The following is a 72,089-nucleotide window of genomic DNA, read 5'->3' as shown; positions in this document are numbered from 1 at the left end:
GCTACTACAAGAGTTCGACGTGGAGATAAAGGACAAAGCTGGAGCACAGAACCAAGTGGCTGATCACCTCAGTAGGATCGTGAGGAAGGAAGAAGGGGAACCAATCAAGGAGACGTTCCCGGATGAACAATTGTTCTATGCCCAGGGAAGAAGAGAAGATCCGTGGTACGCTGATTTGAGCAATTATCTCTGCTCTGGGTATGTACCCCCTGGGTATACTTATGCCCAGAGGAAGAAATTGGCCAAAGATAGCAGAGAATACATATGGGACGAACCATACATGTGGAAGCAATGCGGAGATCAAATGCTTCGGAGATGTATTCCACAAGAGGAGCAAGGAAGCATCCTAGAATTCTGCCATTCGAAGGAGTGTGGGGGACACTTTGGGCATAAGAGGACTGCAGCTAAGGTTCTGGAGTGTGGTTTTTATTGGCCAACAATCTTTAAAGACAGCTACACCATCTGCAAGAATTGCCCACAATACCAGCGAGAAGGGAACATAACCAGGAGGAATGAAATGCCCATGATGCCCATTATGCCCGTAGAGATCTTTGACATTTGGGGAATGGATTTCATGGGACCTCTTCCCAGCTCGAGAGGAAATTTGTACATCCTACTTTTGGTGGATTATGTCTCCAAATGGGTGGAGGCAAAAGCATCACCGACGAATGATTCAAAGGTAGTGGTGAAATTCTTGAAGACTAACATTTTTTGCAGGTTTGGTGTACCCAGAGCAATCATCAGCGACCAAGGATCTCATTTTTGCAATTTCTCGGTCGAAAACTTGTGCAAAAAGTATGGAGTCCAACATCGAGTTTCGACAGCCTATCACCCACAAGCCAATGGACAGGCCGAGCTGTCAAATCGCATAATCAAAACGATTTTGCGAAAGACCGTTGGCCCAACAGGGAAGGACTGGAGTCTCAAGTTGGAAGATGCCTTATGGGCATACCGGACTGCATATAAAACTCCATTCGGGATGTCGCCATATCGAATGGTGTATGGCAAGATGTGTCATTTACCGGTGGAATTGGAGCACAAGGCGTTCTGGACAGTGAACAAAGTAAACTATGACTGGGACAACGCAGGGCAGGCAAGGAAGTTAGAGATCCAAGAGCTCGAAGAAATCAGGAGGGAGGCATACGACAATGTTGTTCTCTACAAGGAAAGAATGAAAAAGAGCCATGATGCCATGATCACAAGCAAGCAATTCAGCTATGGGCAAGAGGTCCTCCTGTACCAGACACGGTTCAAATTCACAAAAGGCAAGCTGAGTACAAAGTGGACCGGCCCATTCATGGTGAAAACCCAATTCCCAAATGGAGCCGTTGAGATCGAAAATCCAAAATCAGGGAAAGTGTTCAAGGTGAATGGACAAAGATTGAAGGCCTATTATGGGCATAAGCCCGACGCTGGGGAAGAAGTGGATCTCAACCCAGCCACAAGCACCTCGGATTAATTGGAAGGTACCATGTCATGCCCAGGACGATAAATAGGGCACTGGCCAGGAGGTAACCTGGTATTTCCGTTTAGTTTTATTCTTTACTTTTAGTTTGTTTCATTTTTCGTTTTTTGTTTGCCTAGAAACCCGGTTATGCCCACAGCTGTGGGCAAGTTTTAGTTTCCCGCCTCCGCGGAAGTATGAAGTTGTCTTGCAGAAACAAGGAAGGAGTTATGGGCAAAAGGACAGTCGATGGGAGAAGCAATGATTCCAGGGCAAAAGGGGGCTCTCGGGCAGAACGCGGCTGAAACCACCTGACGCGCGTCACATCAAGTGACAGTTGTCAGCCCTTTATATCCCCCAAAAACCCTAAAAACCCCTACCATGACGTCATTCCCCTAACTAGCCAACTTCCCATAATCATCGCCATCTTCCCGACCTTTCGAATACCAAAACCACCATCAGCCACCATGGTATCCACCAGACCCAAAAACAAACTGAGAAGAATACCCGACGGAACAGAAATTGATCTTACCGGAGAAAACCCCTCACCGTCAAAACCAAAAGTACCGAAGAAAGCCCCACACAAAAGACCACTTCCGATGGAAACCACACCTACTCCCTCATCCAAAACCCTAGCGCTAACCGAGAGCCCCTCGCCGGTAGACGAACATGCAATCGAGCAACTCACGGCGGAAATCGACGTCCCTACTCTCGGCGACGGAGACCAGCATGTAGTTGAAAGAGAAAGCAAAGCGACGCCGGACAAGGCGAAGGAAAGCAAGGGAGAGCCGTCTAAGAAAAGGCGCACCACAACTGTCCAGAAGAGGAAGAAGCCGGCAGCCTAGAAATCGGCCACGCCAGCCGAAGAATCATCCACTGAAGGAAACGAACCATCTGGTTCGGTGGCAGGAGAGCGAAGAACAGGGAGATTCCGGCGAGGAACAAGAAGAAACTCCGGCAAAAAGGAGGAAGAAGGTGTTAGACCCAAACCCAATCCGAATGATAAAGGGAGAACCGACATCTACACCAAGGAGCAAGAAGATGGCGGAGAGAGGAATTGCTGTGCCCAAGATTTCGAATATGGACGCACTAAAGCCCCTGGGCATAGTGGACGAGGTGAAGGAGTATTTCAACAACATCGGATGGAAGACATTCTTGGATTGGCCAGGGCACGCTTACAAGGAAGTGGTGAGAGAAGTATTTGAATCAGTACAGGTGGACATCAATCAAACTTGCGGTCCCTTGGGCATGAGTTTCTCCATGAATGGGGAGATCAGAGACATGTCCATGAATGAGCTCAACCAAAATCTTGGGATGATTAGGCTTAAGGATCTGCAGAAGAAGGACTACAAAGAGGCGAAGAGAGGAATCCCCACATTCACTGCACAGGAATGGGATGAAATGTGGGCAGAAATAGGAGATGGAGGCCAGTTCAGAACTCAGAAGGTTAAGGGGCACTGGATTCGCGATTCAACCCTAAGAGTTTGTCATCGCATTCTCTCGTACTCCCTTTTCGGCAAGCTCGACAGCGGAAATGCTATGTCCAAGAAGGATCTCTACATCCTGTGGGCTATGCACAGCGGGGTGAGGCTCAACTTTGGGGCCTTTCTGATTGAGCACATCGATTCCATAATCAGCAAGCCAAATCAGAGGCTTTCCTGCATTCAATTCACCACCGCTTTCGCCGAGATGAATGAGATTGAGATTGAGGAGGGGAACACCAGAATTGAGCCTGATAAGTTGAACATTGAAGCCCTAATCCGCATGAAGGACGTCAGAATGGATCAGGGTATTCCCAGATTTATCAATCCAGATGAGAGGGAATCTTCAGCAGCTGAAGCCCAAGGACCCGTTGAGGAAAAAGGGAAAGAGAAGGTGGAGGAGTCAGAGTCGGAAGAGAAAGGAGATAGGCTGGATAGGATTGAGAACAGGATAATCAAGACCCAGGAAGCACTGGCGGCAACCCAGAAGGCCCTCCTGGCCTTTTTCAAGCATCAGGGGTTCAGGTACCCACCTGCACCTGCTCCTTGAACTCTACCCTCCCTAGGATGTTTAGTTTTTAGTTTGTTTTGTTTTGTTTTGTTGCGTCTTCATGTTTTGTGTTTGGTCGTTTGTGTTGGTGTTTCTGTTTTTTGTTCATCTGTTTTAGCTTATGTTTTTCTTGACTCCCTCTACACACCCACTTTGCCTAAAGCAAAGTGTGTGTGTGGGGGGCCAAGACGTCTGTTGTTGCTTTACCGGGTAATCCTTGTTCTCGCACCCTTTGCCTTAAGGCAAAGTGTGTGAGTGGGAGGGAAGACCCGGTATCTTTTGTGTTTTTAAGTTTGTGTCAAGCATGCTGTACATTCGAGGTTTCTCAGTTTGTGATGATTTGAAAGTGCAAATTTGTGAGTGAGACTAAGCAAACTCTATGCCGTATGTAGTTGAGGACGATGGATAGGGAATTGGGCATACCTTGTGAGGATTTGAGCTTTTAAATTGTTACTTTATGCCAAAACAATTCTTTCTTTCATTGTGTGAATTTTGACATCTTGATTAAGGGGAATGCTAGAACTTGCCTTGATTCTTTATCGAACCCTGTGTACACAGTCTAGGTGTATTGAATGATTTAGGCATATTTTTTCTTTAGCCCATTGAGCCAAACTGGCAAACCCTGAATCTATCACTTGCAACCCTTTTGAGCTTAATAATTATTTTGAATTCACTTATAAATTTGCCTAGATCTGAGCCTTCCCGGTCAAAACTGAACTTAAGGGCAAAACATAAAGAAGGGGAGAATGGTGTAATGGGTCCTATGGGCAGGACTAGTGCAAAGAAAACGCAAAATGGGAAATCTAAATCCCAAAATAGAAAAAGAAGAAAAATAAAGAAAAAAGAAAAAAAAGGAAGAATAAAGGGAAGAATGTGCTTAGGCCCGTAAGAATAGGCAAGGATCAAAAGAAATTGGGAAGTCAGTTGCCCAGAATGAAGTTCAGTATGACCTTAGCCTCGTACCAAAAATCCTCACCTTATGCCTTAAGCCACATTACAACCCATGAAAGACCTAATGAGATGCACCTAGGACTTTGACTAAAGGGGAAGATATTAGAAGATAGGCAAGCTTATGGTCAGAACCCAATCAAGATGTCCGGAGTGTAAACACGAGCCTAAACACTTGAGAGAAAGAGTGAAATGGGAGGAACATCCTTATGCCCACAACCCGATCTTGACTCAACTGATGGCAATTTTGATTGTTTGATCCAGCTACTTGTTGTTTCTTTTGATCTTCATCTTACTGTTGGACTGAGAGAGTTTAGCGTGCTGTGTGTTTTCGTTTTTTTTTATGTTTTGTGTGTCTTTTTCGTTCGTGTGCCAGGGCAGAGGAGTCTGCCAGGGAAGAGAAGTCGGCCAGGGCAGAAAAGTCAAGCTTCAGCGGAGTCAGCTTTACCAGAGGAATCAAAGGGCCAGAGGAGTCACAAAAGCCAGAGCGGAGACGATTCCTCTGAAAGCCAGCGGGGAAGTCATTCCTCTGACCGCCAGCGAGGAAGCAATTCCTCTGGACGCCAGAGCAGCCAAGTCAGCTGAGCAGAAGAATCCTCAGAACATTCCAGGGGTCGGAAGCACTGCCACCTCTCATGAAAGAGGTATGCGACAGAAGCAAAGGGATTGTGGAAGCAGGATTTTCCCTTATGTCCATAAGTACCGCACGAGAGCTGGCAGGCGAGAGAAAGAAGAAAGGAAAGAGAAGACAGAGGTGCAACAGACGAGCGAGGAAGTAGTGCAAGTGGGAGTCCGAGAAAGGCGGAAGGCGGTAGCTATCCAAAAGAGACCGATAAGGTCAAATCACAGCCTTATCCAAAAGGAAATATATCTTCATGAAGATTAGGTCTGAAAAAGGATACGCATCTCCATGCTTGCATGGATCCGGCCGCAAGTCATGGGCTGGGCCTTCAAACCCTAATGACTCCTATAAATACCCGAAGAGTTTCACAAGCCAAGGGTGTTGATTTTCCGTCTAGTTGTACATTGTTTGAGAGTCAGAGTTAGCCCAGGCTGTGGGCAATTTCCTAGTACTTTACCATTTTATGTTTTGCACGGCACTTTCGGCCGTAGGTACTTTCATTTTCATTTAAGTCATTTCAATTCCAGTTATGTTTTCTTTTATATCTTTTGCTTGTGTTATTTACGTTATGGTTGGCTAAGTTTATATTCTGATTTGGGGTAAGATGATCTAAGCATGAATGAATAAACTTTAGAGGTCTAATTTGGGCATAATAACTATATGAACATATTCCCGATACACTAGGTTTGATTCCAAAAAGACTTAAATAACTTTGTTAATTAATTGATCACTAGTTAACTAGGGAGTTTTGGTCACAAGTAATATTTTGGGTAAAAGGCGAGTTGCCATCGACCTCCAAAATAGTACAACTGGTGTTGGAGCCGTGACTGCTGTGAAATATCGGCGTAAGAGTCAAGTGGGTCTATCTAGTTCTTAAAGCATTCTGGGCAAAGCACAACTAGCGATAGGCCATCGCAGAGAGCGTGGATGTTGTCCGGGGTAGTTGAACTGAAAGGATAGATTGGGCAGGGGTTTGTTGTGTGCGTGACGAGTGACAATAGGGGCACAACAATTCTTATGCCTATAACCACTGGTATGTGAATATAGTGATTAATCTTTGCACCAATGATCGAGTGTCAATTCATGTTTAGTGATTCGAACCCAAGTCAGAATTGTTTTGTTATTTGATTTATCTACTTTGTTATTTCAGTTTAGATTGGATACCCGTTCTGCCCATAACCACGTTTTGGTCAGAACACTGCAGAAAACAAAACTCTTTTTAGTGACACCCTTGCAGGAGGAGTTACTGCTCAGTTCCCTGTGGATTCGACTCTGGACTTACCACTAGCTAGTCTAGTTGTGGGCACAAGATTATTTTATTTGCACGAAGCTCAAACGACAGCTCCGTCAGTAACGAAAACATATTCAGTCTCGAGGTCTTCCTATTTTTCGGAAGAACTTAATTTCTACTATTCAATTACTCAAGTATGGATATTTTGTTCTTTTAGAAGACAGTGCAGTATTCATTAAAGATGGTCAAGTTTTGTTTAAAAGTGCTTCTTCATCTGCTTATACTTTGACTATAAACCAAAAGAAAAGAAAGACTTCTTCTCTAGAGAACCAAACTCTTCTTTGGCACCTAAGATTAGGTCACATCAATCTAACGAGGATCCAAAGACTGGTCACCGATAGTATCTTGGAGTCTCTCCAAGTAGAACCAATCACAGTCTGTGAATCCTGCATAGAGGGAAATATGACGACTCGGTATTTCAAGACCAAGGGGTATAGGGGCAAAGAAGTGTTAGAATTAGTTCATTCTGACTTTTGCGGAACTATGTCCACTCAAGCTCGTGGAGGGTACGAGTACTTTGTCACTTTCATTGACGATTACTTAAGGTACAGGTACATTTACTTGTTACGCTACAAGTCTGAATGTTTTGACAAGTTTCAAACATTGAAGGCGGAAGTAGAAAAATGACAAGCTAACTGTATCAAGTCATTGCGATCTAACCGCGGTGGTGAATACCTCAGCAATGAGGTTCGAGCATACTTGTTAGAATCTGGGATTACATCTCAGTTGACTACACCGGCTACACCCCAACAAAATGGTGTGGCAGAGTGAAGAAATAGAACTCTTCTAGAAATAGTTTGTTCGATGATGAGCTTCGCTCATTTTCCTATTTTGATTTGGGGACATGCCTTAGAAATAGCTGGTTACATTCTTAACTTAGTGCCATCTAAGTCGGTTGTAAAGACCTCGTCCGAGCTGTGGTTAGGGCGCAAGCCTTCTCTCAACCACATCCGGGTTTGGGGCAATCCAGCACACGTGCTTAACAAGGATGCCGATAAGTTGAGCTCTAGAACTGAAGTAAAGCTTGTTTATAGGATATCCTAGAGGAACAAAATGAGGTTATTTTTATTGTCCTAATGATCAAAACATCGTTATTAGCACTAACGCAAGACTTTTGGAAGAGGACTATATAAATAACCATAAAAGTAGGAGTGAAATTGTCCTCGGGAAAGTCAAAGAGGTTGGCGCGACAAGTCAGCCAACTCAGCCAATTGTGCAAGATGAAGTACCTCAAGTCTTATCAGAAAAGGCACAGGCTGTCGATACTGAATCTGCAATAGTGCCACGTCGTAGTAAGAGATCAACAAAAGGCAAACCGCCCAGTCGATACATGTTTGTCAATGAATCTACGGATTTGGTTGACGATGGGCTTATCGAAGAAGATCACTGGACTTACTCAAAAGCACTAGCAGATCCAAATGCTATTGAATGGGAAGCATGTATGGTTTCTGAATATGAATTCATAACTGCCATGGATGTATACGAAAAATGTGTGCTTCCTGTGGGCCGTAAGGCTAGTGGTTGCACATGGGTATACAAACGCAAGAAAGGACCAGACTGGAAGGTTACGGCCTTCAAAACGAAACTGGTGGCGAAAGGTTATACTCAACGACCTGGTATCGATTATGAGAAAACTTTTTCTCCAGTAGCCATGCTTAAGTCTATTCGAGCTCTCTTGGCCATGGCTGCCCATACGAACCTTGAGGTGTGGCAAATGGATGTCAAGACCGCATTCTGGAATAGGTATATTGAGGAAGATAGAGATATCTATATGCTATAACCGGAAGGGTTCATCAAAGAAGGAGAAGAGCATCTAGTGTGGAAGCTTAAGAAGTCCATTTATGGACTTAAGCAAGCTTCACGATCCTGGAACAAACGTTTCAATGACGTGGTCAGAACCTATGGTTTTGAGCAGTGTGTTAACGAAAGTTGCGTTTATAGGGTCAGTATTGATGGGAGTTTGTTATTCCTTATACTCTATGTGGACGACATACTTCTCATTAGCGATAATGTGAATGTATTGTCTGGCATTGAGGAGTGGTTATCCCAACAGTTTCAAATGAAGGATCTGGGAGAGGCAGCATATATTATCGGGATAAAGATCAGTTGTGACCGATCTAAGATAATGTTGAGTCTGTCTCAAATAACCTACATTGACACTGTATTGGCGCGGTTCAGCATGCAAAAATGCCAAGATAGGTTTTCTACGTTTCAGACATGGTGTTCCGCTATCTAAGGCATTGTGTCCCACAACACCTGAGGAGATAGCGAGCATGAAGATAGTTTCCTATGCTTCAGCTGTGGGAAGTCTCATGTATGCGATGCAGTGTACCAGGCCTGATATCTGTTTTGTCGTTGGTATTGTAGCAAGATATCAAGCGAATCTAGGTCAAGCTCATTGGACTGCTGTAAAGCACATACTCAAGTACCTTAAACGGACTAAGGAGTATGCGCTAGTTCACCAGTCTCATGATCTGACATCGGTAGGGTATGTGGACGCCAATTATCAAGGTGATAAAGATATGAGGCGGTCTACTACTGGCTATGTGTTTAAGTTTGGGGGTGGAGCCATTGTGTGGAGAAGTGTGAAGCAGAAATGAAATTCACAATCCACCATGGAAGCCGAGTATGTAGCTGCTTGTGAAGCTGCTAAAGAGGTTGTATGGCTCAGGAACTTCCTAACTGAGATTGATGTGATTCCTAGTTTGCCAAAGTGTATCACAATTTATTGTGATAACGAGGCTGCTATTGTGAATAGCAAGGATTCAAGATGTCATCAATCCATGAAACACATCGATGACAAGTATCATTACATTCGATCTGTGGTCAAACATTGTGATGTTGCTTTGATGCATATTGCAGGAGTTGATAATCTGGGTGATCCTTTCACAAATAGTCTTCCTGGTGCGGTGTTCAACAAGCATGTTGAAGGCCTTGGAACTCGTAACCTCCCTATACTAAATTAAACTTTAGTACAAGTGAGAGAGATTTTGCAATAGCTAGAAGATATTATCAGTTTATCAGTCACATTGTATACTAAAAGTTTACTTTAGAATAAGTAGGAGAATTGAAGGGTTGTATACTGAAAGCAAGACTTTTATGCTTGTACATATTGGAGTCCTTAGTTCACTACGATTCTTCTATCTGAAATATTGTTGTTGCATAATCTTATTATAATCTAATTTATTTCATACTATAGATTATATGGTATGTTGTAGATCACAGAAGATCATATAATCGAACAAAGTTGAGATATAAATTGAGTTCACAATCGAGACAACTATGGACGAGTTGTCGGTATAGATTGTAGCATAAATGGATAAATAGTTTGTCTTGGCTATTTATTTGTTCTAGTACACTTGTGTATTGAATAGGATCACAGTGAGATGAACTCTTATATTCTGACTAATTAAAAATCAAGATCTCGGTGACTTAAATAGTCTTAACCATAATTGGATTAATCGGTGTGAATAATTAATTGACTATTGTTTTGATTTATCAAGGATGAGAGTTCTTTTGAAGCTCAATATACTCGATACTTTGGGTGATAACAATTATTATTTGACATGCTATTATATTGCAATAAGAATCTGTGTCCTGCTAATACCAGGATGATAATATCTTTTCGAGGAACTTAATATGTTTATCGTATTAAACCTTGCAGGTGGAATTAGTTTCAATACGATAATAAGTTTAAGTGGTAGCACTCGAGATGTCATTTATAATTAAACAACTGATTAATTGATTAATTGATCGTCAGAGGAATTAATTAATTAATGGATATTGGATATCTTAAACACGATGATTAATTAAGTCTAATACTAGCCCGACTCACCTAAAGAATAAAGAGATAATTTAATATTAATTTTCTAGTAAAATAAATTAATACTTGTGTCTCGATTTATATTTTGGGCTGAATAAGGAAATCGAGCACTTAGACGCCCAAACTTTATTCAAGCTAATAGATCACCGCTTGGCCCAATAAAGACTTAGCTCTTTATGGGGTGTCCGTTTTCTCCATCTCTTTAGGTCTTTGGGCTTTGTTTGGTTTAATTAAGTTTATGGGTTTATTATTTAGGTATGATTAATACCTAGTATAAATAATAAGATAACCCTAAACCTAATTACTTATGACATTACTTAAGACCAAAAAGAGAGAAATCTGTGAGAGCACAAAAAGTGAGAGAGGTGGCTGTAAACACAAATTTTATTGTATTCAATAAACGAAATACAAAAATGTGTACAATTCCAAAATATATGGATTGAAATGAATTTGTTGCGGGTTGCGATTCTCTACTTTAATCCTCTGATTCTCCTCTTCGATAATTTCGTGATCTCCTTGAACTTGAACGTTGACTTGAATTTGATTTGATAACGTCAATCCAGAGGGCTTCTACCTTATTTCTGAATCAAACGTTGACTTGGATGAATTTGATGAAGAACTCGTTGACTTCCTTGTAGAACGCCTTGAACCTTGAGCTTTAGACTTTATAACGTTGATGCAGAGGGCCTACGCCTTATTTCTGGATCGAGCGTTGAATTTGACTTGAGCTTTGGGTTGCTTCCACGAAGAACGCCTTGATTGTTGGAGATGACTTCGTTGTAGTGAATTACTCCTTCAATGCTTGAGCTCTCTAATGATTTGTGTTCTTCTTTGACTCCACAAATGACCCATATTTATAGGTGAAGAATGGAGTGGGCTGTGGGCTTTAGCCTGTCATATTGGGCTTTTAGGGCTGAGGTGGCGCGATTTGATTGGCTCATCAATATTTGTATTTATCTGCATAAAATATTTAATATTTTATGTAGATTTTCCACATGTCAATTTCTGATTGGTCAATAAATCCACATAATCAAATATTAATTACATATTTATTTAATCTTGAAATTATATTTAATTTAATTCCAAAATATAAAATAAAATATATAATTTCATATTTAATTTGTAATTTCCACATAGCAGGATTTAATAGGCTATAAATTTAATTGCCTACAAATTGCCCCATCGAGACTTGTTCATGGACATCTTGTCTTTGGAAATGGACGAGTCTCGAACTTATTTAATAGTTTAAACTCATATTAAGGAGTTCTTGAATTTTGAATTTGACTTTGTAAATAGTTTATGCTCGTATTTAGGAGTTTTTGAATTTAGCTTTGACTTTGTAAATAGTTTATACTCGTATTTAGGAGTTTTTGAATTTGGCTTTGACTTTGTAAATAGTTTATACTCGTATTTAGGAGTTTTTGAACTTAACTTTGACTTTGTAAATAATTTATACTCGTATTTAGGAGTTCTTAAATTTGGATTTATAATTCAAATTTGATCTAATGATTAGACCATTTAATTTGAATTAAAATGCCCATGTCTTTACTGATCATTCTTTTTCTCGAATGGCACCATTTATTAATCAAAGTCAATTATACTAGTGCTTAAACAAAAGTCACATAGTATTTTTAATAAAGCAATTAGGCCTTGAAAATAATTAGTGGGCCTAACCAAATGTTAAGTCCATTTTCCATCTTTTTCTTTCGTAGCTATACAGAGCAATAACTTCCCAAATCTTTCAATATTAGACTCCTCCATGGACACGTCTTCTATTCCATCTTCCATCGAGATTATTCTACTTACAGTAGAATTCTTTTTGAAGTTATCAGACCATGTATATCCGCCATTCTCTCAGTTATAGATATCCATCGGGCTAAAGGTCAATCAACTAAAGAATCAATCTTTATTATATCATGATTATAGAGGAATTTTTTATACGAAAAAAATCATCTTTGCCTCAAATCCCATTCTAAAATTATGAGAAATTGGATAAATTCTTGGATCAACATGTCATCTCTCATCCATAATAATCAGCAGCGAAGCTATCATGTGTCCGAGTTCATGAAGAATTCTTCTTTCACTAGTTTCCTTCACAAACTCAAATACTTAATCGAGTCTTATAAATACCTCACATATCGTTGTTTCTCTTCATTCAAGCGATAATCTGATATTCATTGTTCCCATTGGCTGAGTTTCTTGGCGAGTTCTATTTTTTCATAGCTGTGAGCTTTTTTTTTGGTTTCTGCATACCAGGTGTTCGACGAATTTTCTGAGAGAAGAAATTTCTCATCTTCACGCTTCTTTTTTTTATTTCTCATCCAATACTGTATTTCCTATTTTGCAGAGGTTATTTGTTCTTGTTTTTGTTCCTACAACTGACGATTGAGGTAAACCAAGCGGCAATATCTTCGTTGTCGTCGACCAGCTTTGAATTGTCATCGGCTTCCTCCTCTTTTCACAGGAGTTTGACCTCGTTGCTGCTGTTCAATATCATCTGCTGTCTCAGAATTGCATCCGGACAAACCATCAATTTGCCTTGCTTTGTTTTGATATGAAACTTTACTCAAATATATATATATATATATATATATATATATATATATATAGGGTGTGGTTCTAGAGAGAACTACATTATTTGTGAGAACGGGAGAACCATCAAATCTAATGCATTCACTGTAAAAATTAATGCATCCGCTGTTAAAATTAATGCACTCAAAAAAATAAAATAAAAATGCTCCCTTCAGGATTCGAACCCAGGATCTGCATTCATCCAACAAGATGATGCATCCACCGTAGATCTTGATGATCGAATGGCTGAAAATGGTTCTCCGGTCTTCTTTTATTTATGGTTCTTTCCTGAACCTCTCCCTATATATATATATATATATATATATATATATATATATATATATATATATATATATATATAATGCCATGTATTTTGAGCATAGGAGCATAGCAAGATTCTTAATATGCCTTGAACCATCATTTTTATAGATGTATGTATCCATTCGTTCTTGCCCCTTTTTTTATGTAGGAATTGGGGACTTTGCACGCATCAATCTTGGAGTTTTGCTTGACATCTTTGGAGACTTTGAATCCATCAATCAAGGAGCTTTGCTTGGCATCTTTGGAGTTTTGCACTCATCAATCAAGGAGTTTTGCTTGACGTCTTTGGAGCTTTGCACCCATCAATTAAGGAGTTTTGCTTGGCGTCTTTAGAGCTTTGCACGCATCAATCAAGGAGTTTTTCTTGGCGCTTTTGGAGCTTTGCACCCATCAATCCCGGAGTTTTGCTTGGCGCTTTTGGAGTCTTTCATATAGAAGTTTTATGTTGCCACGACTTCAACTCTTGATCAAGTGCATTCAACCAAGGAATCTTGCTGATACAAATTGATCGAGCGCATTCACTCGAGGAATTTTGCTGATACAAATTCGAGGGTCTTCTTTATTTACTCACCAGAGCTGTTTACCTTGCACTCTTAGGTGACTCTCAATTGGCTTTTATTCAGATTCTGGGTGTGCTCGGATTTGGGCCATTGCGAGTTTTGCCTTTAAGTTGCTGGTTACATCTTCACTTGGCGTACTTCGATAACTTCGACTCTTGATTGAGGCCATTCAATTGAGGATTTTTGCTTGGATATACTTTTTTCTTTTTGGAAGCGTGGATATTTTGCTTTTGTGTGGGCTATCTCGTCTACTCCAACATGGTTCAGGTGATGTTTAACTTGCACTTTAGGCGGCTCAATTGGCTTTATTCAGATTCTAGGGTGCGCTCGGATCTGGGCCATTGTGAGTTCGACTTTTAAAGATCGCTAGTTACATCTTCTCCTTGCGTGCTTCTGCAACTTTAACTCTTCATTGATGCCATTCAATCAAGGAGTCTTGCTTGGATACAATTTTCTTCTTGGAAGCGTGGATATTTTGCTCTTTAAGGATTTTTGCTGACGCTTCTCAAGAGTCTTCTTCATCTACTCATCAGAGTTGTTTACCTTGCGCTTTTAGGTGGCTCTCAATTGGCTTTTATTCAGATTCTGGGTGCGCTCGAATCTGGGCCATTGTGAGTCTTACCTTTAAAGATTGCTCGAGTCTAGTTCCAATGGAGTTGTTACTTTGGCGAGCGCGTGCTTCCACTGCACTATTATCGGTTCAAGGAGTTGTTTCTTTTGGTGAACACGTGCTTCTACTGCACTACTAAGTGTCATAAAGCTCGAACCTTGGCGCATACTTTGGAAGCAAGGCGAAGCCCTCCACATCGGCGTATATTTTGGAAGCAAGGCAGAACCCTCCACATCGACATATACTTTGGAATCAAGGCGGAAGTCCTCCATGTCGGCGTATACTTTGAAAGCAAGGTGAAGCGCTCCACACCAACGCATATTTTGGAAGCAAGGCGGAAGTCCTCCATGTCGGCGTGTATTTTGGAAGCAAGGCGGAACTCTCCACATCTATGTCATAAAGCTCAAAGATCAAGTTTAAGAACATCATAAAGCTCAAAGATCAAGTTTAAGAAGATCGAAGACCACTCTCAAAGGCTACTCAAAGACCATCCAAATGGAGAGAGCTCTTTCAAAGTGTGTTGAAGCTAGATGTGGAGACGCGGAGTTTAAATTTGAACAAGAACGCTTTCAAGGTTTAGACCCATTTTATTGAAGTTTTGTCAACTATTGGCTCTCTTATTGCTTCATTTCTTCACTTGCATTTTTTCATAACTTTCGCGCAACATTTATTGTTTCTTCTGAATTAATGCAACATTTGGCTTCAAACATCAAAGCATAACAATCAATATGCCCACCATTCATTTTACTCCCCAAGTTTAAAGGATGGACAACTCCAACTTATGACTGAACTTAGAGATATCTAAGCTGCCTACGTACCCTTTTGAAATGGATCAAGTCAAAACGTAGTTCAAAGACCAACTTGAATTTTGATTGGGGGGGCGCCGTACACAGTTTATACTCTTGCGGGCCAGGAGTGACTATTTATTTTACCACTAATAGTTTAGTCACATAATTTACCTTTTAGTGGGAGAAGTTTAGCAGTTTAACCACATACACTTTCTTTGGTGGGTGCCGTGCATAGTTTATACTCATATGGGCCAGGAGTAACATGCAGTTTAGGCTCGTGCGTCACAGAGCTGTCTTCTTTGTGTTTTTCAAGGATAGTAGCGCTTCAAGAACTTTCCATTTATGGGCCCGACTCTCGCATTGTCTTCCAAGAGCTGCTTATATGCCCCTTTGGTGTAGATTTCTTTGACGACATATGGACCATCCCATCTTGATACAAACTTATTTTCAACACGATGAGTGGTGATAATTGACCTTCTCACCGCAAGTACCAAATCTCCAACTTGGAAAGATCGTGGACGAACTTTCTTGTTGAAGGCTTTTGAAAGGCGAGCTTGATAACACTATTGGATTTGTATACTGAAAGCAAGAACGTTTTATGCTTGTATACAATGTTTCCTAAGTTCACTATCTAATCTCCTATCTGATTGTATTCATGATTGCATATGTATGTTCTTTATCTCTATATAAGTAGATTATACGGTTATACGGTGTATCACAGAAGATCGTATAATTGGAATAACCTTAAGAGATATAATATGATCATAGCCGAAATAACTCTAGGACAAGTTATTGGTTTAGGCTGCAGTATAGATGGAAGTAGTTTGTCTTGACTACTTGTCTATACTGGTACGTCATTACGTATTGATAGGACCAACAGTGAGATGTATTCTTCTATCTGACATAAGTGAAGAATCAAGATTTCGATGACTCATAAGATCTTAATACTAATAAGTATTCAGATATATATGTTAATTCGTATATCACTTTGACTTACTATGGGTGAAAGTTATATACTAACTCGAGTACTCTGTATCTTGGGTGATAGCGGTTAATATATGATATTTGATTATCTGTATTAGTACCCGTATCCGGTATAGGATAATGACATCCCCTTAAGGAGCTCAATAAGGTTTATTACGCTAAACCCTGCAGGTTGATTAAGTTCAGGCGTAATAATAAAGTTTGAGTGGTACTGCTTAAGGAATTATTAAGAGATTAATTAATTTAAGCTGTCAGAGCTCTAATTAATTAATGGATGTCGGATATTTTAAATACGGAGATTTAATAAGTCTAAATACAAGCCCCGACTCATCACCGGCAATAAAGGGGTAAGTCAGTATCGGTTCTCTAGTGGAATGAATTGATATTTATAAATTAATTATGGTCTGGGCTGACCATAGATAAATTAATTTATTTGAGACCCATCTTTATTCCTTGTATCTGGTCCCTGGGCTGGCCCAATGTCTCCTAGCCCAAGTAGGGCAGATTTTCGGCCCTCATATAGAAACTGGCGCCCCCTATCAGTTTTCTGTATTATTAAATACAGCTGTCAGCTCTCAGGAAAACACACTGATAAAATTAGGGTTTTTGAGAGCAGAGAGAGACGCAGGAAAACGTGAGGTGATTTCTGTCTTGGGAATTTCTGTAGCTCGTTGTCCATCCAACGTTGGGAATTGAGCGGGATACAGTCGAGAAGATCAGAGCTGGAGTTAGATTTTCGCAGGAAACCAAGTTCTGGCAGTCTCCGTAAAACGGCCATAACTTCGTCCACAGAACTCTGATTCAGACGAATCAGGCGGCCACGGAAAGCTCTCTCGAAGACGAAGAAGTCGTATTTCTGAGCGAAATACGATTTGAGGACGTTTGAGGCTTCAAACGAAGGCTTGAAGCTGACTGACCTGTTCAGCGACAGATTGACGAATTCTTAGGAATTCTTCAGGTATTTTCTAACTCCAACGTGCAGTTGTTAAATTCATAGAAGCATGTTAGGATTAATCGTTGTATGATAAATTAATAATAATCCAAGAAACGATCATCGGGCAAACGGAACATTAATTCAGTTTAATATTCCTTCAATTGGTATCAGAGCCCATGATTATTTTCTTGGCTCTATTATTAATTTATGTACGATTAATAATGTGCGTTGTTTTTACTGCTGTTGTTCTTCGTGGTTCGTTGATTCGTGGGATACGTCGTTTGACGTTGTAATCGTTTTTCACCACGAGAAAATCCGTGGTTAGATTAGGTTTTCAAATTGTATTTGTTTTTCCGTTGTAAATCTGTAAAATTGAGAACGAGACGAGGACGACGATGAATCAACAACGATGAACGGAGTAAGGAGGAGACGCACGGGACCGGGCATGAGGGGTTGCGGGCGCCGTTGGGCAGCGCGCGCGCGGGTGCAAGCACGTCGTGCGCAGCGCGCCCAGGCAGGCGCCGCGCGGCCGCTGCTGCTCTCGGTCCTGGACGTGCGCTGCAAGTGAGGCGAGGACGAGGCGAGCTGCTGCTGTGCGGGTCAGGGCGAGGAAGAAGGCTGCAGCCGGCAGGGGCTGAGCGCGCCCGGGGCCGCGCCTGCGCGCTTTGCGCGCTGCGCGCCCAGCGGGCGGCGCACTGCCGCTGCTGCCGCTGCTGCTGTCCACGCCGAGGGGCCTGCTGCCGCTGCTGTCGCCGTGCACCGAGGGTTGCTGCTGCCGCTGCTGGTGGCGCCGAGCGCTGCCGACCGGGCGGCTGCTCACTGCTGGAGGCTGGTGCCGGGCTGGCGGCTGCTGCCGAGCGTGGGGGCGGCTGCTTTGGGAGGAGGCGGCGGCAGCTAGGGTTCCAAACCCTAGCTGCGATTGTTTCTCAATCCTAGGGGGCCCAAACCCTATTTTCCAAAGACGGGCCTGTTTTGAAGTTTTGGGCCAAGTTTTCCTTTTTGGGCTTTCTTTTCTGTTTTAAATGTAATAGAATAGATGTTGGGATTCCACGAATGGGTCACGAAGAATTTTATTTTATTTTTATTGTTCTTTGCATGCCGTGGTGTTAATCCCTTATGCTCTTTACCTGCTTTTGTTCGTCTCTGCTTGTTAATATGCTTTATTAACTGCGCTTAGACAAGCATGATAGTAGGTTTATCGTTTTCTTAAGCATGTTTTAGAATTCCTGTAAGCATGTTTTACATGTTGCGTTCTAGATGAGCATGTTTAGGATTATGTGTTGAGCATGCTTCAAACCTTTTGAATGTAAAAAGACTAAGCTGTATTAATAATTTTATAGATGATTAAAAATTATTTAGACCACCACAAACGATCTCAAGACAAAGTGATTGAGATGTGAGTAAACGTCCACACGATCGTGGCTTACTTCACATTCGATTTCACAAGTTTGTTGAGTTGAGATTTCTAAATCCATTGAAGTAGTGGGAGTTATGCGGTAAACGTCCACACGATCGTGGCTTACTCGTATAATTTTTCACAAGTACTTTAGAAAATGGAATTAAACAAGATAACTAAGAAATTAAATTGAATGCGACATGGTCCTCGTGTGTATGTCAAGATTCGAGAATTTAATTTCAAAGTTAGTTTGTGGTAATTGTTTAAAAATTTTTATTCTTAATTTTATATAGACCTCCACATGCGGCCTCAAGACAAAGTGATTGAGGATGTGAGTAAACGTCCACACGATCGTGGCTTACTTCATATTCAATTTCACAAGTTTGTTAAGTTGAGGTTTCTATTAAAAATATTTAAATCCATTTAAGTAGTGGGAGTTATGCGGTAAACGTCCACACGATCGTGGCTTACTCGCATGATTTTCATAAGTACTTTAGAGGATGAACTTTAAATAAGATAACCGAGAGGTTAAATTGAAAGCGGTATGGTCCTCGTGAGTATGCTAATTTCGAGAATTTAACTGTCGAGGTTAAATTGTGGTCGCTGCTTAGATATCATTTCAAGTACAATGTACAACTCCCCATCGGAGTCCCTTCTTGAATATGATATGGTCTAGTTAAGGTCCAACTATTAATTTCCTTTGTCAAAAGGTTAAGTTGACATGAATGGAAATTAAACGACTAGGTAAATAGTCTGGTTGAGGGGTTCATGTGTAAACGTCCACACGATCGTGGCTTACCCGTGAGATTCCTTGGGCAGTTGGAGGTTTCATTAATGTTGTTTTATCAAAAGGTTACAATATTATTGTTACGAATTATGTGCTTTATGTTCGTTACTTTCAGATATGTCTATGTCTCTTATTGTTTATTTATTCTTGCACAAAGTCTCTTAACCGGTCCACATATATAAAATGGAAACGCAGTTTTGGATTTTTATCTTTATCACAAACTAAACACATTTTTTGTGTTGCTTACTACTCCACGTTCTTATGGTCCGAACAATAGTCAACTGATGAGAAAAAGAAATTACATAAATGGTGGCATAAGACGAATAATGTGGCTATATGCTTATATTATGAGTATAATATCACAAACCTTGTAGTTCCAACATCAGGGCATGGACGATGCTATTAGCATCATGCTGAATCTCAAGAAAGTGTTCGGAGAGTCAGACTGAGCTGCTCATTTAAATTTGATGAGAGTAATCTTGTTATTTTTATGAGTGAGTACAGCTCAGTGCACGAGCATGTCATGCAATTCTTGACGGACTTGACTTGCTCAGTGGGAGTATCGACGGTGAGGCAAAAGTCGATATTATCCTGAACTCTCTTCCCAAGTCTTTTAATTAAGAACTTCCGCCTCAACGCTGTTATGAGCAAGAAAGATAATACTCTTTTTGAGTTGTTGAATGCTCTAGTTACGGCTAAGGAAGTTGTGGGAAAGAGATGTGCAAGCACTTATTATTGCCAAAGGAGAGCCATCTTCTTCGTCGAATGACGGGAAGAAGAAGGGTCCAAGGGGCAAGAAAGACAAGGGAAATAGTGGGAGTAGTGGTGTGATAAGATTGAGTATTGAAGATTTTTTCATTCAATACTCAAGGTAAAGGGTTAAGGTACTTCACTTGCTATAGTAACTGAGACATATCAGCTCATTTTCTACTCAGTTGTGAGTAGTGGATAACGAGAGAAACTGATAATGATTGTTACACCTTGCATGGCCTTTTAAGCTGACAAGGAAGCTGAGAAGTGATGAGATGATTGTCTTCATAGGCAACGTAACTAGAGTCGCAGTTGTTGCAATTGAAGCCTTGTCTTTAAGTTCTAAAGACATAGTTTAGTTTTTGAGAGTTCCTTATCATGTTCCAAATTTTGAATAGATGGATCTTATGTCATTTTTGATAGTGGTGTTTCTATCATAAGAAATGACAAAGTTGTCTATTCTGGTATTTTGAACATCTCTCTTCATACTATAACTTGTCTACAAAATACCTTTATATTGCATTTACATCATCGAACAAAAGAAAGAGAAAAAGTTAAGGCTAATCTCTCATGAGAATCTTACACATATATTGATACCCTAGATTAGGTCACATCTATCTTAACAGGATCCAAAGGCTCGTGTCTAAATAGTACATTGGATTTAATCCAGGTTGTACCATTTGGAACCTGCGAATCCTGTATAGAGGAAAAGATGGAGACCGGGTCATTCATGGCAAAGGGGATAAAGGGCCAATAATGTGTTAGGAATGATCTTTTCTGATTCATTGTCAGTGTTTGGGATTCCAACCCAGTTTTACTACACCGTGTAATCCCTATATAAGATGGTGTGGTGGAGAGAAGAAATAGGTCACTCTTGAAAAAAATATATTCGATGATGAGTAATGTATCTTTGCAATCAGTCCTAAAGAATCAGAAGGTGGTTATTAGCAATGACACACGATTCTTAGAAGTGGACTATGGGAGTAATCACTAATCCAAGTCAGATAGTGTGCTTCAAAAAAAATTGAAAACATTAGACAGGCGATTCCATCACCCAAGCCAAGTGTGCAAGAGTTTTGTACCACAAGACACTGCACGCACTGTTGACACACATGTGCCACCACAGATCCATTGTAGTGGGAGGGTTGTGGGACAACCCGATCGATTTATATTCTTGGGAGAATCTTTGGATTCAGTCTCTGGTAGTGAATATAAGAGAATCGACCCAGATATCTACTTGGAATTAGTGGAAGACGAGAATGTAGATTCTTGGCACGCCTCAATGGAGCAATCCATTAAGAATATGGTTGTATACTAAGAAAATCTTGCTACCAGAATGCCGTAAAGCCATAGGTTGCAAGTGAGTATACAAGAGAATGATAAGTCCGAATGAGCAAGGTCGTAGTTTTTAAAGCTAGACTGGTGGCGAAAGGTTATGCCCAGTGTGAGGGTATAGGTTATGATGATATTTTCGCCAGTGCCATGCTCAGAACATTCGGATCATTTTACCCATAGCAGTTCACTTAAACCATCGAGGTCTTGCAAATGGATGTCATATATATTACCTTGAAAAAGGTAAGGACAGCCATGTGCAACAACCTGAAGGTTACGTGAGGGAGGGAGAGAAGCATCTCGTGTCAATCGCTCTCGTGTCATCGGTGATGTGGTTTATCTTGCATTTTATGTAGATAATATTCTCCTAATTGGCGACAATATGGAGCTATTGTCAAGACATAAAGTAATGGTTATCCGAACAGTCTCAGATGAAAGATTAAGGAGGTACAGTATACGTCTCTGTGATCAAGGTTATAAGGGATCACTAGAAAAGGATGTTGGGCTTATCTCGAGTGTCTTACATTGATACTGTGAATGCTTGTTTTAGTATGAATACCGCCAAGAAAGGATTGCTACCTTTTAGATATGGCGTTCCTTTATCTAAAGACTATGTCTTAAGATGCCTGTTGAGGTTGAGGAAATGAAGGCAGTATTCTATGTTTCCGCAGTAGATAGCTTCATGTATGGATTACTATGTACGAAATCTTATATTTGCTATGCAGTTAGCATGGTTGTAAGATATCAGTATAGTCCTAGTTAAGGACACTGAACTGTGGTAAATTATATTCTCAAGTCCATGACTAGAGAATAAGATAGTTTACTAGTTAGACAGTTTAGTTCCTTTTTGGATTATACGATTTCGGATTTCCAGGCTGACCGGAACAAAGAATAATTATCTCGAGCTATGTGTTTTCCTTGGGAGGTAAAACCTTTTGGTTTGACCACTACCTCCAGGATCTAAGGGTGGTTCCTAGTTTGCGTGAGAGCATCACCTTCGTGATACCTCAAGTGCAGTTGCAAACTCTAAGGAATCCTAGAACCACAAGGGGTCAAACACATGGAGAGTAAGTACCAAGTTATACGATTATTCGTAAATCGAGGTTATGTGCTCAAAAAATAAATTCTCACATATTGGAGAAACCTACTGATCTTTTCACAAAAGGCTTATCGCAAATGGTCATTGAAAGATGGGAATGCGATTGATGCCAGATTGATGCCACCCACTTAGGAAACTTTAAGTATAAGTGGGAGAAGTGTTAGGTGATTGGTAAATAGACGCATTGTATACTAAAAGTTTGCTTTAGTATAAGTGGGAGATTGTTGGATTTGTATACTGAAAGCAAGAACGTTTTATGCTTGTATACAATGTTTCTTAAGTTCACTATCTAATCTCCTATCTGATTGTGTTCATGATTGCATATGTATGTTCTTTATCTCTATATAAGTAGATTATATGGTTATACGGTGTATCACAGAATATCGTATAATTGGAATAGCCTTAAGAGATATAATATGATCACAGCCGAAATAACTTTAGGACAAGTTATTGGTTTAGGCTGCAGTATAGATGGAAGTAGTTTGTCTTGACTACTTGTCTATACTGGTACGTCATTACGTATTGATAGGACCAACAGTGAGATGTATTCTTCTATCTGACATAAGTGAAGAATCAAGATCTCGGTGACTCATAAGATCTTAATACTAATAAGTATTCAGATATATATGTTAATTCGTATATCACTTTGACTTACTATGGGTGAAAGTTATATACTAACTCGAGTACTCTGTATCTTGGGTGATAGCGGTTAATATATGATATTTGATTATCTGTATTAGTACCCGTATCCGGTATAGGATAATGACATCCCCTTAAGGAGCTCAATAAGGTTTATTACGCTAAACCCTGCAGGTTGATTAAGTTCAGGCGTAATAATAAAGTTTGAGTGGTACTGCTTAAGGAATTATTAAGAGATTAATTAATTTAAGCTAGTCAGAGCTCTAATTAATTAATGGATGTCGGATATTTTAAATACGGAGATTTAATAAGTCTAAATACAAGGCCCCGACTCATCACCGGCAATAAAGGGGTAAGTCAGTATCGGTTCTCTAGTGGAATGAACTGATATTTATAAATTAATTATGGTCTGGGCTGACCATAGATAAATTAATTTATTTGAGGCCCATCTTTATTCCTTGTATCTGGTCCCTGGGCTGGCCCAATGTCTCCTAGCCCAAGTAGGGCAGATTTTCGGCCCTCACATAGAAACTGGCGCCCCCTCTCAGTTTTCTGTATTATTAAATACAGCTGTCAGCTCTCAGGAAAACACACTGATAAAATTAGGGTTTTTGAGAGCAGAGAGAGGCGCAGGAAAACGTGAGGTGATTTCTGTCTTGGGAATTTCCATAGCTCGTTGTCCATCCAACGTTGGGAATTGAGCGGGATACAGTCGAGAAGATCAGAGCTGGAGTCAGATTTTTGCAGGAAACCAAGTTCTGGCAGTCTCAGTAAAACGGCCATAACTTCCTCCACAGAACTCTGGTTCAGACGAATCAGGCGGCCACGGAAAGCTCTCTCGAAGACGAAGAAGTCGTATTTCTGGGCGAAATACGATTTGAGGACGTTTGAGGCTTCAAACGAAGGCTTGAAGCTGACTGACCTGTTCAGCGACAGATTGACGAATTCTTAGGAATTCTTCAGGTATTTTCTAACTCCAACGTGCAGTTGTTAAATTCATAGAAGCATGTTAGGATTAATCGTTGTATGATAAATTAATAATAATCCAAGAAACGATCATCGGGCAAACGGAACATTAATTCAGTTTAATATTCCTTCAAACACTCCAATCTTTGTTGAGCTTCTAATCTCTTCTCATCCCAAGCTTCCAATTCTTTGAGGTGCAAGCGTGCATTCTCCTTTACAACTACTATTTCTTTGCAAGAGGTGATATGGTGTGATGTGGAAACATCTTCATCTTGCTGGCGAGGACCCCTGAAATCAACATACATCCTTATTCTTCCATTTCTCTGGTGTATGAAGACCATATTTTCTGCAACGCTTGTTGTGATAACCTCACTTCTAATGAGACTTGCAATTTCTCGACGCACTTGACTTTGGGCAATATGAGGAACTGGATTACTAGCACTATTAGTAGTGTAGTAAGATGAAGCCACGCTTTCTCTATCTTCTTCGTCTTCGAGTATCTTTGAATCGGAAGAAGCTATACTTTCTCTATCTTCTTCATCTTCGACCGTCTTTGTAAGGATAACAGTCTTCATTCTAGCTTTCAATTCCCTCCCACATGTCACAAGTAAAGTGGTACATCTTTTCATACGAGAAGGGATCGAGCTCCTTAGCTTCTTTGTCATGTGCAGTCCATAACTCCCTTTTGTCTTGCCTCTTTTCCATGATTCGCCTTTGCCAAGTCTTTTAAAGACAGATGCTCGTTGAACTTCTCTTGTACCTATCCTTTTGAAAGCAGAAACTCTTTGAATGCTTGAATATTTCTGGATTTGTTGGGTGCTGGCATAGTTACTAGTAGCTCTTTTAATGGCAATACGAATGGGACTCTGCACTGCATACCCTAAGCCTGCTTTGGGGTTTTGGCTCGTGTTACTGGTCTTTGACTTTGACATAGAGCTTTCTTGAGGATTGTATCCAGCATTCACAAGAAGTGTATACGCCTTCGGACCAAAGTGCTTTGACAATTCTTTGTCTGAAAGATCTTCGTGCTCTGTGGTGCCATTTTTCTTTGGTTGGACAAACTCTTCAAGCGGTTGGAGAATTGGCTTCTTGGCATCAATCTTCGTTAAAGGCATTGTAAATCCTTCCATCTCCAAAAATGATTCTGCCTTTTTCTTCTCCTGGCAAGATCCCGACTCATCATGCGGTGTTGTGACTTTGGTTCTCTCCAAATAAAATTTTGCATCAGCAAAGTGTGACTCTGCTTCCGTAAACGGCCTTTGATCACCAACCACTTTTCTTACAACACCATTTTGATGATACTTGAAGCATTGATGCAATGTTGAAGGAATAACACCATTCTCATGAAGCCATGGTCGACCGAGAAGCATGTTGTAGGAGGTCTTAGCGTCAATCACGTGAAGCAGCGTCGTCGAATCCATATCCTGCATTAGCAATCGCAGCCTTATAGTGCCAAGAGCTCTCTGTCCTTCATGGTTGAAACCTTGAATCATTAATCGGCTACTTGATAGTTCGTCCACTTGAATCCCCAATTGCTTCAAAGTCTTTAGTGGCAAAATGTTGACCGCCGATCCTCCATCGATGAGAATTCGATTGACCTTCTGCTCCTGGGTGTAGCAACTCACGAACAATGGTCTGTTGTGAGGTTCAGATCCAAGCTGCAAATCTTCATCGGAGAACGTGATTGCCAAGACATCATCATCTTCATTCGTATTTAGTTTGAATTTTTCATCTACTTGATTGGATGTATCATATAGAGCTCCAACACCTTCTATTATGTCACTCGAGTCACTGGTGGCGACATTTGCAGCAGCACAATCTTCTTCAAGGGATATCTTTCCTTCTCGAGCCAATCGCATGACTTTATCTTTGAAGATGAAGCAATCATGTATGGGATGTCCAACCAATCGATGGTATTTGCAATATTTTGGGTCATCTGTTCGTCCTGCTTCATTTGGTCGCTTCATTTCTGGCAAATCGACAAGTCCTTCTTTGAGCAAGTCATCAAAATTCCTGAAACATCAGAGTCTAAGAATGGATATTGTTTTTGTTGCATTTCCTTCAAAGTAAGCTTTCTTTGCCCCATATCTCGGGAAGAATTTTGGTTATCCCGGGAGGTATTTTGGTTGCTTTCCTGACTAGCTTCTTTCTTCAGAAATTTCACAGACGTTGCCTTCACTGCCATAGATTCTTTTGTCGGTGCTTTAGCTTTGAATTCTTGCTTGAATTTGCGAGGCTCTTGGATTGGTGGCCCTTCGATTCCGTTTGCCGCCATACTTAATTCCATGTCATGAGCTCTAGTGGCTAGTTCTTCAAATGTCCTTGGTTGAATTCCTCGCAAGATGTATTGTAAACCCCAATGCATCCCTTGAATGCACATCTCAATAGCGGATGATTCGGATAATCGGTCTTTGCAGTTGAGGCAGAGGTTTCTCCATCTATTGATATAATCAATCACCGGCTCTTCCTTGAATTGACGAGAACTTGTGAGTTCCACCATGCTGACAGTTCTTCTGGTGCTATAAAAGCGGTTAAGGAACTCGTGCTCCAACTGTTCCCAACTATCGATCGCGTTTGACTCCAAATCCGTATACCAGTCAAAAGCATTTCCATTGAGTGAGCGAATAAACTGCTTGACCAAATGATCTCCATAGGTGCCAGCGTTATTGCACGTCTCAACAAAATGAGCCACATGTTGTCTAGGATTGCCTTTTCCATCGAATTGTTGAAATTTGGGAGGTTGATAACCAAGAGGCATCTTTAATTGATCAATTCTTTTAGTATAAGGTTTGGAGTAGATCATGGATGACTTGGAGCTACCACTAGCCTTCATAGTTCCTTCGATGAATTCTTTGAGTTGGTCGATTTGAATGAAACCATCGGCAGAGACTTGGATGTTCTTTGAAGACGTCTTTTCTTCATGGTGTTTCTCGGATGACTCTGAATCGTCGCTTTCTTCATATTTCTCGTCATTCACTCGACTTCCTTATATATGCTTTGAGATCTTGGCGTCTTGCTCCAATATATGCTTGTTCATGTTTTCAACAAGCTTAGCTAGGCCAGCAATTTGTTCCTCCAGAGTAGAAGCATTTGTCACCATGACGGGAGCTTCAAGAGAGTAGCTAGCGGCTGAATACTCCTCACTTGCTGAAGCAGACCTAGAAATTTCCTCCAATAGCCTAGCTTTGCCTCGAGTGATAACACCAATGTTCTCCAAAGTGATGTTTAGGGCAGCACTTGAAGCCTTGTTCTCCATTTGAACTTGCTTGAGTTATTGTTGGTGAAGAGGAGAGATGAGAGGTAGAGAGGTCCCACTAGGGCGTGCCAAAATTTGTAAACACAAATTTTATTGTATTCAATAAACGAAATACAAAAATGTGTACAATTCCAAAATATATGGATTGAAATGAATTTGTTGCGGGTTGCGATTCTCTACTTTAATCCTCTGATTCTCCTCTTCGATAATTTCGTGATCTCCTTGAACTTGAACGTTGACTTGAATTTGATTTGATAACGTCAATCCAAAGGGCTTCTACCTTATTTCTGAATCAAACGTTGACTTGGATGAATTTGATGAAGAACTCGTTGACTTCCTTGTAGAACGCCTTGAACCTTGAGCTTTAGACTTTATAACGTTGATGCAGAGGGCCTACGCCTTATTTCTGGATCGAGCGTTGAATTTGACTTGAGCTTTGGGTTGCTTCCACGAAGAACGCCTTGATTGTTGGAGATGACTTCGTTGTAGTGAATTACTCCTTCAATGCTTGAGCTCTCTAATGATTTGTGTTCTTCTTTGACTCTACAAATGACCCATATTTATAGGTGAAGAATGGAGTGGGCTGTGGGCTTTAGCCTGTCATATTGGGCTTTTAGGGCTGAGGTGGCGCAATTTGATTGGCTCATCAATATTTGTATTTATCTGCATAAAATATTTAATATTTTATGTAGATTTTCCACATGTGTCAATTTCTGATTGGTCAATAAATCCACATAATCAAATATTAATTACATATTTATTTAATCTTGAAATTATATGTAATTTAATTCCAAAATATAAAATAAAATATATAATTTCATATTTAATTTGTAATTTCCACATAGCAGGATTTAATAGGCTATAAATTTAATTGCCTACAGCGGCGCATCCAAGGAAATGAGAGAACTTGAAGATCGTTGCCATCCAACGTCAAGTCTTGTCGTGGGAACAAGTTGGAAGATCAACTCTGGAGTCGATCATTGCCGGATTTGCAAGTAAGATTCTATTCTCTTGTAATAGGCACATGGTTTTTGTATGTATTCGTTTGATATCCAAAATAGATCACGGGCACGTGAATCATATGTCAAAATATGGTTTCCTTCACCTAGAAATCAAGACTTATTAAATTATTGCGAGGATAATTATTCCTATTAATCAGGAATTAGGGACCTATCATATCTTAATAATATCAATAAGATATTATGAATCATAGGATCGAATGTCCGGGGTATTATATGTAGTGTTTGGTAACGCTTTGTTGGTATGAGGCTAGTCCGATGTTCGCCTTGTTTCTTTTCTCATCGAGTAGATCTAATTCGTGGCACATAGCCTCTTGATTGTCGATCTCCGTGATAAGTTCGTACCTTGCAGAAGGGACTTCACTTTCAGTGGTTATCACTGCCTCCGTTCCCTAGGCTAAGGAGAAAGAGGTTTCGCTTATCAAGGTTCTCGTAGTCTTTCAGTATGACCAGAGTACGCAGGGTAGTTCTTCCGCCCACTTTTCCTTAGTTGTTTTCAATTTCTTCTTCAGAGTTTTCATGATGGTCTTGTTGGAAGACTCTGCTTGTTCGTTTGCTTGTGGGTACATTGGGGTGGAAAAACTCAATTTGATATTCCAAAACTTACAAAAGTCTTGAAAATCTGCACTGATGAACTGTGACCCGTTGTCCATGACGATCTTCTTTGGCAACCCATATCAGCATATCACATTTTTCCAAGTGAAGCTTTTGACTTCTTTATCTCGTGCTTGGTAAAATGAGTCTGCCTTGATCCACTTGTTGAAGTAATCTGTCACTGCTAGCATGTATACCTCTTGTCCAGGTGCAGTAGGCAACTTGCCCACGATATCCATCCCCCACTTCATAAAAGGCCATGGTGATGTAATGGCGGTCAATGACTCTGGTGTAGATGTGATACTTGAGCAAATTGTTGACATTTGTCGCATTTCTTGACATAGTTAGTCGAGTCAGCCTTCACGATATACTTGAAGACTTGAAGATATAGTTGCAGACTTGATAGAATTTTTGAAGATGCTTGAAGAATACTTGAAGATTTGATGACATTCTTGAAGATGCTTGGAGCCTTCAATTCTTACACCACTTCACTTGATAGAATTCTTGAGCTCTTTAATTCTTGCACCACTTCAACTTTAACTTGTCTTCAACTTGTGATACTAGAGAGAATTCTTGTGCTCTTCAATCTTCCACTCCTTCAAGTTGTCATTTGTGAGCACCCAACACCCCTATTTATAGATGTAGGAGGTGAACTTCATGGGCTTTGGGCCTCCTTGCATGGGCCTTAGGGCTTTAAGTGGCCAATAAACCCATTAGTTCATTATATTAAATATTAATTATATATCCATTTATTCGGAATAAAATTCTTTTTAATAAAATAGAAAATATAATTGAATATTTAATTCAATCAAGTTGTCATTTGTGAGCACCCAACACCCCTATTTATAGATGTAGGAGGTGAGCTTCATGGGCTTTGGGCCTCCTTGCATGGGCCTTAGGGCTTTAAGTGGCCAATAAACCCATTAATTCATTATATTAAATATTAATTATATATCCATTTATTCGGAATAAATTTTTTTAATAAAATAAAAAATATAATTGAATATTTAATTCAAGAATTTACACGTGGCCTAATTTAATTCGACGATAATTTTAATTGTCTACCCTAAGTAAAGCACATCAAGGACGCCTTTAAATGGATTTGATCCCAGGCCTCTAAAATGCAAGGCAGATTTTGTTTTCATTGCGCCAAAACATTGGTTTTGCTTTTATTTATAAAATTTCTAATATACAACAATTGAAAGAAATCGATGAAGTGAAAATGCTTATTAGTGGCTTTCGAACCCGAGTCTATATAGAACCAAACTAACATTTGTTTCCATTGTGCTAAGCCATCTTTTATGCGTTGTTTATAAACTCGTATTATATTTAGGATTAGTCGCATATATGCAACCAATCCCACACAACGTATTTGCATTTAAAAAATATTTTTATAGTTTGTGATATATTTGATGAAGGAATATAATATGAAATTTAATATGATACTTATCATGCATAAAATTATGATTTCATTCGTCCAAATTTATTTCAAAAAAATAACTCCGTCTCTAATTGGATATTTACTAAATATTGTATGTGAATGACGTTGAAAATATAAAAATACAAGTTTTTAGCGCCAGGGGCGGATCCAGGATTTACCGATAAGGGGGGCTGAACTTGAAAGTATGCACGGGGGTGCGGTGGCGGTAGCCCACAAGCCAATTTTTTTCGATAATTCGTATAGTTTATTTTTATGTTCAAGTAGAATATTAATGGACTTAGAATTAGAATTCGATAACAGATTATAATAAATAATTGTTCTCTTTTTATTGATTCAATAAAAAAAATATATTGAAATCATATAAAAGATTATCTTTCTGTGGGTTTTAAAAAATTAATCCATCTTCTGCAAAAATAAATTAATTTCTATTATTATTTAAAAAAAATGATACTCCCTCCTTCCCACTTCAAATGTCTTGTTTTCCTTTTTGGGTTGTCCCACTTCAAATGTCTTATTTCCCTTTATGGAAAAATTACTCTAAAAAAGTGAGAATCTTTGGGGCCCACATCACCTTTTCAACTCTATATCACACCATTTAATAATCTAATTAATTATTTCTTAAATAACCGTGCCGAAATAAAACAGGACATTTGAAGTGGGACGGATGGAGTATCTTTTTCTAAAAGTTGAACTGCTATATAGATATTAATGAAGATCCGCCACTGTTTGGCGCCATTGCCCCTCGTCCGAGGTCCGATAATTGTATAAATAATTTTTCAGATTTTTGCTATAAAGAAAAGAAAAGAAAGTAAAATTGTGAAAATAAATAAACATTAACCAAATTAAATGAAAGAAAATATAAAAGGAAGAAAAAGAATAAAATCAAAAGATAAAAGTTAATATGCAAAAATGATAAGAGAGAGAAAAAAAATAAGTTTTGAAACTTTTAACTTCTATAATATTTTTATTTTAACTTCATTTTATACATAATATATATTAAATTAAATCTCTTGTCATGATCTTTAATTTAATATGCATATTAAATATTTAATTATTTATCAAATTATTCAAATTTTAGAAAGAATAAAATAACAAAAGAAATAAAAACGGTAAAGATTGTTGGTAGGAAAGATAAACTTTCTTACAATCCGGAAAAAATAATTATAAAAAAAATTTAGTTGTTGAATTGAATTAGCAGAAAAATAGGCATTATTTGTTGAAAAGAAAAACCATTTTTTTTTCAAAATTTGGCGGCAAAAAATAGTCGTTCAAACTCTGTTTTCATATATTATATAGATGTGTATCAAACTAAATATACCATATTTATTGTGAAAAAAAAAAATAACATTTTTCAAGAGCACGGGTGTATGCTTTCTTTACCCCACTTTTGATTTTACATGCAATTGTTAATGACACTCTAGAATCACGAAGAGGCAATTTTTTATTGATCTGATAAAATAATTAATACTTTCTCCATCAATAATATATTTGCCACATTTGGATGACACAAATTTTAATAAAATGTTAAAAAAATTATTAGTGGAGTAAAAAAGCCCACTTTAAATGTGAGTGAAGATGTGTGAACTCTATTATTATAAATGAAAGTGGCAATTTTGTAAAGACCAAAAAAAAATTAAGATAGATTTACTGGGGACAGAGAGAGTATTTGAAAACTAAAAATTTCATGCTCGAATGCATCTTTAAAATTTGTCTCCTTACCTCACACCCCAAAAAATAGGAGGCATTTCCTAACGCGCACGGTACCTTTAATGATGAAATTTTCCCAGACTATCTTGAGACCTTTTTTAGTAAGACAAACTTTTCTAGATACATGATACAATATTTGTCTTTTTAGTTTTTACCGAAACAATCTCAAAAGACGATTTCTCCAAAGATTAAACCCGAACTTCCTAGTCAAAGCAAGACTTGTCCAGTATTATTCTAACAAAAATCGGTGGTAATAGCCTACTGTATGAGGCAAAAGCCAGAACTGCCTGTAATCTTCAAAAACCGCCTGTAAGTCTTGAGTAAATATCTAGGTAACATGACTAATGATATCAAATCCACCTCCTGCTTGAATGGCTACACGAGGCGCTTGCACATTATGAAGCAATTGTTGTAACCACCTTCTCGTAGTTGGATCTTCCTGGAAAATACAGCATTGTGAACATTCATCAATCAATCAAAATAAAGATATTTCTTTTGACCTCAAAATGAGAATAGTTACACCCACAAGAAGGCAGCTGCTAAATGTTCCATCTCTGAGCATTTCAGGCAGACAAGTTCTGAGTGCATCACAAGCTCTGCAGAAATGACGGTGACCATTAGTATACCACACCAATTAAGTGTGCCCAAACTTGAATGAAGATGGGTTGCGTAACCAAACCACACTGATGACCAACCTTAGATTGTCAGACAATCGAAGGTAGCACCTAATAATGTGCTTTAATAGCCGTGAAGAAGGCTGTTCAGCAAGTGCAATAACCATGTTTGTCAAGACCCTAGATACAGCAAAGAACCGCTCTGCTGTAGTGCATATGTAATCTAATCCCATGTCATCAAGCAAAATTTTCTGCACAATAAATGTTGCTACCTGCAAATAAAACCCTCATATTCAAATAGGATCAACTAACCAATAAAAGAAATCTCTTAAGGAGTATTGAAACAAAAAATCTAAGTGCTCTCCTTGTCCACATAACAAGCCTTGAGGGCATGTAACCATAATATGCCTACATTCACAATAATCCAAAACATGAGTGGCACATAAGCTAGGTAATATTCACTAATATCTTGAACCTGTTAAACTAGTCAATTAAGAAGAATTAGTTTATTTAGTTTTATTCTTCTCGCAAACAGACAAGATGGGACTCATAAGTCAAAGCTTCAATCTTACTCATATATATATGCATATGAAATAACCATGTTGCATTGGAAGCATGCCAAGTGAATCCCTGAGGGGTCGTTTACTTTGGAGGATTAGTCTTAATAGATAAAAAAATAAGGTTAATCCCTTGTTCACTTAGATGGATTGAAACTTTGGGATATCCCAAGGCCCTTGATTATTTCTATCATTTAAGCTAGTTTTGCTTGATTATTATCCCATGGAAATGATGGAATTGGAAAAATCGTACTCTTTAAGGATACAAATACTCAATCGTGCATATAATCAATCATGCAAAGTAAACACTCCCTTATAGTACGCTATTGACAAGATCTTGTTAAGAATCAAACTCGAAACTCATATGAGCAATATGGAGTCCAACTCAGTGAATTGGTAACATTCAATTCAGTGCAAAAGCAAAAGGCCATATTAAATTATCAATATCAAAGATGAAGAGAATATCCACAATTGAATTACCACAACCAAGAAACCAAAATATATAAATGTATGCTAGCAAAAGCTTCAGGGAACTCAACTGTTTTTGATAGTTCACTTCCCATCTCCATTGTACGCAAGCACAAGGGAATTATTTCAGTAAAGAGAAGGAAACTGATAACTTCACAGTCGTCAACCTGGTAAAAGAGTAGAAACATATCATTCCCATGTTAGGATGCTAAGAAGACAGTGGAGGATGTGGAAAAAGAAACTAAGAGAGTGTTTGGCTAAGCTTATTTCAAAGAGCTTATAAGCTCCAACAACTTATAAGATATAGTTTCTAAAGAGCTTATAAGTTGTGAAAGTGTTTCGATAATTGAGTTTATATAAGCTAGAGAGTGAATTTTGCGTTAGAGAGAGAAAATTTTTGTTAGAGAGAGAAATTGAAGAGAAATGAACTTGGAAGGATATATGATGAAAATAACAAATTATGAATAATATTTGTAAAATAATTGTTGTATATAAGATTTTGAAAAAATAAGTTGGGGTAGAAGAACTTATTTTTTGGGAGCTTATAAGCTCGTTAAGCTTATTTTTACAACTTATAAGCTCCTGAACAACTTATAAGGTGTTTGAAAGAGCTTAAAGCTCAGCCAAAAGCTAACAGATCAATGCATAAAAACTACATTCAACGTGAGATACCAAATTAACAACCAAACAAAGAAAACATGCAAAGATAGTACCCTATTAAAATGAAAATGGTACACTACAATTTAATTCAACTATCGTGAAAATGAAAATCAGAACATACTGAAATAATACAATTAAAAGTGGAAAAAGTCCGTAGAGTATATTATGGAAGGTTTTAACTCTTTCTAGTGGCTATGCAACTAAGGAATAAAGGAATGCATAGCTACTAGAACCATCTGCTTTTATGTGCACATGGGATTCAGATTAACATAGAGCAGAACTAAGCAACAAAGACGAGAAAACATAATTTAGGAAACTATAATGCTTAATAAGGAATACCTTCACCAGAGCACCAATGACTCCTAGACTTGTAAGCCTCAAGTACTCAAATGGGCGAGATTTGCTGGTTGTATTAAGAAAAGGATACAGGTACAGAGGAATGTGAGCTGCAAAAGAAAAGCATCCAGGAAAGAGCCATTTAGGTGTATTTAGCAGCCACCCATATGTTAATCCAGAATAGTAAGAGTTACGTTAACCTTGATTATACAAGTTAAATAACAAGAACAACAGAAAACATTAAAGACTAAGCACCAAAGTGCATAGGTAAAATCTCATCAATAGTCATTCGGCAGAAGTAATCTGTTTCAGGAAATCGCAAAAAGTGATGAGCATAACCATCGCCAACCAAATAATCAGTTCACCTGGAATGCTATTCACCACATCCTTATCCATTCATCATAATATAGGACCAGAAACATTACAAATCAAGCCACCCACATAATTAAGGACTCAGATCCTATTACTGAAATGTGATCTGTGAAAAGTGTCTAAAGGAGGAAAATGTTTGACCCATGTGAAATTTGAATAATACCATTGAGGAACAACATTCTTGTATCTGGATGTGAGGCCACACACTGCAACAAGTAAAATAGGCACATTAGCTATAGACATAAAAGGAGTGACATATGTATTCACAACTTAATTACATATTTTTTAAATGGATGGACATTCTATAGTCCAGCAACCACTTGGCAGGGGCTAAAATAATGGTTAGTTGACTATAGCCAAAAAAAATACTTAGCAATATAGAGAATCCGCACTACCATGCTGCATAGGAACTACAAGCAAATTTGGGTGTTAAAAAAAAAGGATAACATCTCACTTGAAGAAGGGCAAGTGCATTGCAAACCCTGTTTGATTGCCCAGGAGTTAGATTTGGTGGTGATAACACTGGGTAAATAGAAACTATTTCCTGTAAGAGGTCCAAAAAACACAGTCAAAAGAACAATTGCAACTATCAAAGACGTCGGACCAGAATGCCTAAAGCAAAGGTGGCGGCTATTAAAACAAGTCTGAGGCTAAAAGGAGACAAAATCATGAGAAGAAATGGGGAAAAATGAAAAACTTATATTACCAAAGTAAAGAAAACCAACATCATAAAATTATAAATTCTAAAAGGTACGGAAACTTTCAAATTTCCTTATCAAAATATGAAGCAAAGGCATAAACATTCCATCCCAAACGAAATGTACATTATTCTCCTTTGTCAGATTCATACGATTTTTTTATTGCTTGGAAACCCTAGTTGTTCTACTGTTTCTAAAACAAATTGGTGAGACTTGTAAAAGTTATGATTGTGAATACACAATGTGACTGAAAAAAGGAAGGCAGTATAGGTGAATCAAAACCACTTTGAATTGGACGGTGATAGCCTAAATATACTTAAAAATATTAATACAAAATATCAAGCAGTAACAATCACGTAATAACTGGCAGGTCCTGCATACAACAGATGCCAGAGAAAATTGGCTGTTGCTAGAAACACACCTGTAGAAGAGCAGCAATTGTACCAAAGGAGTTCCACAGCAACGGAGCCAAATCTTGAAACAGTTCTCTCTTCTACTAGAGTAGTTGCCAGAAAATTAATAAGACATAAAATAACCAGAAGGAATCAAAACAATGAAGGGCTGATAAGTGAAGCCCGGGAAAAGTACAACTTTGTGGTTCATGGAGTAGCATACGGGAAAGCAGGGAAATAAGAAATTTAATCACTCGAAAAGCAAGCACCACATTTCCAAGTTGGTGAGTTTTCACTTTTTTCTTGTTTAGAGTGTTTATTTCCTCATTTCTCATTGTTTTCGTTGTTTATGAAGTATGAACTAACACGCTGTGATTCTTAATTGTTTTTCTTTCTAATGGTCAGAAGCTTCGAAACCTAAATAATTAATCAGCGAGCAAATTAGCAATACTTGGAGCCAATAAAATTACAAAAAGAATAAGAAGACCTTGGAAAGTTCGAGAAGTGAATTTTCGCGGAGATCAGGGTTGCACAGGTCAAGAACGAGCTGTTCCACTGATTGAATATTCCGGTCCTTGTTGGAAGCGGAGGAAGAGGTGCCCGGCGCCTCAAAGGGGCCGCCTTTCATGTTCAGAGATGGATGTAAGATCGACATATATTTTTACTCCGCCTTCTTTTCGTCGATGTTTCAGAGAGATAGAGACAGACGCTGGTTGTTGTTGTTGTGGAGGGTTAAAACACGCACAATGCTAGTCGGTTGGCGCCTGTTAGTCTGAGAATAAGACTACCCCTAATATTCACGGCCCACCCATTCAAAATCACCCAACTTGTTTTTTTTTTTTGGATTAATTGCATCAAAATATATGATCTTATTTTAATTTTTTTTTTTTTGGATTAATTGCATCAAAATACATGACCTTATTCTAAAATTTAATTTTTTTGACAAACTTTTTAATTATAGCAAAAATGTAAACGAACTTTCAATTGATAGCAATGTCCGTCCGGAGTAATTTTCCAGCCAAACTAAATCTAAGTTGGCAGCCGGAATGTCAATATTGCATCAGAAATGCCAAATCACACCCTCTCCCCCTCCCACGTCACCTCTCTCTCTCTCTCTCTCTCTCTCTTCCCCCATCCCCCATCCCCCTCCAACCCGGCCAGGGCCGGCCTTGGGCCTAGGCCAGGGGTGCGGCCGCCTAGGGCCCAAGGCAAAATAGGGCCCCCAAATATTTTTTTTTAAAATTATTATGTAGGAATAAAAAAAATTTCAGATGTGTATTGGGCCTCCAATTATAAAAAAAACTACATTAGAACTAGCCCAATCTTCATTTTCAATTAAAAAAAGGTGGCCCACAACCACCTTTTATTCTTTTCCAATTCCACACGTTTCCTCCCTTTCCTCTTTTTTTATTTTTTGACTTTGCCTCCCTTTCCTCTTAATCATACTTTCTTTCCTTCTTCCTGCAACTCCCAACGTCTCTTTTGCAATCCCAAAGGAAAAGGAATTAAGGAAAAGCCAATCCACCGACCAGAAAATTGCTTTGCTTGTAATCTAATTTGCTTCTCACTTTCTTGCACCGTGCCACCGTCGGCGACCACCGAAAAAAGGCTGCCCTCCGGTCACCACTGTCCACTGCTCTGGCAGTTTATTTCCTTTTATTTTCCAGGTGCCATTGTTCCCTTTAACTCCTATGGTGTTATATTATTTGATATCAATTATAATATGTTGCCGAGAAAACATTTATCAGGAAGTGAAAAAAGAAAAAAAAGATGATGATATAAGGAAATCACAACAACGAGCTCTTGATAAATTTGTTTTGAAAAAGGATGGTTCTTCTTCTCATGACAATTTGAATCGATCAAATGAAAATTTAGACAATGAGAAAAATAAAATTGATGATTCTATTGACCATAATTTTGTGCCAAATGTGTCTAATATTGAAGAAGAAGAAGAAGAAGAAGAAGAAATTGTTACTCTTACTAAAGAAAATGAGACTATTCCTCATATTGATATTTATGATCCTAGAAATTGTAATAATCTTGATACCAAAGCAATAGACATTTTAGTTGAAAAAGGCCCTATAAGAGAAATGAATTGTGAGTTTCCCGTAGATAAAAATTCTAGACATTTTTCATATGCATATTATTCTAGAAAGCTTAGCAATGGTGAGACTAGTGATAGAAAATGGTTGGTTTATTGCAAATATGTTGATAAAGTATATTGCTTTTGTTGTAAGTTGTTCAAATCTATTAGTAATGTGAGTTTATTGGCAAATGAGGGATTAAATGATTGGAAACATAAACTCCAACAACATGAACTTAGTGTTGAACATATGTCTAATATGAAGACTTGGAATGAATTGAGAATGAGATTGAATACAAATGAAACCATTGATAAATATGTGCAAGATGAAATTATGAAAGAGAAAGAGCGTTGGAGACAAGTTTTACATAGAATATTTTCTGTTGTGAAATGTCTAGCTAAACATAATCTTGCCTTTCGTGGTTCCAATGAAAAATTATATCAAGATAGCAATGGTAATTTTTTGGGATTGATTGAAATGATTGCAGAATTTGATGTGGTAATGCAAGACCATGTTAGACGAATTCAAGATCGTGAAATTCATTATCATTACCTTGGGCATAAAATTCAAAATGAATTTATTTCTCTTTTGGCTTGCCATAGTCTTAATCTTACTCTTGGTGATATGGCACATTCTTGTGTTAAAGCTATTTCATTTTTTGGAGTTATTCAACGCATATATTCATTGTTTTCGGGTTCTACAAAAAGATGGAGTATTTTGCTTGATAATGTGCCTGGTTTAACTGTGAAATATTTGTCTAATACGCGTTGGGAGAGTCGAATTAAAAGTGTTAAAGCTATTAGATTTCAATGTCCACAAATAAGATTCGCTTTGTTAAAATTATATGAATCTTGTGATAATGATGTAAAAACAAAGAGTGAAGCAGAAGTTTGGTTAATGCTTTAGAAAGTTTTGAGTTTTTGTTTGGCATGGTGGTTTGGTATGAAATTCTTTTTGCTGTTAATATGGTAAGCAAAAAGTTACAATCTAAGTCTATGTGCATCGATGCTACTATGAAGCAATTGGAAGGTGTATTATCATTTTTTGAAAAGTATAGAGAAGAAGGTTTTATATCAAGTATGAATGTTGTTAAAAGTGTTGCACTTGAAATGGATGTAGAGCCTATTTTTCCAATTAAACGTCGTATGATTAGGAAAAAGTACTTTGGTGAGAATAATGAGGAAGAAGAAGATAATTCACCTGAAGAGTTATTCAGAACTAGATACTTTTTGGTTGTTGTGGATATGGCAATTGTTTATTTAAAGAATAGATTTGAGGAACTGAAAACTTTTGAAGGTATTTTCGGTTTTTTATATGATTCAAATAAGTTAAAGTCATTAGGTGAGAAAGAATTAAGAGATTCTTGTGTTAATTTTCACTCTACCTTTTCTCATGAGAATTTATCTGATATTGATTTAGATGATCTTTACTCAGAATTGAAAGTGTTACAATTGACTTTGCCTACTAATTTATTGTCTGCCATTGAGATTCTTACATTTGTCAAATCTGCAGATTGCTATCCGAATGTCTCGATTGCTTATAGAATTTTATTAACTGTTCCTGTGACTGTAGCATCTGCCGAAAGAAACTTTTCAAAGCTTAAATTAATAAAAACCTATCTGAGGTCATCAATGTCGCAAGAAAGGTTGAACGGTTTGACAATTTTGGCTATTGAGAAAGATATGTTAGAACATATTAACATTGATGTAATTATTAATGATTTTGCATCTGCAAAAGCTCGAAGAAAGCACTTTTTATGATATTGACATTTTTGTATATATTTATTATATAAAGGGCCCTTTTATCTTCTTTTGCTTAGGGCCCCTGAAATGTCAGGAACGGGGGCGCCACCGCGTCTTCTCCAGCCAGCGAACCCTCCACATCAACAGCCGCCGCCCCCAAATTCCCAACAACTCGCCAGACTTCCTCCCTCCACCGCCCAGATATCCAACAACCCGCCGCCCCCATCAGAAATTGAAAAATGAAGAAAAACTTCCAATTTTCAAAACAACGCTCATAAATCAAGGAAAATCTGGGATTTCAGGGGTGGTCTTAGAGATATTATCATCATCGACCTTTTTTTTGATGAGGATTTCAAGGAAAATCGAGATTTCAGGGGTGGTTCGCGGTGAGTAGGGTTTTTCCCATCGCCGCCTCCCCCACCGCTCAAATACATCATGGCAGCAGAGGAGTGTCCTGGGAGAATGCTACCGCCGCTCGGAGAAGCCGAAATAGAGAGCGGCGCTTGGTTAGGGTTCGCAGAGGGGGCTTGGTTAGGGTTTGCAGAGGGGCGGCCGCGCCCCAAATACCCTTCAACCCCGTCGCGGCAGTCCCAGAAAGTCCGCGACAACCACCCACGTTGGAGGAGGGTTCACCGGCCAGAGAAGACACGGCGGCGCCGGGGTGGAGGAGGGGGAGGGTTCTGCGCAGGGGGAAGATGATCAATGTTTTCTAAGGAAAGAGAGAGATAGCCGACGGGGAAAGAGGGATGGGGGGAGAGAGGGGGGGAAGGGGATGTGGGAAAACAGTGAGAGAGAGAAATAAAGGGTGACGTGGGAGGGGGAGGGGGTGTGATTTGGCATTTTTGAATTTGAGTTGGCATTCCGGCTGCCAACTCAGATTTAATTTTGCCGGAAAATTACGCCGGATGAACATTTCTATCAATTGAAAGCTCGTTTAAATTTTTGCTACAATTAAAAAGATTGTCAAAAAACCAAATTTTGGAATAAGGTCAGGTATTTTGATACAATTAACCCTTTTTTTTATGAAAATGCGTAAATTTAAATAAATGAAAAAATTAAAAAAATTACAAACTGACTCTTTGGGCATACCAAGAGGGAGAACAACCACACGTACCTAAAGGAAAGTGAGGGCAGGGGAGGGGGTGGAGGTTTTCTAAAAAAAAACCCCACAAAAAATAAGACATGATTGAACAATTACAGACTTGATAATCTTGGACATTCCAAGGGGATACATCCTCTAATCACCTTTCCAGCTTCCCTATTTTAAGCTTCCATATTAGTGCAATGTGAAACTGAGTCCATCCGGCAGCTATTGACTTTGTAAATCAGATTGTAGGTGATCAGTAGGTTGACGGGTTGTATACTGAAAGCAAGACTTTTATGCTTGTATACATTGATTCCTTAGTTTCTGCGATTCTTCTATCTGAAATATTGTTATTGCATAAACTTATTATAGTCTAATTTATTTCATACTATAGATTATATAGTGTGTTGTAGAACACAGAAGATCATATAATCGGAAAAAATTGAGATATAAATTGAAATCATAATCGAGATAACCATGGACGAGTTGTCGGTTTAAATTGTAGCATAAATGGATAAGTAGTTGTCTTGGCTATTTATTCACTACGCCAAAAGCGCACATACATAACGCTTCATAGATAACGGATATTTAAAATATCCGTTATGTATGTGCGCCCTTTTCGCATAGATAACGGATATTTTAAAAATCCGTTATGAGAAAACTGTTACTTATGATAATTTATAACGTTTTTTAATCTACCGTTATCTTTGAGTGTTATGTATGTTCATTTTTAATAATGCGTATTTATTACCGCTATGCTTTGTGTTATGTATGAGTATATTTTAATAACAGTAAATATTATCGTTATTAATTTATGCTATGTAGTACTCCCTCCGTCCCGTTAATCATGGCTCAAAACTTTTCGGCACGGGTATTTAGGAGATTTTTAAGGGAAATAATGTGTGAGCCATATAATTAGTGTTATCTTAAATTGATTTTAGTAGTTGTTAATCAAGTACACAATATCTACAATACCACCATTTCCCTCCAAAATCCGGTGCCGGCGTCGCCACTCTTAACACCAGCGAGGTTTCAACCACCATCTACAACACCACCATTTTCCCCCAAAATCTGCAACAGAGCCAACACCACCATTTTTCCCTCTCTTGCTCCGATTAACAGCAACAACAAAAATCAAAACTCAAAACTTCAAAATCAACAAAAATCAAAAATTAAAATTTCAAAATCAAAACAACCAAAATCAGAAATCTGTTTGGATAGAGGTGAAGGAATATTAAATTGAATTAACGTTCCGATTGCCCGATGATCGTTTCTTGGTTATTATTGATTTGCCATACAACGATTAATTCCTAACATGCTCCTATGAATTTAACAGCTGCACACAGGTGTTAGGAAAACTTACTTGAGAAACGGATGCACAGATGGTTGATGATCGCGTCGAATGATTCAGACTCCAGCTCTGATCTTCTCGACTGTATCCCGCTCAATTCCCAACGTTGGATGGACAACGAGCTATGAGAACTCCCAAGACAGAATGGCACCTCACGATTTTCTGCGCCTCCCTCTGCTCTCAAACCCTAATATTTTATCAGTGTATTTTCCTGAGAGCTGACAGCTGTATTTAATAATACAGAAATAAGGAGGAGGCGCCAATTACAGTGCTAGGGCCGAAAATTCTGTCTTCATGGGCTAGGAGACATTGGGCCAGCCCAGGGACCAGATACAAGGAATAAAGATGGGCCTCAAATAAATTAATTCATCCATGGTCAGCCCAGACCATAATTAATTTATAAATATCAGTTCATTCCACTAGAGAACCGATACTGACTTACCCCTTTATTGCCGGTGATGAGTCGGGGCTTGTATTTAGACTTATTAAATCTCCGTATTTAAAATATCCGACATCCATTAATTAATTAGAGCTCTGACAGCTTAAATTAATTAATCTCTTAATAATTCCTTAAGCAGTACCACTCAATCTTTATTATTACGCCTGAACTTAATCAACCTGCAGGGTTTAGCGTAATAAACCTTATTGAGCTCCTTAAGGGGATGTCATTATCCTATACCGGATACGGGTACTAATACAGATAATCAAATATCATATATTAACTGCTATCACCCAAGATACAGAGTACTCGAGTTAGTATTTAACTCTCGCTCATAGTAAGTCAAAGTGATATACGAATTAACATATATATCTGAATACTTATTAGTATTAAGATTTATAAGTCACCGAGATCTTGATTCTTCACTTAAGTCAGATAGAAGAATACATCTCAAACTGTGGTCCTATCAATACGTAATGACGTACCAGTATAGACAAGTAGCCAAGACAAACTACTTCCATCTATACTGCAGCCTAAAACAATAACTTGTCCTAGAGTTATTTCGGCTGTGATCAAATTATATCTCTTAAGGTTATTCCAATTATATGGTCTTCTGTGATCTACAACACACCATATAATCTACTTATACAGAGATAAAGAACATACATATGCAATCATGAACACAATCAGATAGGAGATAAGAATAGTGAATAACAGGAATCATTGTATACAAGCATAAAGTTCTTGCTTTCAGTATACAAATCCAACAATCTCCCACTTATACTAAAGCAAAACTTTTAGTATACAATGTGTCTAAATACTAGCTATTACAAAACTTCACTTCATCTCTCCCACTTATACTGAAAGTTTTTCTCTAAGTGGGTGGCATCAACCGCAATCCCATCCCTCGAGCATGCTTCTCATAGGTCTTTTGCGGTAAGCTTTTCGTGAAAGGATCAGCTAGGTTCTCCAATGTATCAATCTTCTCTACTAGCACATCTCCTCTGTTTACGATTTCTCGTATGATGTGGTACTTTCTCTCTATGTGTTTTGACGCCTTGTGGCTCCTGGGTTCCTTAGAATTTGCCACTGCACCCGAGTTATCACAATAAATTATGATACTCTTAGGCAAATTAGGGACCACTCCTAGATCCAAGAGGTAGTTCCGGAACCATACAGCCTCCTTAGCAGCTTCCGAAGCAGCTACATACTCGGCTTCCATGGTGGAGTCTGCAATGCACTTCTGCTTTGCACTCCGCCATGATACGGCTCCACCTCCCAAGGTAAACACATAACCAGAGGTAGATCTCTTCTCATCCCGGTCAGCCTGGAAATCCGAATCGGTGTAACCCAAAGGAAATAGACTGTCTGACTGGTAAACTAGCCTATAATCTCGAGTCCTCTTCAGGTACTTGAGAATATGCTTTACCGCAGTCCAGTGTCCTGGTCCAGGGTTCGACTGATATCTTGCAACCATGCCAACGACATAGCAAATATCAGGTCTCGTGCAGAGCATCGCATACATGAGGCTACCTACGGCGGAAGCATAGGGTATCTTCCTCATCTCCTCAACCTCACTAGGCGTCTTAGGACACATGTCCTTAGACAGAGGAATGCCATGTCTAAAAGGTAGCAAGCCTTTCTTGGCATTCTGCATGCTAAAACGAGCAATCACAGTATCAATGTAAGACGCTTGAGATAAGCTCAACATCCTTTTCTGGCGATCACGAACGACCTTGATCCCCAGGATGTACGCTGCATCTCCTAAGTCTTTCATTTGAAACTGTTCGGATAACCACTTCTTTATGTCCGATAATAGCTCAACATTGTTGCCAATGAGGAGGATATCATCTACATAAAGTGCAAGGAAAACCACGTCACCATTGGCATCTAAACGGTACACGCAACTCTCGTTCTCACAACGAGTAAATCCATAGGATTTAATGACCTCGTCAAAACGTTTGTTCCATGACCTCGAAGCTTGCTTAAGTCCATAAATGGACTTCTTAAGCTTCCACACAAGATGCTCTTCGCCCTTCTTCACAAACCCTTCAGGTTGCTGCATATAGATGTCCCTTCCTTCTTCAAGGAAACCGTTTAGGAAAGCGGTCTTGACATCCATTTGCCAAATCTCAAGGTTCATGTGGGCTGCTATGGCAAGGAGTATTCGGATAGACTTAAGCATGGCAACCGGCGAAAAGGTCTCATCATAATCTATACCCTGTTCCTGGGTATAACCTTTCGCCACCAGTCTAGCTTTAAAAGCTGCGACTTCGCCATCCGAATCTCTCTTTCTCTTGTATACCCACCTACTACCTATAGCTAGGAAGCCATCTGGTAGTTCGGTCTTCTCGTATACATCCATAGCACCCATGGATTCTATTTCAGAAACCATGGCCTCGTACCAAGAATCTGCATCTTGATCTTTCATCGCTTGTCTATAGTTATCAGGGTCGACATCCTTCTGTTCATCAACAGGGAGTAGATCCGAAGATTCTCCCAAGAACATAAATCGATCGGGTTGAACTACAACCCTCCCACTACGACGAAGCGGTGGTGGTACAGTTGTGACAATGGTTTGTGCAGGGTCTTGTGGTGCATTCACTTGCACACTTGGCTGGGGTGATGGAATCGCCTGTCCATTGCCTTCGATTTCTTGAAGGACAATCTCGGACTTAGACTTGTGATTACTTTCATAATCGTGTTCCAAGAATCGTGCGTTGGTGCTAACAACCACTTTCTGATCCTTCGGATTGTAAAAGTAACCACCTTTCGTTTCCTTAGGGTATCCTATAAACAGCATTAGTTCGCATCTCGGCTCCAATTTCCTCGCTTCCTTGTCTAGCACGTATGCAGGACAACCCCATATCTTTATATGATTCAAGCTGGGCTTACGCCCTGACCATAACTCAATAGGAGTTTTAGGAACCGATTTGGACGGTACCCGATTCAGCAAATAAACCGCTGTTTCCAAGGCATATCCCCAAAACGAAATAGGCAATGATGCATAGCTCATCATAGATCGTACCATTTCCATAAGAGTTCTGTTTCTTCTCTCCGCTACACCGTTCTGTTGGGGAGTACCCGGTGCAGTCAATTGGGATGTAATCCCAAGATCTGACAAGTATTGCAGAAACTCGTTCCCGAGGTATTCGCCACCGCGATCAGACCGCAATGACTTGATAGATTTACCCGTTCTCTTCTCCACCTCCGCCTTGAATTCTTTGAATTTCTCAAAGCATTCAGACTTGCGTTGAAGTAGGTAAATATACCCATACCTTGAGTAATCGTCAATGAAAGTGACGAAGTACTCGTATCCTCCACGAGCTCTAGTGGACATCGGTCCACACAAGTCAGAGTGAATCAATTCTAACACATCCGAGGCCCTATTCCCCTTTGCCTTAAAAGGCCTTGCCGTCATCTTTCCCTCTATACAGGATTCGCAGGTTCTAAATGGCACAGCTTGAAAGTCTTTCAAGATTCCATTTGAAACGAGCCTTTGGATCCTATTTAGATTGATGTGGCCTAATCTTAGGTGCCAAGTATGTGTATATTGTTCATGAGAGTAATATTTTCTCTTATTAGGATTTGGAAGAATTTGTGATGTAGATGCAACATGGACAGAGTTATTCATTGGACATGTAATAGTATAGAGAGAGTTGTTCAAAATTCCAGAACAAATAATCTTGTTATCTCTCATGATAGAGACACCCCCATCAAAAGTAACAGAATATCCATTCAAAAACAACTTTGAAACAGAAATTATGTTCCGCCGAAACTCCGGCACATATAAAATATCTCTCAAAACTAAAAAGTCATCACCAAAACATAAAGATAAATCTCCAATAGCAACAGCTGCGACCTTCGACGCATTGCCCATGGAGATGGTGATCTCATCACTTGCCAGCTCCCTTGTTGGGTTGAACCCCTGCAAGGTGTAACAAACATGGTCAGTTGCCCCCGTATCCACTACCCACGAATGAGTAGAAAACGAAGCTAAACATGTTTCTGTTACTAAAACTTGTGACGTACCTTGTCCCTTTGCCTTGAGCACTGGACAATCTTTCTTCCAATGCCCAACCTTGCCGCACTTGAAGCACTTTCCCTTGGCTGTCGGCTTGTTCACGCCGCCGCTAGGGCCATCAACCTTGGCTTTACCGCTCCCACTAGCCTCATGGTCATGCTTGCCCTTTGGACCTTTCCACTTCTTTTTCCCGCCTTTCGACGAAGAAGTAGATCCCTTGGCAGCAACAAGGACCTCTTTCCCATTGCGCGTGCCCATGACCCCCTCTGCCGAAACTAGAGCATTCAACAACTCATTAAGAGTATAGTTGGCCTTGCTCATAACGACATTGAGACGGAAATGCTCAAAAGTCTTGGGGAGAGTATTGAGGATGATATCGACCTTGGCTTCGCCTTCGATACCCCCTCCTAGCAGATCAAGCCTGTCAAACAGATTTGTCATATGCATGACATGATCGTGCACCGAGCTGCCCTCGCTCATTTTACAAGATAAGATTTCTCTCATCAAGTTAAAACGAGCAGACCTCTCGGACTCCCCATAAACCTCGCTGAGGTTTAACATGATGGTCGCTGCGTCATCCATGACCTGATGCTGGAGTTGCAAATTTTGCGACATAGTCATCATAATATAGCACTTGGCCATATTATTCGACTTGTGCCACCTTTTATGCGCCTCACGTTCCGCATCAGTCGACTCATCAGTTAAGGCCGCGGGACGTGGAGTGGTAAGCACAAAACTGTGCTCATCAGCGTCAAGAATATACATAATATGGCGTTTCCATTCAGTGTAATTTGGACCGGTGAGAGGATTGTTGGCTAGAATGTTAATAATCGGAGACATAGACATATCTGAAAGTAAACAAATAAACATGTAAGAACATGAAACGCACATAGTTCGTAACAGTAATATTGTAACCTTTTGATAAAACAATATTAATGAAACCTCCAACGGCTCAAAGAATCCCATGTGCAAGCCACGTTGGGTGGACGTTTACACATGAACTCCTCAACCAGACTATTTACCTAGTCATTTAATTTCCATCCATGTCAACTTAACCTTTTTGACAAAGGAAATTAATAGTTGGCACCTTAACTAGACCATATCATCATCAAGAAGGGACTCCTTTGGGAGTTGTACATTGTACTTGATATGATATCTAAGCAATGACCACATTTTAACCTTGAAAATTAAATTCTCGAAATTAGCATACTCACTAGGACCATGCCGCTTTCAATTTAATTTTCTTGGTTATCTTATTTAATTCCATTCTCCAAAGTACTTGTGAAAATTACACAAGTAAGCCACGTTGGGTGGACGTTTACTGCATAACTCCCACTACTTTAATGGTTTAAATATTTTTTATAGAAACCTCTTCTGACAAACTTATGAAAAACAAATATGAAGTAAGCCACGTTGGGTGGACGTTTACTCATATTGCTAATCACTTTGTCTAGAGACCGCATGTGGAGGTCTAAAATAATTTTTAATTACTATAAAAATTATTAAACTGCTTAGTCTTTTTCTTTCAAAAGGTTTGTTCATGCTCAAGCACATAAACCTAAACATGCTTCTCTAGAACGCAACATGTAAATCATGCTCGCAGAATTCTAAAACATGCTTAAGAAAACGGCAAACCTACTAACATGCTCGTCTAAGCGCAATTAATAAACAAATATTAACAAGCAAAGACGTGCAAAAAGCAGGTAAAGAGCATAAGGGATTAACAACCACGACATGCAAAGAACAGTAATAAAAGAATTAAAATTCTTCGTGATCCATTCGTGGAAACCCAACATCTATTCTATTACAAAATAAAATAGAAAACAAGCCCAAAACTGAAGAGAAAACTCGGCCCGAAACAGGGCCCGTCAGCTAGGGTTTGGGCCCCCTAGGGTTTTGAGAAGCAATCGCAGCTAGGGTTTGGAACACCCTAGCCGCCGCGGCCCATCTCCCAAACAGCCGGCCCCCGCGCTCGCAACGAGCCACGGCGCCGTCCACCCGCCGCGAGCAAGGCCGGCCCGGTCCCAGGCAGCGCTCAGGCGCCACCGCACCCGGCCCACCTCCACCGAACGAAACGCAACCAGCAGCGACAGCGGGCCTTCCAGCGCTCCCAGCGGCAGCAGCTCCAGCAGGCATCCCGGCGTGGACAGCAGCAGCGGCAGCAGCGGCAGTGGTCCGCCCGCTGGGCTGCGCAGCGCGCGAAGCAGCGCGGCGCGGCCCCGAGCGCGCACAGGCCCCTGCCGGCTGCAGCCTCCTTCCCTGCCCGACCGCACAGCAGCAGCCGCCCGCTCGCCTCGCATCGAGCAGCAGCAGCAAGGGCGACGAGCGCTGCCCAGGCGCGCGGCGCTCAGCGCGCGCGCAGCCCTTGGCGCCGGCGGCCTTGCTCGCTCCGTGCCCGTTGCTCGTCCTTACACCTTCCTCGTCGTTGATTCGTCGTCGTCCTCGTCTCGTTCTTCAATTTTACAGATTTACAACGGAAAAAACAAATACAATTGAAATCCTAATCTAACCACGGATTTTCTCGTGGTGAAAAACGATTACAACGTCAAACGACGTATCCCACGAATCAACGAATCACGAAGAACAACAGCAGTTAAAAAACAACGCATATTATTAATCGTACACAAATTAATAATAGAGCCAAGAAAATAATCCTGGGCTCTGATACCAATTGAAGGAATATTAAATTGAATTAACGTTCCGATTGCCCGATGATCGTTTCTTGGTTATTATTGATTTGCCATACAACGATTAATTCCTAACATGCTCCTATGAATTTAACAGCTGCACACAGGTGTTAGGAAAACTTACTTGAGAAACGGATGCACAGATGGTTGATGATCGCGTCGAATGATTCAGACTCCAGCTCTGATCTTCTCGACTGTATCCCGCTCAATTCCCAACGTTGGATGGACAACGAGCTATGAGAACTCCCAAGACAGAATGGCACCTCACGATTTTCTGCGCCTCCCTCTGCTCTCAAACCCTAATATTTTATCAGTGTATTTTCCTGAGAGCTGACAGCTGTATTTAATAATACAGAAATAAGGAGGAGGCGCCAATTACAGTGCTAGGGCCGAAAATTCTGTCTTCATGGGCTAGGAGACATTGGGCCAGCCCAGGGACCAGATACAAGGAATAAAGATGGGCCTCAAATAAATTAATTCATCCATGGTCAGCCCAGACCATAATTAATTTATAAATATCAGTTCATTCCACTAGAGAACCGATACTGACTTACCCCTTTATTGCCGGTGATGAGTCGGGGCTTGTATTTAGACTTATTAAATCTCCGTATTTAAAATATCCGACATCCATTAATTAATTAGAGCTCTGACAGCTTAAATTAATTAATCTCTTAATAATTCCTTAAGCAGTACCACTCAATCTTTATTATTACGCCTGAACTTAATCAACCTGCAGGGTTTAGCGTAATAAACCTTATTGAGCTCCTTAAGGGGATGTCATTATCCTATACCGGATACGGGTACTAATACAGATAATCAAATATCATATATTAACTGCTATCACCCAAGATACAGAGTACTCGAGTTAGTATTTAACTCTCGCTCATAGTAAGTCAAAGTGATATACGAATTAACATATATATCTGAATACTTATTAGTATTAAGATTTATAAGTCACCGAGATCTTGATTCTTCACTTAAGTCAGATAGAAGAATACATCTCAAACTGTGGTCCTATCAATACGTAATGACGTACCAGTATAGACAAGTAGCCAAGACAAACTACTTCCATCTATACTGCAGCCTAAAACAATAACTTGTCCTAGAGTTATTTCGGCTGTGATCAAATTATATCTCTTAAGGTTATTCCAATTATATGGTCTTCTGTGATCTACAACACACCATATAATCTACTTATACAGAGATAAAGAACATACATATGCAATCATGAACACAATCAGATAGGAGATAAGAATAGTGAATAACAGGAATCATTGTATACAAGCATAAAGTTCTTGCTTTCAGTATACAAATCCAACAAGAGGTAGTGGAGGGTGGAGGCGGTGGAACCTCTAAAAAAATAAATTTTAGGGTTTTGCAGTGGAGGCAGCGTGGGAGGGTGGTGGAGGCGCGAGGCGGTGGAGGGTGTTGGAGGCACGAGGCAGAAGGGTGGTGGAGCGCGCAAAAGGGTAGTGGATGTTGTGGAGGCGGCGCATGAGGCGAGAGGCCTGAGGGTGGTGGAGGTGGTGGAGCGCGCAGGAGGATGGTGGTAGCGGCGCAGGAGACGGGAGGGTTGAGGTGAAGGATTATAGCCCCAACGAGATTGTTTCTTGGATATCTTAATTCACCATACAACGATTAATTCCTAACATGCTCCTATGAATTTAAGTTCTGCACATAGGAGTTAGAATTACTTACTTGAGAATTGTATGCAGAGGCTGTCGATGATTGAGTTGAAAGACTCCAGTTCTGATCTTCTAAACTGTATCCCGCTCAGCTTTCACCATTGGATGGACAACGAGCTGTGAAAGTTCCCAAGAGAGAATCGACATTCTCAAGTTGGCGCCTCCCGTGCTGCTCTCTCAAAACCCTAAAAGCGTGTATATTTTCCTGAGAGCATACAACTATATTGAAAGATAAAATACAGTCCTTGGGGCGCTAAAACTGTGATGGGCGAATTCTCCAGCTAGGGCATAGGAGACTTTGGGCCAGTCCAGGGACCAGATACGATGAATAAAGATGGGCCTCAAATGAATTAATTTTTATGATCAACCCAGATCATAATTAATTCATAACTATTAATTCATTCCACTAGAGAATCAATACTGACTTACCCCTTTATTGCCGGTGATGAGTCAGGGCTTGTATTTAGACTTATTAAATCCCCGTATTTAAAATATCCGACATCCATTAATTAATTAGAGCTCTGACAGCTTAAATTAATTAATCTCTTTGTAATCCTTAAGCAGTACCACTAAAACTTTATTATTGCGTCTGAACTTAATCAACCTGCAAGGTTTAACGCAATAAACCTTATGAAGCTCCTTATGAGGATGTCATTATCTTATACCGGATACGGGTACAAATACAGATAATCAAATATCATATATTGACCGCTATCACCCGAGATACAGAGTACTCAAGTTACTATATAACTCTCACCCATAGTAAGTCAAAGTGATATACGAATCAACATATATATATTTGAAATCTTATTATTATTAAGATTCTATTAAGTCACCGAGATCTTGATTCTTCACTTATGTCAGAGAGAAGAATACATCTCACTGTGATCCTATCAATACGTTATGACGTACCAGTATAGACAAGTAGTCAAGAGAAACTCCTTCCATCTATACTGCAGCCTAAACCAATGACTCGTCCTAGAGTCATCTCGGTTGTGATCATTTTATATCTCTTAAGATTATTCCAATTATATGGTATTCTGTGATCTACAATACACCATATAATCTACTTATATAGAGATAAAGAACATACATATGCAATCATGAACACAATCAGATAGGAGATTAAATCTTTCTTCCAGTGCCCAGTCTTGCCGCACTTGAAGCACTTTCCCTTTCCCGTTGGCTTCTTCACGCCTCCGGTAGGGCTGCCCACTTTGCTACTCCCACTAGCTTCCTTGCCTCCCTTGCCCTTCGGACCTTTCCACTTCTTTTTTCCGCCTTTCGACGAAGAAGCAGATCCTTTGGCAGCGACAAGTACCTCTTTCCCATTGCCCATGACTCCCTCTGCCATAACTAGAGCATTCAACAACTCGTTAAGAGTATAGTTTGCCTTGCTCATAATGGCATTGAGACGGAAGTTCTCAAAGGTCTTGGGGAGAGTATTCAGGATGATATCGATTTGACATCCCCTTCAATACCTCCTCCGAGTAACTCGAGTCTGTCAAAAAGATTTATCATGTGCATGACATGCTAGTGTACAGAACTGGCCTCGCTCATCTTACATGCTAAGATTTCTCTCATTATGTTAAAGCGAGCAGATCTCTCGGACTCCCCATAAACCTCAGTGAGGTTCAATATGATGTCAGGCGCGTCATTCATGACCTGATGCTGGAGTTGCAAAGTTTCTGACATAGTTGTCATAATATAGCACTTGGCCATATTATTTGACTTGTGCCACCTTCTATGCGCCTCTCGTTCCACATCAGTCGACTCATCAGTAAGGGCCGCAGGACGTGGAGTAGTAAGCACAAAACTGTGCTCCTCAGCGTCAAGAATATACATAAGATAGCGTTTCCATTCAACATAGTTCGGGCCGGTGAGAGGATTGTTTGCAAGAATAGAGATTATTTGAGACATAGACATATCTGAATGTAAAACAAAATAAACATTTAAGAACATGAAGCACATAATTCGTAACAATAATATTGTAACCTTTTGATAAAACAATATTGATTGAAACCTCCAACCGCCCAAAGAATCTCATATGCAAGCCACGCGTGTGGACGTTTACACACAAACTCATCAACCAGACTATTTACCTAGTCGTTTAATTTCCATCCATGTCAACTTAACCTTTTGACAAAGGAAATTAATAGTTGGACCTTAACTAGACCATATCATAATCAAGAAGGGACTTCGCGGGGAGTTGTACATTGTACTTGATATGATATCTAAGCAATGACCACAATTTAACCTTGATAATTAAATTCTCGAAATTGACATACTCACTCGGACCATGCCGCTTTCAATTTAATATCTTGGTTATCATATTTAATTCCATTATCCAAAGTACTCGTGAAAATCATACAAGTAAGCCACGCGGGTGGACGTTTACTGTATAACTCCCACTACTTTAATGGATATAAATAGTTTTATAGAAACCTCATCTGAAAAACTTATGAAAGAACAAATATGAAGTAAGCCACGCGGGTGGACGTTTACTCACATCGTCAATCACTTTGTCTAGAGACCGCATATGGAGGTCTAGAATAATTTTTAAGCACTTTAAAAATTATTAAAACAGGTTAGTCTTTTTCTTTCAAAAGGTTTGATCATGCTCAACACATAATCCTAAGCATGTTCATCTAGAACGCAACACGTAAAAATATGCTCGCAGAATTCTAAAACATGCTTAAGAAAACGATAAACCTAGCATGTTTGTCTAAGCGCAGTTAATAAACACATATTAACAAGCAAAGACAAAACAACAAGTAAAGAGCATAAAGGATTAACACCACGACATGCAAAGAACAGAATAAAAGAAATAAAGTTCTTCGTGACCCATTCATGAAATCCCAATTCTAATCTATTACATTTAAAAGAGAAAAGAAATACACAAAAACGTAAAACTCGACCCGAAGCAGCTCCATCAGGCCCGTCTTTGAAAATTAGGGTTTGGGAACCCCTAGGGTTGCTTCGAGATACGTGCGCTACTTCCTCCGCAGCCTTGGCAAAAGCAGATCAGCGCCAGCTTCTGGCCAGAGCATAGCTCACTGGCAGAGTAGAGCTCGTAGCCAGAGCAGAGCTCACTGTCAGAGCAGAGCTCAAAGATAGAGCAGAGCTGACTGCCAGAGCAGAGCTCAAAGGCAGAGCGGAGCTCACTGCCAGAGCAGAGCTCAAAGGCAGAGTAGAGCTAACTGCCAGAGCAGAGCTCAAAGGCAGAGCAGAGCTCAAAAGGCAGAGCAGAGCTAACCGCCAGAGCAGAGTTCAAAGGCAGAGCAGAGCTAACTGCCAGAGCAGAGCTCAAAATCAGAGCAGAGCTAACTGCCAGAGCAGAATCCGATCAACCCCGCCAAAGCAGAATCCGATCAGTTCGCCAGAGCAGAGTCCAATCATCCCACCAGAGCAGACTCCGATCATCCGCCAAAGCAGACTCCGACCAGAACAGAATGCAGTGCAGACAGAAATCTGTTCATCAACTCCAAAACCTGTTCTTCGTTCAAGGTTTGATCGTCGTCGTTTGCGTCTCGTTTGACCCAGAATTACAGATTACATCCGAAAAACAATTATAACAATTGAAATTCTAATCTAACCATGAATTTTCTCGTGGTGAAAAAATGATTACAACGTTAAAATGACGTACCCCACGAATCAACAGACCACGAAGAACAACAGCAATAAAAACAAAAACAACGCATATTTTTAATCGTATGCGAATTAGTTGACAGAGCCAAGAAAAACAATCCAGGCTCTGATACCAATTGAAGGATTATAGCCCCAACGAGATCGTTTCTTGGATATCTTAATTCACCATACAACGATTAATTCCTAACATGCTCCTATGAATTTAAGTGCTGCACATAGGAGTTAGAATTTCTTACTTGAGAAATGTATGCAGAGGCTGTCGATGATTGAGTTGTAAGACTCCAGTTCTGATATTCTGAACTGTATCCCGCTCAGCTTTCACCGTTGGATGGACAACGAGCTGTGAAAGTTCCCAAGAGAGAATCGGCCTTCTCAAGTTGGCACCTCCCGTGCTGCTCTCTTAAAACCCTAAAAGCGTGTGTATTTTCCTGAGAGCAGACAGCTGTATTTAAAGACAAAATACAGTCCTTGGGGCGCCAGAACTGTGATGGGCGAATTCTCCAGCTAGGGCATAGGAGACTTTGGGCCAGTCTAGGGACCAGATACAAGGAATAAAGATGGGCCTCAAATGAATTAATTTCTATGATCAACCCAGATCATAATTAATTCATAAGTATTAATTCATTCCACTAGAGAATCAACACTGACTTACCCCTTTATTGCCGGTGATGAGTCGGGGCTTGTATTTAGACTTATTAAATCCTCGTATTTAAAATATCTGACATCCATTAATTAATTAGAGCTTTGACAGCTTAAATTAATTAATCTCTTTGTAATCCTTAAGCAGTACCACTCAAACTTTATTATTGCGTCTGAACTTAATCAACTTGCAGGGTTTAACGCAATAAACTTTATTGAGCTCCTTAAGGGGATGTCATTATCCTATACCGGATACGGGTACTAATAAAGATAATCAAATATCATATATTGACCCCTATCACCCAAGATACAGAGTACTCAAGTTACTATATAACTCTCACCCATAGTAAGTCAAAGTGATATACGAATCAACATATATATTTGAAATCTTATTAGTATTAAGATTCTATTAAGTCACCGAGATCTTGATTCTTCACTTATGTCAGTGAGAAGAATACATCTCACTGTGATCCTATCAATACGTTATGACATACCAGTATAGACAAGTAGTCAAGACAAACTCCTTCCATCTATACTGCAGCCTAAACCAATGACTCGTCCTAGAGTTATCTCGGCTGTGATCATTTTATATCTCATAAGGTTATTCCAATTATATGGTCTTCTGTGATCTACAACACACCATATAATCTACTTATATAGAGATAACGAACATACATATGCAATCATGAACACAATCATATAGGAGATTAAATAGTGAACACATGAATCATTGTATACAAGCATAAAACGTTCTTGCTTTCAGTATACAAATCCAACATGAGGGTGGTGGAGGCGCGCAGGAGGATGGTGGAGGCGGTGGACGCACAGGAGAATGGTGGAGGCGGCGGAGGCGAGAGGTCCGAGGATGATGGAGGGCGCAGGAGGATGGTGGAGACGGTGGAGGAGGCGAGAGGCTTGAGGGTGGTGGAGGATGGTGGAGGCGGCACATATGAGAGAGAGAGAGAGAGAAGAAAGCAGCAGAGGGGGTTGGGTAGATTTAGGGTTAGTAATTTACCTTTAAATAGTAAAGTTAATTAAGTTGATAATGGTTCTCTAATTATGGCTAAAAAAGGAAACGAGCCAAGTAACATGGGATGGCTCAAAAAGGAATACAAGCCATAAATAATGGGATGGAGAGAGTATTAGATTTTAATATCATTACAAGATTCAAAATCCTAAGTTCCTAATGATATATCTCTCTCTCTCTCTCTCGTAAGCCTACTCCGTCCCCAGTCCGCCTCGCTGCTTCCCCCGGTCTGGCGCGCCTCCGGCAACCTCCCCCCATCAGATCCTCCACCCCACCCTCCTACTCTTCTCCGGCATTGTTGGCCGCCGTGCTTGGATCCAGCGAAGTCGTACCTCTATTTCTCCTCATATCTCAACATATTCTTACCTCTCTCCTTCTCATCCCTCAATTTCTCAGTTCATGCCCTAGATCTTCTTCCGAAATGTTATCACCTCAAGGATCTCTGCCGCGATTAGCTCCGACGACACTGGCTGCCGCCGCCTCTAAAATTGGCGAGGCAGTCGCCGTCCTCTGTTCTCACCTACTCATTCACACACACACGACCCCCTTATCCCACCCAGCACCTTCCCTCTACCCTCATCCCACTCTCACCTCTACCCCACCACCTTAAAACCCAATTTCCTTCCCCTTTCCCCCTCCCCAAACCCTTCAATTCCAGAATCTCCGCCTCCATTTTTTCCCCCGCTATTTCCAAACCGGCTCCGGAAATCCTGATCGGGTCAACCCGAACAATCACCACACTGGTCGCCCTCGGTCTCACCGCCTCGAAATTCTTCGCCCACAAACTCTTCAATTTGGCTGTGCAATTGAAGGAGCCTATTGAAGTGTCCCACATTGGATTGGAGATAGTGGCATGAGCCACTTTATATGGTAAGGCAACCCTCTCCCTTATAAGGCTTTTTAAGGGAGGAATGGGCCTAATATCCATTTCTAACATGGTATCAAAGCCAACCCAATCCAATGATGGGCCCCCTCAATATCGTTGTCAACAGATGGCGTTTGGGATAGTCCACGCTGCGCGTGCGGGGGGTGTATTGAAGTGTCCCACATTGGATTGGAGATGGTGGCACGAGCCACTTTATATGGTGAGGCAACCCTCTCCCTTATAAGGCATTTTAAGGGAGAATCGGGCCCAATATCCATTTCTAACATGGTATCAGAGCCAACCCAATCCAATGATGGGCCCCCTAAATATCATTGTCAACAGATGGCGTTTGGGATAGTCCACGCTGCGCGTGCAAGGGGTGTATTGAAGTGTCCCACATTGGATTGGAGATAGTGGCATGAGCCACTTTATATGGTGAGGCAACCCTCTCCCTTATAAGGCCTTTTAAGGGAGTAATGAGCCCAATATCCATTTCTAACCGAGCCTCTGCTCTGCAGCGTGGGCCCCACCTTCTTTGCGGCGGCTAAGGAGGTGCCCACGGTGTCGCTAAACACGCCGTTCATGATGGTAGCAGCGGGGATGGCAAAGTGGCTGGATTTGTACAGCGGGGTTTTGATGGTGCATGTGCTGCTGAGCTGGTTTCCCAACATCCCGTGGGACCGCCAGCCGCTCTCTGCAATTAGGGATTTGTGCGATCCCTATTTGAACCTCTTCAGGAACATAATTCCCCCCATTTTCGACACCTTGGATGTGAGCCCACTCTTGGCTTTCACGGTTTTGGGAACGCTGGGCTCGATTCTCAACAGTAGCAGGCAATCTTATTGATGCTTTTGATTGGATATCAATAGAAACGAATTGGGGTAAGTTTTGTAGCAGTTTTGATTGTTGCTATATGCGAAGTTTTGCTCTGAATCTTTGGATTGCTATTTTACATATGGAATAAAGATTTCTCGCAGAAAAAAAATGAGATGTATTACCAAATGTGACAGATTTTTCCATTGCCTTAATGCCTTTTACAAAATTTACTATCATATTCTAAACTGTATAAACATCAAAATCAAATCTGTCATAGATGCTTCTGATAGCTTTCTGGGTTGAGACTTTGGGTGTAGCTGAAAATTGGTATATTAACTTGAAATTATTTTTTGTGGATGATAAAATTATGCTCTGTTTTCTGGTTGCAGATTGAGATTGAAGTTTCATGTGAGAGATACAGGTAGATAGACATGCTTAACTTCTTTTTATTGAGAATTAGTCTTTAATAATTCGTAGTTAAAACATGAGGGCTTTTGTTAAAGACTTTGAGGTTTAACTTGCTCAATTCCTTTTGCCCTGAACTCCTTTTAGTTTATTCTAATATGGGTGTTAGATTGCACATTTATCCACATTTATGCTTCAGCTAATTTATTTGATTATATGCATGCTTAGATTGATCCAGAATTCACATTTAAAGCCTAATCATTTTTTCTCAGGTATTCTTATATATGGTGTTTTTCTCAAGACTTTTTTACCTTTTCTTTTACTATTTGTGATCCGAGATTGCGAAGATGATTCCAAGTAAGTGTCAGTTGTTAAGTGAAGTATTTTTCCGTTATCCCTATTTTAATTAAGGGTTTTTATTTTCTATCTATATGTTAATATGCAGAAGACAGTCTGCTACATGTAAAAGCGGAGGTTATGCCAATAATTTAAAGGTTTTTTTTTTTAATTCTCAATTTAAGTATTGAGCTTCTACTTTTCTCGTTACTAATTAGTTTTGAGTTTTTTCTCTTTTTCGTGTCTGTTTATAGAGTGGTGTCAAGAATTTAGAAAAGGGAAAAAGTAAACCATATAAATATAGTAAGTACTACTAGTCTGTATAGAATACCAAGTAATCCTATGTTCGTATTCTTAAAACTTAGTGCATGTTGCAGTGAGTTCCAGAGTTGAAAGAAAAGTTTTGGCTGATATTATCAATGGGAACTGCATATTTTCAAAAATTGAACAGGGAAAAAGCTCTATACCTAGGTAAGTAATTAAGATTTTTCAACACCCAGACATGATTCTTTACATGTTGGATATTTCTCTCGTTATGGTTTGAAGGTGTATTTAATGAAAACCTATTATATATAAATGGCTATTATCAGTAGTTTGAACAATTTTCAAGTGCTCTGTGAAATGCATTGATGTAATTAGTTTTGTACTTTTACCTTCTATCTCAGACAGAATTTGATCATCTAGTTTCCCAGTCTAATGCATCCCATTATTGCAGGAAAGGAAAAAGTGATAAGGTGTTATATTACATCAAGAGGAAGCCCTATTTTGTTTTTCAGTTTAACAAAGAGGAAGATGATAAAATGCGTGCGACAACTGCAAATGTTGCTGTTGTTCGAGTTGCTACTAGAGTGGGTGATATTACATCAAGATAGCAAATTTTGTTATTTTTCTTTTGACATGCGACTGATAGAACATGTGTTTCTATTAACTCTATTTGGATGGTGATTGTATGAATATTTTGAATGGTATATGACATGATTTATAGATGATTTTATTATTTTGTTTGTTTTAGAATTAATTTTAATTGCAAATAAATTATAAGTTATAGCATAAATAACAAAATATAAAAAAATATACATAACCGCTACAACCGTTATGTATAAAAACATACATAATGTAAAAAAAGAGTTATCTAAACAATAATTTTACGTTATTAAAACATTCAAAGATCACACAAACAAGAGTGTAATGTATTTGAAAACAACCATTATCTATAACTACATAGATAACGGAGAAAAATAAACTTTCATAACGATCAGAAACGTTATGTATAAGACTTATAGATAACAGATTATCAGGCGTTATCTATTTATGGACAACCGTTATGTATAATAGTATAGATAACGCATAAATATCCGTTATGTATGCGCGCCACATACATAACACCACTATACTTAACGCAAGTTTTTCCGCATAGATAACGGATAAAATCCATTATGTATGCGCGTTTTTAGCGTAGTGATTTGTGCTAGTACACTTGTGTATTAAACATGATCACAGTGAGATGAATTCATGTTCTGACTAATTAAGAATCAAGATCTCGGTGACTTAAATAGTCTTAACCTTAATTAGGTTAATCGGTGTGAATAATTAATTGACAATTGCTTTGATTTATCAAGGGTGAGAGTTCTATTGAAGCTCAATATACTCGATACTTTGGGTGATAGCAATTATTATATGACATGCGATTATATTGCAATAAGGATCCGTGTCCTGCTAACAACATTATACGATCCTTGCCAGACCGATCGAACAATACGCTAGCGGAAGACTGAAATGAACGAACTATGGAATCCTAAAACCTTTCTTAATCTAGCCCACAAAATTATATAGGCGAATGACTTTCCTATATCCCAACGTGACGTTGACGTAGCAACTCGGGGATGATGAATTATACTTGACGAGGGTTGGTTGACTCGCCGTTACGCCGAATAATTGAACTCGTCTTGAAAAAACCAAGAGAAATTCAAAAACTCTCAAGAGAGAAATAAAATCACAATTTGATTAATGATAAAAGCTGCAGAATTCGTCCAACACATAAGCTCTATTGATGAAGAGTAATATATGTAGAGCCGAGGAATCTATTTACCAGTGGAATCACGGGAAGCTGCGAGGTAGATTTCATCAAAAGAATCGTACTCGCTGGAAGAATCATCCTCACCAGAGGAAGCGCACTCGCCAGAGGAACCATCCTCGCCAGAGGAATCATACTCGCCAGAGGAACCATTCTCACCAGAGGAATCTTGCTCGCCAGAGAAGTCACTTTCGCCAGAAGAGTCTCGTCCACCAGAGAAGTCACTTTCGCCAGAGGAGTCTCGCCCACCAGAGAAGTCACTTTCGCCAGAAAGAAGCAACAAAAGCGCGGTGAAAGCTCCCGCGTAAAGACGAATTTCCTAGAATACCCTCGACCACGCAAGGCGCATGCGTGTATGCCGATTTTACTATTTTGCCCTCCCATGTAATCTATAAATAAGCCTTGACCTCGTGCATTGTGACACACGTTATCTGTCATTCTCAATACAGCAATAGTTTTTCTCTTGAGCTCCTGCATTCCGACTGTTTTCTTTGTCTCTTCCGTTCAATCACACTAGGTATAGTCTACGTTTATTGCTCTTTAGTCTAGGTGTTGATTCCTTGTTTCACCAACTGGCGCCGTCTGTGGGAAGATAACTGAGTTAGGATGTGAGTTTGTGGTCGCCGGCGCATGCAGATCTGAAATTCCGATCGAGTTTGCGTGTGCCGGCACCGTTTGAGCTGATAATTCGGGCACCCAAGTGAATTCGATCCGTTAATTACATTTTTTGGGCTGATTTGCTTTAATCTTCTGCAATCTGTGTTTAGTTACATTTTTTGATGCATGGGGAAAGGTGGTGAAGGTTGTAAATCGTGAATTGGGGGGATTTATGTTTATTTACCGATTGATCGGTTTAATTGTAGGCGAATGCAGGGTTTCCTCGTAGAATTGGGGTTTTACTTACAGATCTGATGTTTATACCGGTGGATTATGGGGTATTACTCTGTTTATGGTTGTGTTGGGTTTTTGCTAATGATTTACGGGTTTCGCACCAGTGAAAAGTTGTTTAGTACTATGTTTATGTCATCTTGGGTTTTTGCTGTTAATTTACGGGTTTTGCACCGGTAGTATGTTGATTAACACTCCATTTTTGTTGTGTTGGGCTTGTGCTGTTGATTTGCGGCTGTTTTCCATTTAAGGATGATAATTATCGGTGTTTTCCATGTTTTTGCGGCTAATCTTCGTTTTCTATCGGTGGACTGTGGGGTGGTACTCTGTTTCCGTCATGCTGGGTTTGTGCTGTTGGTTTACGGCTGTTTTTCGTTTAAGGGTGATAATTATCGGTGGGTTCCATGTTTTTTATGGCTAAATCTTCTGCCGGATCTTAATACGAGTTCACAGGGGAAACTTCTGTTATTCGGGCTCTGTTATTCCAATCTATGCCCTGGGTTTATTTCCCAGGGTATAGAGTTATCTTGAGGGGAATTTTTTAACGGCCTCTGTGCCGGTGTTCGGGATTTCTTATATCGGGATTTCAATCAGTAAAGGAGGATCTACTCATTTGCCGTCTGGATTTTTTCTCACTTTGTTTATATGCAGGTACCATGGGATCTTCTGATGCTCACCGCACCTTGGAGAAGGAGTTCGACTCCGCTGCTCTCACCACTGAGGTGCCTACCTCACTGTTCAACGGCCTGCAGGGCAACACCACCTTCACTGCGCCGCCAGGTTTTCCGGCTATCCCAGCCACTCCGCTGACAGGGTTAATGGGCAACTTCCAGAGATCTGCTCTGATGAAACCGGGATCAGACATGCCAGGCTTGGTCCCCACATCTGGTGGTGGGCAACTCAACTTTGGGCTGACGGAACAGATGCTGGCGCTGCTTCACTACTCTGCCGTGTGTCAGGCACTGGGGACTCCCCTGTTGTCCACCGCCCCCGCTGTAACTCCCCAGGTAGGAGCGACCAATCTGCAGGGCATTGAGGCCCCACCTCCCGCTGCTCAGGAGGTAAACAATCCGGTAATCAACAAACAGGCTGCGACAATTGGGGAAATACAGAAGCTACCCACCGAAAGGGCACATGAGAGAAGGCGAGAGGGGATCCGAGTTCGGCTCAATAGCGTTGTCATGAAGGAGAGGGTTGACGAGTCTGATAGTCAGTCCATCTCCCCCGTGTTCGAGGAGGAGAGGCCGAGGGAGAAAGCGCGACTGAAGGACCAGGTGTCGCAACTGAAGCACCAGCTTGAGGATCTAGAGGAATCACTGAGGGAGAAATCCCGGAGGGACGATAGAGGGCAGAGGTCAGGGAAATCGAACAGAGTAGAGAAGTCGTACAGGGCAGAGAGGTCCCATCGTTCAGAGAAATCACGCTATATAGAGAGGTTAGAGGAACGGGAGATGGAGTATTCCTCTGGCAAGCCAGGGCACAGGGTTCACAAGCGTTACGCCCATGACGCACCAAAGGAAAGAAGGGAGCATGGGAGACATAAGGAGGATAAAAGGGCCAAAACGTTGAGGTTCCACCCTATCAACAACCGCAGTCCTTTCTCCGACGACATTCTGGCGGACACTTTACCCAGAAGCTACAAACCCATCTCGCTAGACTATGATGGCACTACCGACTCGGACGTACACCTCAATCGGTTTGAGGGGTTGGTCACACTGCACATGTATACTGAGGGCATCAAGTGCCACATCTTCTCCACTACTCTGACCGGACCAGCTCAGTTGTGGTTTGGGACGCTTGCCCCAAATTCTATTCACTCCTTTGAGGATTTACAGACCCGTTTCCTACGTCAGTTCGCAAGCTCGCGAAGGGTAGGGAAGTCAGCTCTTTCGCTGATGGACATCAAGCAGGATCAGAGTGAAACACTGCGGGAGTACACTGCAAGGTTTAACTTAGCCGCTCTGGAGGTGCCAGAGGCGAAATCTCAAATTAAGAATTGCGCCTATGTCAGAGGGCTCAAGCCGGGGATCTTCTTTGACGAGCTACAGATCCGACCAACAAAGGATTTCGACGATATTATGGCAAGGTTGCCAGGCTACTTACAGTTGGAAGATGCCAGGATGGCTCGGAAAGCAGAAAATGATAAGCACAAAACTAAAAGAGCTGAAGAAGCACTAGAGAGACAACGACATCAAGATAGGGAACCATTAAGAGGGTTGCCTCCAAGGGTACTGCCACCCTAAGGAGAGATTCCACCCCGACAACAGCATACGGTGAATGAAGTCACACGATTCACTGAGTACACGCCCCTGAACAGACCACAAGAGGAGATTTTTCACTTGATAAAGGGCCAACAGTTTTTTCAGGCACCAGGAACTTACCGGGATGGGCCGCCCCAGGAGGGGCCCAACAACAAGCTATGCGAGTACCATAACACTTACGGACATTATACCAAATATTGTGTACAAGCTATGCGAGTACCATAACACCTACGGAATCAAGTACCTTCCTTGCTGTACGTTTCGGACCAAAATGACCGCCACAAGCTAGATAATGGCAGTGTACAAGAATTGCTCGTTGCTCTGCTTCAGGAATGCAACGTCGGATGATCTGATCGGCTCCAACCTTCCACAAATAAGGTTCATCCCATAGATAATATTTGCACTCACTTCGAAGTTTCATCCGCTGTGTCTTTTTGAACAAAGGTGGGAATATTCCAGAAGTCAAATAATTGACGATGTCGGCGAACCATGGCTCGGACCCACCTTTTTCCTCGACGGAATATGCTACTGACATTTCCAGAGCAGAACAAGTGCGCCAGAGCGGATGGCCATTTCTCTGGCGGGAGTCCATTTATCTGGTCTGGCTTGCTTCCGCTGCTCTGACTCGGAGGAAAGATCCTGTCTGGGCAAACAAACGGCTGAACATGTCTGGATATCATAAAGATGTTCTTCTGGGAAGGCTTCGTTGATAGGAGTAACATCCTCATCTTTCTGGACCAACCGACTCAAATGATCAGCAACATGATTTTCAGCTCCCTTCTTGTCTCGAATCTCCCAATCGAACTCTTGCAACAAAAGAATCCACCTTATCAAGTGCGGTTTTGACTCCATCTTTGATAGCAGAAACTTTAATGCGGCATGGTCCGTGTAAACAATTATTTTTGCTCCCAAAAGATATGAGCGGAATTTTTCAAAAGCAAAAATAATTGCTAACATCTTCTTCTCGGTTGTTGCATAATTGCATTGGGCTGGATTCAACGTCTTTGAGGCATAATATATCACGTGGCTCTCCTTTCCCAGTTTCTGTCCCAGAACCGCGCCTACGGCATGGTCACTAGCATCACACATAAGCTCAAAGGGGAGCTTCCAGTCAGGCGGTTACATGATCGGGGCCGTCATCAACTTGGTTTTCAACAAGTTAAACTCCTGCTTGCACTCATCTGTTAGGGCAAACAGAACATCGTTCTGCAGCAGACGGGTCAACGGTTGCGCGATCTTTGCAAAATCTTTGATGAACCTCCTGTAAAATCCAGCGTGTCCGAGAAAACCTCTGATCTCCTTAACGTCCCTCGGGTATGGCAACTTGGCTATCAACTCCACCTTGGCCTTGTCGACTTGAATCCCCTTTTCTAAGACAATATGGCCTAGAACAATACCCTCGTTCACCATAAAGTGACACTTTTCAAAGTTTAAGATCAGATTTTTCTCCATACAACGAGTCAAAACCTTGTCCAAATTGTGGAGGCAGCCCTCAAATGATGTCCCATAAACTGTGAAATCATCCATGAAGATTTCTATGCACTTTTCGATCAAGTCAGAGAAGATGCTCATCATGCATCGGTGAAAAGTGCCGGGCGCATTGCACAATCCAAACGGCATTCTTTTGCATGCGAAGGTTCCAAACGGGCACGTGAAAGTAGTCTTCTCTTGATCCTCTTGGTTGACATAAATCTGAAAATACCCACTATAACCATCCAAGAAACAGAAAAATGCTTGTCCAGCTAAGCGCTCCAACATTTGATCAATAAATGGAAGCGGGAAATGATCCTTGCGAGTAGCAGCGTTCAGCTTCCGGTAATCGATACACATGCGCCATCCAGTAACAAGACGCATCGGCACCAATTCATTCTTTTCATTCTCAACCACTTGCAATCCAACAGAGTAGAGAAGTCGTACAGGGCAGAGAGGTCCCATCGTTCAGAGAAATCACGCTATATAGAGAGGTCAGAGGAACGGGAGATGGAGTATTCCTCTGGCAGGCCAGGGCACAGGGTTCACAAGCGTCACGCCCATGACGCACCAAAGGAAAGAAGGGAGCATGGGAGACATAAGGAGGATAAAAGGGCCAAAACGTTGAGGTTCCACCCTATCAACAACCGCAGTCCTTTCTCCGACGACATTCTGGCGGACACTTTACCAGAAGCTACAAATCCATCTCGCTAGACTATGATGGCACTACCGACTCGGAGGTACACCTCAATCGGTTTGAGGGGTTGGTCACACTGCACATGTATACTGAGGGCATCAAGTGCCACATCTTCTCCACTACTCTGACCGGACCAGCTTAGTTGTGGTTTGGGACGCTTGCCCCAAATTCTATTCACTCCTTTGAGGATTTACAGACCCGTTTCCTACGTCAGTTCGCAAGCTCGCGAAGGGTAGGGAAGTCAGCTCTTTCGCTGATGGACATCAAGCAGGATCAGAGTGAAACACTGCGGGAGTACACTGCAAGGTTTAACTTAGCCGCTCTAGAGGTGCCAGAGGCGGAATCTTAAATTAAGAATTGCGCCTATGTCAGAGGGCTCAAGCCGGGGATCTTCTTTGACGAGCTACAGATCCGACCAGCAAAGGATTTCGACGATATTATGGCAAGGTTGCCAGGCTACTTACAGTTGGAAGATGCCAGGATGGCTCGGAAAACGGAAAATGATAAGCACAAAACCAAAAGAGCTGAAGAAGCACTAGAGAGACAGCGACATCAAGATAGGGCACCATTCAGAGGGTTGCCTCCAAGAGTACTGCCACCCCAAGGAGAGATGCCACCCCGACAACAGCATACGGTGAATGAAGTCACACGATTCACTGAGTACACGCCCCTGAACAGACCACAAGAGGAGATTTTTCACTTGATAAAGGGCCAACCGTTTTTTCAGGCACCAGGAACTTACCGGGATGGGCCGCCCCAGAAGGGGCCCAACAACAAGCTATGCGAGTACCATAACACCTACGGACATTATACCAAATATTGTGGGCATCTTAAGCACCAGTTGGAACTACTAGTGCGTCAGGGAAACCTCGATCAATTCATTGCCAGAGGAAATGAGGGCCAGAGGCGGAACCAGGGAAATGATCAGAGGAATCAGAGGGATCAGATGGATCACCGGGATAAGAGGGATCATAGGGATCAGAGGGATCACAGAAATAATCAGGACCACCGGCAGGAGGGTAACCTGACAATAGAAGGGAGCCAGTACAGGGACGGGAACCTCATTTCCCACACCCGAGGGAGGTACATATGATCTTCGGGAAGAATGGGATGCCAACGTCCAATAGAGCCAAAAAGCAAGTTGTGCGCGCTGTGAAAGCAGGGTACTACCCTAACCAAGTAATGGGTATCACAAGTGCGGAAAAGGAGCCGGCGATCAGTTTCGGGGCCGAGGATCTTAGAACCCTAATGTATCCGCATGACGATGCATTGGTTTTTACGGCGGATATAGCGATGTGCCGGGTCCATCGTGTGTTCGTGGATTCGGGGAGTGCAGTGAACATCTTGTATCTCGAATGCCTCCAGAAAATGGGAATTGAAGCTAATATCGAGGCAACGAATTCTCCTCTGTTTGGTTCTGGTGGGGAAATTGTCATGCCTTTGGGCTTTGTGGAGTTGCCAGTCACACTGGGCAGAGCGGACGCTTGCAAGAACAGGATGACACGATTCCTGGTAGTGGATATGCCCAGCCCTTCCTACAATGTAATACTGGGACGCCCTGCTCTGACAGCCTTCAGAGCGGTTATATCCATGTTTCACCTCAAAATGAAATTCCCCCTTGGGGACGGGAGAGTGGGAGAAGTATGGAGAGATTAGAGGGTGTCAAAGGAATGCCATGTCAAAATGCTATCGCACTCGTCCGGGCAGAAGAGAGAAAGAGTGACAGAGGGACCGGATACGCGGAAGAAGGGGAAAGTGGGCGAAGTACATGCCCCAGCAGAGGAACGATAGGAGTTGGCGGGCCTATTGAAAGACAGGGACAGCACAGAAAAGGCCGCTCTAGTTTCCACCAGCGATGTTTGCAACATGATTGAGTTATTTCCAGGGAATGAGGGCTTCCAGACCAAAATTGGGTCTTCTATGAGCGATCAGGTCAGAGAAGAGCTCATTAGCTGCCTGCGGAAAAATGCAGATGTGTTTGCATTTAGCACCGCTGATTTAAATGGAATAGACATAGGGCTGGCAGAGCACTGCCTTAACGTGGATCCTAGAGTTAAGCCAGTGAAACAACGAACGAGGAATTTTGGGGCCGAGAAGGACGCTGCAATCAGAGAGCAGGTCCAAGGGCTGTTGGAAGCAGGGCACATTGAGGAGGTGCAATATCCAGAATGGATTTCGAATGCTGTGATGGTACCAAAGAAAACAAATACTTGGAGGATGTGTGTGGACTTCAGAGACTTGAACGCTGCTTGCCCAAAGGACCACTATCCTCTGCCGAGGATTGACCAGTTGGTGGATTCCACTCCGGGGTGCGCTTTATTGTCCATGATGGACGCATATCAGGGATACCATCAAGTTAAAATGAACAGAGGGGATATTGCCAAAATGGCCTTCACCGTCTATTGTGGGGTCTATGGCTGGAGGAGTATGCCTTTTGGCCTGAAAAATGCAGGGGCCACGTATCAGCGAATGATGGAAAAAATCTTCAAGGAACAACTCTCTAAGAATATCTCAGTGTATGTGGATGACATGCTCGTTCGGAGTATCAGGACGGAGGACCATGTCGCTGACCTGGAGGAGATCTTCACTGTTGTTAGAAAACACCGGCTCATGCTGAATCCAACGAAATGCACCTTTGGGGTCACAACAGGGAAATTCTTGGGCTACAAAGTTACTCCCGCAGGGATTGAAGTCAACGCGGAAAAGGTCAAGGCCATTATGGAAATGACACCACCCAGAGGGATCAAAGAAGTGCAGACTCTGAACGGGCGCATCACTGCTCTGAGCAGGTTTATCTCACGGTCGGCAGAGCGCAGCATGCCGTTTTTCAAAATCTTAAGGAAGGGAACTAAGTTCCTATGGATAGCGGAATGCCGAGCGGCATTTGAGGATCTCAAAGTGTATCTAGCAAAGCTCCCGACTCTGACCAAGCCGGTCCCGGGAGAAACATTGTATCTGTACATAGCAGTGGGGGAGGATGCAATCAGCTCTGTGCTTATCAGAGAGAAGGGAAGTCACCAAAAACCCATCTACTTCGTCAGCCGAATCATCCAGGGTCCTGAGCTGAACTACACAGAAATAGAGAAGGCTGCTCTGGCAGTCATGGTCACGGCAAGAAAGTTGAGGCCTTATTTTTTATCACATCGGGTAGTGGTGCGCACTGCTCTACCTTTTAGGCAAGTGTTGGGGCGGCCGGATTTGTCGAGAAGAATGGTCAAGTGGGCCGTGGAGTTGGGGGAGTATGACGTGGAGTACGAGCCGAGAACAGCAATCAAAGCACAAGCTTTAGGGGATTTCATACAAGAAATAACTCGCCGTCCTGTGCCAGAGTTTTGGGTTGCTTTCGTGGATGGGTCAGTAACAAAGGAGGGATGTGGAATCGGGGTGTACATCGTCTCACCAGGTTATGGGATATATCAATTCGCCATTAAATTCACCTGCCGAATGTCAAACAATGAGGCTGAGTATGAGGCTGTGGTCAGAGGGGCGCATATTCTGTCGGAGCTCAAGGCTGAATGTGTTATCATCAAGACAGACTCCCAGTTAGTAGCTCAACAGTTATCAGGGGCCTATAACGTCAAAGATCAGCGGATGAAGGCGTACCATTGCAAAATCAGCGAGATGAAAGAAAAGTTCATGGAATTGAAGATCGAGCAAATTTCCCGGGAGGAGAACACAAAAGTGGACTTACTGGCGCGCATAGCCAGCGCGGTGGAACAAACTTGGAATGATGAGATCATTTTACTCTGTGATACCAGAGAGATGGGGACTTCACAGGTTTTCTCGGTGGAAATCAGGGATGACTGGCGGGCTTCGATTATACACTTTCTCAAGACAGGGGAGCGGCTGAACAAGGAATCTAATCAGAGGGCCCGATACGAAAATTATTGCTTGATCAACGATCAACTCTACAAACGATCTTTCACTCAACCCTTGTTAAAATGTTTATCTCCAGAGGAGGCTAATTTCGCTTTGAAAGAAATTCATGCAGGTTGCTGTGGTGGGCACACGGGATTTCGGGATCTTGTACGCAAAATCATTCGGGCAGGGTTTTATTGGCCTAACATCAACAAAGATGCCAGGGAATTCGTTCGCAAGTGTGAGGCTTGCCAGAGACATGCCGGGAGAATCAACATTCCAGGGGAACCTATGGGCGTTATGTACGCTGCATGCCCATTCGACAAGTGGGGTATCGACATAGTCGGGAAGCTGCCCACGGCACCAGGGGGCAAGTGCTTTCTCCTTGTAGCAGTGGACTACTTCTCTAAGTGGGTCGAGGCTGAGGCCGTGGGGAAAATCGATGAGGTGACTATGGAGCGCTTCATTTGGCAGAATATATGTTGCAGGTTTGGAGTCCCACGGATCATTGTGTCGGACAATGGAACCCAGTTTACAGGACAGCGGATTGCGAATTTCTGTGACCGGATGGACATCACCCAATGATTCATCTCGGTGGCTCATCCACAGGCGAACGGTCAAGTCGAGCTGGCTAACAGGACAATATGCGATGGGATTAAGAAGAGGCTGAATCAAAGCAGAGGAAAGTGGGTCGAGGAGTTGGACACTGTACTTTGGGCTTACCGCACTAGCCCAAAGATAGCCACTGGCGAAACACCATTTACTCTGGTGTATGGATCTAACGCGGTGATACCAGCGGAGGCAAGGTTGGAGTCATATCGGATTACAACCTACAACACTGAGCACAATGCCGAACTCCACCGAGCAGAGCTGGATTTGGTGGAAGCACAGAGGGATGAGGCCCGGATCAGAGCAGCAAAATACAAGAGCATCATCAAGGCAGGATATGACAAGAGGGTCAGAGCGAGGAAATTGTCCAAAGGCGACATGGTCCTTAAGCGAGCTGATGAATTAAAGGCAGTGGGCAAGTTTGAAGCTAATTGGGAAGGCCCGTTCATCATCACAGAGGTCTTGGGTGGCGAAGCGTATACATTGTCGGATCCAGACGGCAGAGCTCTCCCTAGGCCATGGAATATCAACACTCTCAAAAAGTTCTGCTACTCAGCAGGAATAATGAAATTGTAGACCGAATGCTCTTTTTCCCCACAGGGGTTTTAACGAGGTTCGGGGCCATGATATCAATAAAATTGGATACGTGGTTCTAGGGAATTTCCCGGTGTTGTCTCGTGTATTTTTCATTATCGTTTTTTCAAATTGCATATTTTACTTAACATGTTCATGCAGAGGCATTGCACATGTCACCAGAGGGGGGAGTAGGGTGTATACCCGTAGTCCCCAATTTACAAATTCAAAATTGCTTCTCAGCAAGTCAAGGGAAAGTCAGAGGGATGCTATCGTAAGCCGCGAAAGTTGGTTGCACCCCCAGGGTCTTCCATACTCCGCGCAGAGGGATCATGTTGTCACCAGAGCAGAGGGATGCTATCGTAAGCCGTGAAAGTTGGTTGCACCCCCAGGGTCTTCCATGCTCCGCGCAGAGGGATGCTATCGTAAGCCACGAAAGTTGGTTGCACCCCCAGGGTCTTCCATGCTCCGCGCAGAAGGATTCAATCGTAAGCCGCGAAAGTTGGTCGCGCCATCCGGGCCCTCCATGCTCCGCGCAGAGGGATGCTATCGTAAGCCGCGAAAGTTGGTTGCACCCCCAGGGTCTTCCATGCTCCGCGCAGAGGGATGCTATTGTAAGCCGCGAAAGTTGGTCGCGCCATCCGGGCCTTCCATGCTCTGCGCAGAGGTTACTACTTAATCGTAAGCCGCGAAAGTTGGTTGCGCCGGCCAGGCCCTCCATGCTCCGCGCAGAGTGTTCTCTTAACCGTAAGCCACGAAAGTTGGTTGCACCCCCCGGGTCTTCCATGCTCCGTGCAGGGTGTTCTCTTAACCGTAA

At 41.0% G+C, this 72,089-nt stretch overlaps 4 protein-coding genes across 4 annotated transcripts; 3 read left to right on the top strand and 1 right to left on the bottom strand.

Moving 5' to 3' along the window:
• Positions 1–31,871: 31,871 nt before the first annotated feature.
• LOC131024356 (uncharacterized) lies at positions 31,872–36,812 on the bottom strand. The gene is made up of 9 exons (XM_057953862.1): positions 36,498–36,812; positions 36,040–36,111; positions 35,375–35,464; positions 35,084–35,126; positions 34,552–34,658; positions 33,624–33,719; positions 32,609–32,799; positions 32,440–32,509; positions 31,872–32,352 (listed from the first exon to the last, which is right to left on the bottom strand). The coding sequence occupies exons 1-9, from the start codon at positions 36,663–36,665 to the stop codon at positions 32,242–32,244; spliced, it is 948 nt and encodes a 315-aa protein (XP_057809845.1). The 5' UTR covers positions 36,666–36,812; the 3' UTR covers positions 31,872–32,241.
• Positions 36,813–37,398: 586 nt separating this feature from the next.
• LOC131024355 (uncharacterized) lies at positions 37,399–38,874 on the top strand. The gene is given in 3 exon segments (XM_057953861.1): positions 37,399–37,780; positions 37,782–38,613; positions 38,726–38,874. Coding segments are annotated over 3 exon segments (990 nt in total). The 5' UTR covers positions 37,399–37,733; the 3' UTR covers positions 38,837–38,874.
• A 14-nt stretch (positions 38,875–38,888) lies between these two features.
• Positions 38,889–40,050, top strand: LOC131024354 (uncharacterized). The gene has a single exon (XM_057953860.1). The coding sequence runs from the start codon at positions 39,024–39,026 to the stop codon at positions 39,852–39,854; it is 831 nt and encodes a 276-aa protein (XP_057809843.1). The 5' UTR covers positions 38,889–39,023; the 3' UTR covers positions 39,855–40,050.
• Positions 40,051–56,170: 16,120 nt separating this feature from the next.
• Positions 56,171–58,190, top strand: LOC131025899 (ylmG homolog protein 1-2, chloroplastic-like). The gene is made up of 3 exons (XM_057955678.1): positions 56,171–56,379; positions 57,079–57,244; positions 57,790–58,190. The coding sequence occupies exons 1-3, from the start codon at positions 56,171–56,173 to the stop codon at positions 58,129–58,131; spliced, it is 717 nt and encodes a 238-aa protein (XP_057811661.1). The 3' UTR covers positions 58,132–58,190.
• Positions 58,191–72,089: the final 13,899 nt, after the last annotated feature.

This window comes from Salvia miltiorrhiza, chromosome 5 (genome assembly GCF_028751815.1).
Source record: "Salvia miltiorrhiza cultivar Shanhuang (shh) chromosome 5, IMPLAD_Smil_shh, whole genome shotgun sequence".
Lineage (NCBI taxonomy): Eukaryota > Viridiplantae > Streptophyta > Magnoliopsida > Lamiales > Lamiaceae > Salvia > Salvia miltiorrhiza.
Note: the sequence above shows the minus strand (reverse complement) of the source record. Positions and strands in the feature narration are given on the sequence as shown.

Bases quoted from the DNA above. Each gene is read 5' to 3' on its own strand.
- LOC131024356 (XM_057953862.1), bottom strand. From the start codon at position 36,665: ATGTCGATCTTACATCCATCTCTGAACATGAAAGGCGGCCCCTTTGAG. The intron at 32,510-32,608 runs GTTGGTCATCAG...TCATTTCTGCAG, and splicing joins CGATTGTCTGACAATCTAAG to AGCTTGTGATGCACTCAGAA. The intron at 32,353-32,439 runs GTGGGTGTAACT...TGTATTTTCCAG, and splicing joins CATTTAGCAGCTGCCTTCTT to GAAGATCCAACTACGAGAAG.
- LOC131024354 (XM_057953860.1), top strand. From the start codon at position 39,024: ATGGTGGTTTGGTATGAAATTCTTTTTGCTGTTAATATGGTAAGCAAA.
- LOC131025899 (XM_057955678.1), top strand. From the start codon at position 56,171: ATGAGGGTGGTGGAGGCGCGCAGGAGGATGGTGGAGGCGGTGGACGCA. The intron at 56,380-57,078 runs GTTGGGTAGATT...CTTCAATTCCAG, and splicing joins AGAAGAAAGCAGCAGAGGGG to AATCTCCGCCTCCATTTTTT. The intron at 57,245-57,789 runs GTGTCCCACATT...TTTCTAACCGAG, and splicing joins AATTGAAGGAGCCTATTGAA to CCTCTGCTCTGCAGCGTGGG.